At 37.2% G+C, this 72,089-nt stretch overlaps 3 protein-coding genes and 1 pseudogene across 11 annotated transcripts; 3 read left to right on the top strand and 1 right to left on the bottom strand.

Annotated features, from left to right (window-relative positions):
• Positions 1 to 25,437: 25,437 nt before the first annotated feature.
• Positions 25,438 to 26,445, bottom strand: LOC147476321 (expansin-A3 pseudogene; annotated as a pseudogene). The gene is made up of 2 exons (XR_015209760.1): positions 26,111 to 26,445; positions 25,438 to 26,005 (listed from the first exon to the last, which is right to left on the bottom strand). The product of XR_015209760.1 is annotated as an expansin-A3 pseudogene (transcript).
• A 6,889-nt stretch (positions 26,446 to 33,334) lies between these two features.
• Positions 33,335 to 45,446, top strand: LOC147476320 (putative pre-mRNA-splicing factor ATP-dependent RNA helicase DEAH5). 7 transcript variants are annotated; one of them, XR_015207942.1, is made up of 7 exons: positions 33,335 to 36,941; positions 37,750 to 38,160; positions 39,027 to 39,089; positions 40,895 to 41,025; positions 44,447 to 44,936; positions 45,015 to 45,170; positions 45,277 to 45,446. XR_015207942.1 is itself a non-coding variant. In XM_086583027.1 (2 exons), the coding sequence occupies exons 1-2, from the start codon at positions 33,739 to 33,741 to the stop codon at positions 38,141 to 38,143; spliced, it is 3,597 nt and encodes a 1,198-aa protein (XP_086439153.1). In that variant the 5' UTR covers positions 33,335 to 33,738; the 3' UTR covers positions 38,144 to 38,298. The 7 variants fall into 7 exon arrangements, 1 of the variants encoding a protein (XP_086439153.1); XR_015207940.1 differs by having other exon boundaries at positions 45,015 to 45,174; XR_015207939.1 differs by having other exon boundaries at positions 45,015 to 45,446.
• A 14,552-nt stretch (positions 45,447 to 59,998) lies between these two features.
• Positions 59,999 to 63,580, top strand: LOC147476319 (factor of DNA methylation 2-like). 2 transcript variants are annotated; one of them, XM_086583029.1, is made up of 4 exons: positions 59,999 to 62,294; positions 62,427 to 62,669; positions 62,775 to 62,986; positions 63,081 to 63,580. In XM_086583029.1, the coding sequence occupies exons 1-4, from the start codon at positions 62,208 to 62,210 to the stop codon at positions 63,082 to 63,084; spliced, it is 546 nt and encodes a 181-aa protein (XP_086439155.1). In that variant the 5' UTR covers positions 59,999 to 62,207; the 3' UTR covers positions 63,085 to 63,580. The 2 variants fall into 2 exon arrangements, with proteins under 2 accessions (XP_086439155.1, XP_086439154.1); XM_086583028.1 differs by having other exon boundaries at positions 60,005 to 62,294; positions 63,073 to 63,580.
• A 4,463-nt stretch (positions 63,581 to 68,043) lies between these two features.
• LOC147476318 (uncharacterized) lies at positions 68,044 to 68,469 on the top strand. The gene has a single exon (XM_086585694.1). The coding sequence runs from the start codon at positions 68,044 to 68,046 to the stop codon at positions 68,467 to 68,469; it is 426 nt and encodes a 141-aa protein (XP_086441820.1).
• The last annotated feature ends 3,620 nt before the right edge of the window (positions 68,470 to 72,089 follow it).

Here is a 72,089-nt window from a genome sequence, read left to right as displayed (position 1 = left end):
CTCACCACCAACTAGAAAAGGCTGTCCTTGTTCGTTCATTCTTTAATGGTGCAATGCGATCATCAAAAGAAACTCTTGATATAATGAGCGGAGGTTGTTCATGGACAAAGGAACTCTCTTGAAGCTTATACTTTTCTTGAAAAACAAAGCGAAAAAAGGTACCACATTTGGGGTAAACGAGCCGTCTAGATCATCAAAGGATCTTGTTACAAAAGCCACATCTATTTTTGAGGTAAAACCCGATCACGAAATAAAAATTTGATAGAATCCCTAACTAAAAAGTAGATGCCCTTGCGGTTCAAGTAAGCGATCAACTACCAAAAACCGGTCATGAGCGTTGACACCGCTCCTTGTGTCCTTTGTCTTAGTCACGATCATCGATGCATATTGCCCCTTGTTATATGCTTCCCCTACTCAACAAAGCGGAGGAGGCATGTGCATTCAACATTCAATGCACCGTGGAGACAACATCGAATTTAAGCGGCGTCAAAATAACCAACAAATGGGGGCTCCTCACGGTTTAAGCTAATCAACACTGTTCGACCTACCAATAATTTTATTCCATACCGCCAAAGGAAATAATCAACAATACCAACAAGGTCAATTTCAAAATAATTCTAATGCTAATTATCGGACCAACCATGACCTTGTTCGGCTAATCCAAATCCCAACTATAATCAACAACTTCTAAGCAATAATCGAGAACTACTACGTTGCACAACTGCGCCAACCATTACGGATAGGACAAATGAGACTTTCTTGGCTTACATGAACCAGCGGTCTCAAATTTTAGCGTCTATCCAACAATCACTTCAACAATTGGGCAAGAAAAGAGTCGAGAAGGCGTGTTTTCTGCCTAGCGGTTCAAACCCTAAACCAGCAAACCGCGACCTTTGCTGACCAATGCCCCGGTACAAGCACCCACCCAAGGTGAGGTCCATGCAATCACGACTCTACGATCTGGAAAAGCGTCGACAATCGGATCATTATGCGGATGATCAACAAAAAGAGCGGGGAGGGTTCCAAGGAATCTATTTCTAAGAATGAACCTACGGAAGATTCCCAGATTCAACGAGTCAACACCTCGAATGTAGGAAACAAGCAAGTAGACCCTTTTACCAAATTCGCCCTAAGGCACCGTTTCTTGCTGCTTGGCAGCAAAGAATAAACGATGACAATTTTCTTTGAAATTAGAGACTTTTCAAAATTTAACAATAAACTTTCCTTTTTTCGATGCCTTAAAATTATTACCAAAACATGCAAAATTTCGAAGATATGTGCACCACAAAGAAGAACTAACGTTCCTCGACAAAGCGTTCCTCATTTGAGCGGTTTCCCTCCATTAGCGAACACTGATGGTATAGTAAAATACAAGGACCACTGGTAGACCAGCGGTTCCATGCACCTTAGGTGACAAATACCGCGACTCTTGCTCTACTAGACCTAGGAGCTAGTGTGAACTTACTTCCATATTATTTATTTAAACAACTAGGTCTTCATGAACTTAAACCTACCACCATGACTCTACGGTTAGCGGATCGTTCCATAAAAGTATCCAAAAGGAATTGTGGAAAGCGTCCTTGTAAAAGTCAAGATTTCTTCTATCCCGTAGACTTTGTTATTTTGGATCTGAAGTTGCATGTGATTCCATTCCAATCATCTTAGGGCGTCCGTTCCTGCATGCTTGCTAATGCTCTTATTAAGCTGTCGAGATGGTTCCATGACCATGTCCCGAGGAAATCTTTCGGTCGAGGTGAATGTGTTCAAGTTGATGAAACAACTTCGAGCGACATTGATGGTGAGGTCAGCGGGGTTAATGACATTCAAAGAGTATTTTACAAACTCTTTTCACGAAGATGAAGTGTACCAATTTCTTTCCTTTAGCGACTCGAGTTTGAGGGCGATGATTATACACAAGAAGTAAATGAGTTATTAGAGTCGATTACCATTATTTGACCCTACAACGGTGATGTCTAGTAACTTGGATGATCATCAATCATTTTACTACATGGATGATGACCTTCCTCAAGAATCTTTAATACCAGCTCCGCCCACCCTGAATTAAAACCTCTTCGCCGAATTAAAATCGTCTGACTTGATGCCGATGGTCGTCACCGGTTATTATTTTTTCACAATTGGTGGCGATCGGGAAGCTCGTTTAATTAATGTCATTCAACAACATCGTTCGCTATTGGATGGTCCCTCGATGACATTAAAGGCATTGAACCTAATGTGTGCACCCATCGCATACACGGAAGAAAATGCTAGGGCGTCAGCGTGAACCGCGGCGTCGCTAAACCCTACCATGAAAGATGTGGTCGAGAGGAGGTGTTAAAATTACTAGATGCGGGTATTATTTACCCTATCTCGATAGTGTTTGGGTGAGAGTCTGTACTGCGTAGTTCCAAAGAAATCTGGCATTACGGTTGTGCGAAATGATAAAGATGAATGCATTTCGCTTTCGTATCGATAAAATGGCGAATATGCATTGACTATCGCCAAACTTAATGCCGTCACTCGTAAGGATCACTTTCCACTTCCATTCATCGATCGGATGCTTTCGAGCGTTTAGCGGTCATGCCTATTCTTGCTTTCTTGATGGTTATTCGGTTATTTTCGGATAGTCATAGACCTGGCGATCAAGAAAAGACAGCGTTCACTGTCCATTTGGTACATTTGCATATAGGCGAATGCCTTTTGGCGCTTTGCAATGCACACTGGTACTTTTCAATCTTTGCATGCTTCATATTTTTCGATGATATGGTTGAGCGGTTTATGGAAGTATTCATGGGCGACTTCTCAATTTATGGAGATTCTTTTCGATAATTTGTCTATCAAATCTTGAAAAGGTCTTTACGTTGTGAAGAGAAAAACCTTGTTCTTAATTGGGAAAAATGCCATTTCATGGTTATAAAAAAGGAATAGTTTTAGGACATATCGTTTCAAAGGGCGGAATCGAAGTCGACAAAGCTAAGATAGAAAAAATTGCTTCACTTCCTATACCAAAAAAACAGTTCGAGACATTGGCGCATTCTTAGGACACCTTGAGGTTTCTATAGGAGATTTATTCAAGATTTCTCAAAGGTTGCTAGACCTTTAACCAATCTCCTGCTTAAAGATGCGTTTTTATTTCAGTTCGGTTGCAAAAAGCCTTTGAGGTATTAAAAAAGCATTAACTACGCTCCCATAATTCAACCACGATTGGTCTAAACCTTTTGAATTAATGTGTGGTGGCGGACTATGCTATAGCTGTACTAGAACAGCGCCCGAGGAAGATAAGCCGGTTGTCATTTACTATGCGAGTAAAACCCTTAATGAAGCTCAGCGTAACTATACCACCAGCGAAAGAGTTTTCGCCGTTGTATATCGTTAGATAAGTTTAGATCCTTACCTAGTGGGTTCTCCAACTATTGTCTACACTGACCATGCGGCACGCCGTTATCTATTAGCGAAAAAAGATGCAAAACAAAGGTTGATCCGATGGATTCTCCTTTTGCAAGAGTTTACTCTCGAAATTAGAGATAAAAAGGTAAGCGAAAATGTGGTTGCAGACCATTTATCAAGACTTGTCGGTGATGTTGATACGACGATGAACCTATATGTGATTCCTTTCGGATGAACACTTGTACTCTATTTTTTCGTCCCCTTGAGTGCGGTGACATAGTAAATTACTTAGTTACCGAGGAAGTTCCTTTATCTTGGTCTCGTAATGACCGGAAAAGTTTTTTATCCTTTGTGAAATTCTATTTACGGGATGATCCCTACCTCTTCAAGTATTGTTCGGACCAAACTAATCCGCCGTTGCATTCCGGTGGGAACCTGGCGATGTGTTATCCTTACGCCATGAACAATCTTGTGGTGGTCATTTTAGTGGTAAGAAAGCTGCGGCCAAAGGTTCTACAATGTGGTTTTATTGACCAACAACTTGTTTAGAGATGCACATGAGCATTGCAAAGCATGCAATCGCTGCCGGTGATTAGGTCGCATTACTCAGCGTAATATGATGCCCTTAAATCCCATTCTAATTGTGGAAATCTTTGATGTATGGGGCATCGACTTCATGGGTCCATTTCAAATTCTCATGGCTTCCTATACATACTTGTAGCAGTTGACTATGTGTCAAAATGGATTGAGGCATTGGCATGTCGTGCTAACGATCATAAAGCGGTCGTTTTGTTTGTAAAAGAAAATATTTTTCTCGATTTGGTGTTCAAAAGCTATAATTAGTGGCGGGGAAAACATTTACGCAATAAATTTTTGAATCATTAGTAAAGAAATATGGAGTCCGCACAAAGTGGCAACTCCGTATCATCCTCAAACCGATTGGTCAAGTAGAAGTCTCTAATCGAGAAATAAAATCCATTTTGGAAAAAGCTGTCAATCCATCTAGAAAAAGGGTCTCTACGATTATCGATGCCTTGTGGGCATACATAGCGACTTTTAAGACACCTATAGGGATGTCTCCGTATCGCCTCGTTTTTGGAAAACCTTGTCATCTGCGGTTGAACTTGAGCACCGTGCTCATGGGCCATCAAAAGCCTCAATTATAACACTAACATGGCGGCGAAAAAAGAAAATTGCGGAGTTAAATGAGCTTGAGGAAATTGGATTGATGCCTATGATCTCGAAATCTATAAAGCCAACATGAAAAGAGTGCATGACAAGCACATATTGCGAAAAGAGTTCAAAGTCGGTCAAAAAGTTTTGATGTACAACTCAAGATTACACATTTTTCGGAAAATTAAAAGCTTCGATGGTGCGGTCCTTTCTTTGTCTCTGCTGTCACCCCTTATGGGGCTATCTGCGTGAAAAACAAAAATGATGGTAGCGAATTCCAAGTAAATGGCGGTAGCGCCTTAAACATTATCATGAGTTCGCTCTCCGGATGTCGAAGAGACTCTTCTCGATGATCGGTCTCTACGGACTAATAGATTATTTGGTGTACTTCTTTCCATGTATTTAAGCGGGGAAAAGTATGCCATTAGAATTAGCGGGGCCCTCTTCTATTTTCTTTTCTAAAATTCCTAGAGTGTGTGGTTGCAAGCGCCGGAACCTTAGTCCACGAAAACTCTACTTGAGGCGTGAGTATAAATGTCTTCGATGTCGAGCAAAGCGTGCCTCGGGGAAAACAATGGGTACCAAAATTTCAACTCCTTCTTTCTCCTCCCTTTTCTATTCTCTTCCTCGCGAACTCCAACTCATCATTTGGTCCAAATCTCACCCATCTCGAATTGGTAATGGTGGTAGTACTTTTTGCTCGAAGCGGCGAGCAAAAGGATGGGGTGGTGTATGGTATCAAACTCCTTTGTCGAGGTCTTGATCTTTTATCGAGATGAGCGGTATAAGGTATATTATTATGCGACACCAGCTCAGCGGGATAAACCGTCGTCGTCCGTTGCTCCCCAGGTTGGGATTCGTCTTGAGGATCGGCGTTAAAAGACTCACATTCGTCTTGAGGATCGGCGTTAAAAGACTCACATTTCGTCTTGAGGATCGGCGTTAAAAGACTCACTTTTCGTCTTGAGGATCGGCGTTAAAAGACTCAACATGTATATACTTTCGTTTTGTTTTATTAGCACCCGGCATGGTGCCCAAAGAGAGTCGTGATATGCACCATCGGACATTTCCTAGTTAAATGCGGGCAATGGATTCCCCAGGCCAACCCGTTCAGTTTTCTATGTATTTGTTTTGAGGCGGTTTGAGGCTATACCATATGTACTAAGGGTAATATTATTATTAGACCATTGCACATTGGTCAAGGATGGTGCGAATCCTAAACCCTAGGCCCCAAAACATAAAGGATAAGCCCGCGATCGGCTGGATTGGGTTCGCCGAGCCGACATGAAAGTTTACTGAGTTAAAGCTGTTTGTGATGTGTTGTTTTATTTGGATTTCGGTGTTGTTGACACGTTCTTCTCGACTTGTACATTTGTATATAAAGGATAAATAAATAAAAACCAAAGATTGTAAAAAAAAAAAAAAAAAAAAAAAAAAAAAAAAAAAATTGATGTTTGAATGTGATTTTTCATATTCTAGTGGATGGCATTTTTAATACTGATCGTTTTGATATCTCATCCGTTAAATTCGGGGTTGAAGCGAATCGAATTTCCCGTTTGAAATTTGAACTTTCCGGGACATAAGAGGAATTTATGTAATTCATTTGTACTTGGGCCAAAATTTTGACCCGACCCAAAAACCAAGATCCGGGTACAAAGCCCCCGTTGGCGGGGGCACCCAGCGTCCACCCCTCACTTCTTCTTCCACAAAAAGCGGATCTTGGTCCCTCACCATCCGCTCGCGCATACATACCGGAATTGAATTCGACCGGCGCCGCAGCGAACAAACTCCACCAACCTCAACCCCCTTCCTCCGGCACCACCTCCTCCACCTCCTCTTGCTATTTGCACCATCAAAATTTAAATTATACGCTATGGCAGTACGAAGACAATTACGGTCGAGAGAAATTTCATAAATCTCTATAATTAGGGATGTTTCACCCATTTTTTGATGAGGAAATTGAAAGTAGAGAGTGGGAATATCTATTGCATCAAATCCCAGCTCAATATTCGAAGAATTGGTGTTGAAATTTTATAATAATGGAGGTTTCGGGGTGGCGAATTTTGGATTCGGCGGATGGGATGGAGCGTGAACTCCGCATTTGGAGTTGATTTGAATACCGCGCGATTCGATTAACTCGATAGCCGACCTGTTATTGTCGAGTATCCGACCACGAGGGATTTGATGTTTGACACGCTTCGAGGGGAGTACAACAACTGGCTCGAGCTGCGTGTACCGGCATTCGCTCGAGGGGCGTAACCAATTAGCCGTCACTCGATGGTTGGCGCCTGGCGTCATTGGAACTTCAAAGGCGTCGGCGTGAACAAGACTTTCTTGCACCTCTTTGTGGATCCTACTGGGGAGAGGAAGCACACTTACGTATGGTCCATTTCACGGGCCATATTCTTACGACCGCGTCAAAGCGAGGTCGAGCTCTCCTCTTCTTTGTGCTTGTTACTTTCGGCTTATGCTTAACTTAGGGTTCGATCGCTACTCCATTCATTGAAACAAGGTCTTTCGAGAATTTTGGAATTTTTGAGACTTGTGTTTTAGACCATTGGGACCCGGTAGCTAGAGATGACATTGAGCATGATAGCGTACCTCCTCCTCCTTCACCACCAATTTGTTTTAATGAAGATACCATCGCGCGAATCAATACTCCTATGGATGCCTTGAGGAACATGAATTCTAGTATCGCGGGATGTTTCTTCGCCGAGGAAGAGATGATTACTTCCCGGAATGAATTCGGCAGAAATGAGAAATCGCCAAGGCCAATTCGAGAGAATGATGATGGCTAATCGGCGGCAATTCAAGATCGGTTACTTTCTGATCTATAGGCCACATTCACCTTGATCATTTCGGCTGAAGTTAAATTCGTGGCGAAGGCGTAGAAACCGGGTTCATCTTACGCTAACCGGAGGATTCGATAGATGTTTATTTTCTTTGGTTTAGAAATGACTATGTCATTTATTTCCCTAATGCATTGCATTTTTATTTTTAGTGCTAAATTATTATATATCGGTTGATTTCTCATAATTTTGTATCTCGAACGGTTTAAATGAGAAATTATTTATGTTATGCGAATATAGTACTTTCAAAAAATATGAGTTTGCTCCTTGATTCATTGGGCCTACTCTCAAAGCCCAGCGTCGAACCAATGGATTTGATCAAAGCGGTCACATGCCAACGGTGAAACCAAGTTATAAATACAACTCTCCTTTCCTCTTTCACTCATTCCCTTCTCTCAATCTTCACAAATTCTTCTTCACAAATTTTCAATTTCTTGCCAATAATGAATAAACTAGGCGATGGGAAAAGGAGCAAGCGAATGGGCTATCACATTAGTCGTGATAGCGGTGTTTATCATTATTCTCTTGTCACTCATGCATAACATGATCGAACATCTAGATCTATGTAACCGTCTCTTTTTTCTGATTTTCATTTTGTATATTAGTATGGTGTGTTAAATAATTCTCACACATTTTTGCGGGTTCACGTATTAAATGGGAAGTTCATTATTAATTAGTTATGTATATTAGTCGTCTTTTCTCTCTAATAAAAAAAAAAATAAAAAATAAAAAAAATAATAAATAAAATAATAATAAATAATAAATAATAAAAATAACAAATAATAAAAAATAAAAAGTAAAAATAATAATAATAATAATAAGTAACAAAGAAAGGCCATCCAAAACTCACGAAATAATTAATGGATACACATGGTGTTCGGAGAAAATCGCCATGCGCTGCAAGGTACACATAACACTTGTCACACATGCATTTCGATTATTCTATCCATATTCTATTCTTGAGTTATGATCATCATTTCTGAAATTGCGTGTAAGTTTAACTACCCTGTGAAACTTTCCTCCGTATTTTTCTAAACATTAAACCATCTCATTAATTGTATTTGGATATCGACATGACAAAAGACTTCTTTGTGGATCCCCTATGATCTTTGTTCATAATCACATGGGTCATTAAATACACTTGGACTCAGGATTGGTATAGCCTCATAGATTGCCTATAAATCTCTTTTTTTAAGCCATTCTTATTCATACAATTTTCACTATCCTTCCTCGAGCAATGGCTCAACCAAGAAAAATAACGGCGAGAGAAAGACTACCTAAAAACTTTCGAAGAAGGCGGTTTTCTCCTTATTTTGACACTGAAATCATCGTCGAGGATGGGCGCCTCTTCTATATCATATTGACTAGTTATTTCGAGAATTGGTTTTGATGTTCTACCAATTTAGCGGTTATGAAGATGGAAAATTCTACTTCAATGCCTATGGACAACGATTGGAATTGAATAAGGAAATGATCTCCGACATACTTCAAATCCCACTAAAAACCGGGGAGTCCCTTGTTCAAGAGTCATCATTGATTCGAAAAAAACTTTTCTTGTGAGCTACCATTATCTCATGGCGGCGTCGAACATACACATCACATGGTTCTTCAACGCTCTTTGAAGCGAGAATCAGCGTGTTGTGCTCCATTTGGTTTGGGACATAATGTGGTAGGTACATCACACCAATCTGAAGTCACAAAGCCTCAACTTCACCTACTTTGGATTTTGCAAACTCAAAGAGATGACTTTTATGCGATCCAACACCTCGGGCGTAATCACCAAGAAAACAAGGCGGTCGGCAGTTCTACCCACTTTGGTTACGCAGATTATGATGCGTTGGGGTTATCAATAATATCTCGAGACACCCCTTCAAAGAGCATATATAAAGGTACTTCAAGCGGACTACTCCGTTGGTTTTGGACCCACGATGCTCGATAGATGAAGCGAGAACACCTCAAGCTCAATTGACCATTTATTTTGCGAAAATGCCATGCTAAATATTATTAATCCCATGGAAGGCATTAAACTTCTTCATCGGGGTTTGAGGGAACTACACGCGGCTTCGTCGGAATATCATCATCACAACCCTTCCCGGGATTTCCAAGATCGTCAAGCAGCGCATGATGTTGAACAGGAAGAGATCTTGGAAAATCATTCTCAATTCTTGAAAAATCATGCTCTCTAATGGAAAATCAAAGCGTACTCTCTGCCCGAAAGGGGACATTCGGATCGCATTTCGGCCAACAAATAGATGACCTAATGATGCGGTGCAAAATATGCATCTCCTAGATCAATATCGAGAATCCATGATATTACTAAGTCAATAAGTATATAATCATATATGTTATTACGTTTTCGTCCGTACTATGTATTTTATCTTATCTTTTTGTTTTATTTTGTATGAAATGCTTAGTAGGATTGTCATCATTTCCGTTGTGACTAATATAATTTTAACATGTGCTTCTGAGGAGGGTCTATTTTCTTACATACTCATTTTTCCATTCGGTTTGCCCGATATCGTTACCCATTTCTTTACTTCATCCACCATGGCATCTTCATCAAACATTGCATCTTCATCATCCATGGTACCTCCCAAACTCATTCTGAGCAATCCTTTCAATCTATGATGGATTCCAATGCCTATGGCCATCTCTTCCATGATTACATCACAAACATTGGGTGGTCTTCCTAATTCTTCAACGACCAAACTTATTCTCCTAGTTTGGCTGCATACTTTATGCTAATATGGATGACACACCGGCATTCAACCATGCGCATGGTTTCTACTTAGACGGATTCACAATCCGAGTTGGTGACACACCTCATATCTTTTCGAACAACAACTTGCTCTAACTTTGGACCTTCCATATCCGCGAACCTTCTTTGCATCTTGGCATTACATCTATCATAATTCTTACCGTTCTTTCGATTGGCAAGCATTTAGCGACTCTTATGGTGATGGTCTTGAGATCAAGCGAGAAGGAGATGGCCATGTACCATGGCGCAACATCACCATTCCATTAGCAAGCATGACCATGAACATGGGGACTGCAATGTTATTTGTACTCTCGAACATTATGGGAGATTGGCATTTCTCTCGCCAATGAGAACGCTGCGTCGTATTTGATTACTAGCTTCGGGGTCATGCTTTATTTAACATTTTAGGTTGTGTTGTCTCCGGCTGAAGCGAGCTCGCACTTTTCGGGATAAGTATATACTTTTACCGATCACGCTTGCGAATCATGAAGACACATTTCCCCGGTTTGCGGCTACTTTTCATGGCTGGGTCAAGGTGGATTCCATGTGCCCAAACAAAGCGAGAATCATTAAGCTCATTAAGGTTTCGTCAATGGGGCGTCATTTCGATACGAGGCATGTTCGATGTTACCCAAAGGGCGAAAAGATGAAGACCAATTTGAGGGAATCAGGAGACAAAGAATGGGCAGAAATTGGCGGACTATTATCTATTGGTGATGATAAGGAAATGCATTTCCTTAAAGAGGGGCCTTGACCTTCGCGTCTATTTGGATGGTAAACTTGAGTTTGCCATTGTACATATATCTAGCTAAACCTTACGTGGTGGTGTGCTATTGTTTTTCATGTTTAAGTATGCTATGGTTGGTTTATTTTCGTGTGCTATGTATCGTGTGCTATGTTTAGTGTGCTATTGAACATTTTCTTGTTCTTTTCTGAATAATATATTATGATCTCCAACCTCTGTTTCGACAATCTAGCCCTAATTTTGCTCCGCGGTTCTCGGTACTTTCTCTCTTTAATTATTGATCCTTCGAGGACTAAGCATCATTACGTTTGGGGGTGCTTTAAACCTATAGCAAAAAAAATTAGGCATCTTGTAGCCTATATATAGTTTTATTTTCATATTAATAATTGTACTTAGTGACAAAGTCTTGTTTCCTTTTCAATGATGAAAATTGTCTAGAAATCTCACATTAGTATCGAATTAGGATTTGTTTTAAGAAACTTTAGATATCGTTATGCAATAGTTTATACATCTTTTCATGAATATTCGTATATCTTGAGTATCATTGATTGTACATAGCGGTAAGTTTCGGAACCAGCGGTTAGTTACTTAAACTATAAATCTGTGAGAATCTAACCAAAAGCCTTGATATGAGTGATTTGTGTGTGATGACACGGGAGGAGTTTTTTCGATTAGAGGAAATTGCGCATCTACTTACTTGATCACCCCGAACCCTAGAGAATTTAGGCCTTCTTTGGATCGACATAGCTAAAAAATTCTTACATGTTACAAATATTACCGCTAGTCACTCCATTGAACCTTTCATCAAACCTTTCACTTTCACCACAAAAATTCCTTACCCATCTATTAAACCAAATAAAAGAACCTACCTAAGTGATGAGTATGAGAAATAGGATGAAATGTGGAAGAATAAAAGAAAGACTTGTCCTAAATATAAGTAAGTTACTTGCTTCAAGAAAGGAAAATAGAATCATGTTCTTAATATATATATATATATATATATATATATATATATATATATATATATATATATATATATATATATATATATATATATAAAAAAAAAATCCTTAGTAACCGGGAGGCTTAAGAACAAGGTTGGAAAAAACTTCGGTTAGAAGAAGGAAAGGAAACAAGGATTTCTCTAGTGTAAATATATGAAGACCCTATTCTCTCATACTCGTAAATTTTGATTATCCATTTCCATTTTCTTGTACACTATCACCTAAGCCCCTGATACCTAATAAAGACCTCTAGCTCAATTAGGAGTAGGGTGGTGTGATAATAAGTAGTAGGCGTGATTGATCGACATCGGCTCCTCATTTGTCATTGAGATGTAAGGAAAGCGTGTGCCACCACACTTACTGGAGTTAACAAAACCTGAGTGGAAATTTTTTTTGAGTGAATATGTGTTTCAACACATACTGTGAGAACCCATTTAGGTATGCTCTCAAGGATCGAAACAACCCTGCTAGTATATTTCAATGAAAAGTTCACTACATGAATAATCATATGTAGATGTTTTAATTATTGAATACATATTAACTTGAGTTTCAAAGAAATAAATCTTCGTTCCCTGCTAAGGAGATGTATGGATATCGAGATTAATTTAGGAAACAAGTTTACATCCTTTGAGTCGTTGTAGTATAAATGAAGTTTTGTGAGTATCTTTTGGAAAACTCTCACGAGACTATAACTTCGTCCACTAGGGAATTCCTAGTGGTTTAAGGCCTTGTTGCATATGGTCAATGCAATCGCGACTCTGTGAAAGCGAGAATTAGTTTAGGACTATACATTTTTGGCCACTTATCTATTTTAGTGTCTCTTTTGCTGAGGAGGACAAGCAAAGTGTTGTTGGGGGGTAGTGTGATAAGCACCAAAAAGTGTATTATGAAACCCCATTGAGACATATAAATTTGGTTCATTATGTGTTTAATAATCATGAAATAAATATGTTTTTCATACTTTTGCGGTATTTTGCGGTAAACATGGAAATATTGGTTAAACCTGCAATAAAGCCACGAGGAGCAGTATATATGAATTTTTTCCAAATCCACGTAGAAGCATCAAACTTCCAAAGCTCCTACCTCTCGAACCGGGACTCGAATCGACAAGAGAGCTGCTTTCGGACAATCGAGGCGATGATGAACTCTACGCATAGGCGGGAAGTTGTAAAATTGCCCAAAAATACGGTTCTGCTCTTGGGTGCACATGGACCCACTATCTGGGGGCCACAAGATTGGATGAGTCATCAATCATGGAGCATGTCAAGACAAAGATAACAAATTATTGGTGCAAAGTTGACACCTTGCATGTAATAAATTAGATTAGGTGTTAATAGTGAGAAAAAAAGGCAAGGTGTCACTTTGTTTTAATGTGGTAGATAAAAATGAATCAATGTGGTTTGATAATTCCGTGGGAGGAAATGAGATTTCTCTAAAATGGAGAAGAAATTAGACAAAGGGTGGGGACACTCCATTTACTCCCTTGACTTATTTTTCCTCACATGGCATTATTTTAGTTCCTTAATGAAAATGAGAAGTTAGTTTTGGTTTTATTAAAAAAGCTTGTAATAGTTTTAATGGAGGAACACTTATTCTTCTAGAAAATATAGAAGTGAGTTTGGTTGTGGATATTTCTTTTCTCTCTCTCTCTTTCTCTTTGGTCTTTTTTTTATTAGTTCATAAGTCTTTGTCCCAAGGATCATGAGCTAACTTCCCTTTGGGGAGTTGGTCTAACTTCATGTGAGGGTAAACCAATTGTTGGTTTGGTAGGTTTAGGAAGAACAACTAACTCTACATCATACCCCCAAAATGGTAGTTGGTGTAGAGTTTAGTTAGAAATCAAACAATGAGCTTAGAGATAAGTCATTGTTTGGTTTCACTTGCTAGCATGTATGAGCTCTTTAGTGAGCCATGCATGCTAGGGATCAAATCTATTTTTCCGTTAGGGACTTGTCTATGAGTCTAGGAAGAATCAAAACCTATTTCAAATCAACACTAATGATAGTTTCACATGAGGAGGATTAACTCTCCAATTTCTCTTTCAAATTTCCATTTCGGTATTAAGTGCATGTTTTCATTGTTAATGTTTTTATTAATGTTTGTATAGGAAGGAAAAATCTAACATTTATATTATATCCTTACTCCTTAATTTCTCTTTATTGTAACATCTAATTTTTAGTTGTTCTAAGCTTTAGGTTAGTTCGAATCCTTATTCAAACTCTACGAAACGAAGATCGTGAGTAAGGAATCTTGATTGCTTTTACATTAATTTAGAGAGTTCAAAACTCTAAGTAGTGTTCTCCAAGCTTATATCAGATGCGCTCCTTGCCTCCTCGCTCTCGGTGTCAAATGCTGGTAATGTTTTGTTTTAACCTATATACTTTGTTTCATCTACCAAAATGAAGACTATTTAATTGAAGAACATGAAATTTATGGAAGTCAATCATCAAAAAAGACTCAATTAGAAAATTTAGCTACATTTCACGCTATATAAAATACATGAAAGATTCACACTTTTGAAATTGATCGAGTACTTCAATTACAGAGAGTTTATGCAGTAAACATCAATAGATTGAAGAACAACTGACATGGACAAATGGAAAACTTGAATCAGGAAATTAAAGATTTAAGGGAGATTTTACAGTAAGCAACAACAAATATCAGCAGTAATACCCATACTATTATGAAAAAACCCAAGAAAATGTGTATTGCAATTTTCTTTTCTGGAAACCGATGATAGAGCGGTAAGTTTGCATAATAATGGATTGTCTATATATACTCTATAGTGATATTAGGGTGTTATTTTATAGGTACAACTCCGAACACATGAACCCTTATTGAAGGGTGCACTTGTGAGTGAACTTCTACTAAGTTTCATTTTAAGCATCTATTGAGTATTTAAGTGCTAGATTTAATTTACTTACGTGTTCAATATCCTTCGCACCGTCATCCTAGGTTTACTTTGTTAGCTTACAAAAGGAACCTTCGTTTTCTTTAGTGGTCACAAGTGCACATTGTTGGTTCCTCTTAATTAGTCTAGCATTTCAACTAAGATCGCCATCTTTTATAGCAAGGTTGTTGCAGCTTGCAGGTATTCTCTTTATTGTCCGTTTTTGTTTGATTTAATTTGTTGAATAAGTTCTTTGTTTCTATCTTAATCATTCTTACACGTTAAAGTTAAATTCATTAAAATTATGAGTTCTATATCGATCTATTAATTAAGTTTCATTGTGCATCTAATTGTATATACATTTTCTTTTTACAGAATTTGAACTTTTTTTTGAAAACATAATCAGTTTGTACATATTTTTTTAATTGAAACCTTAGCTTAACATTAGGATGGAGCAGTGCAATGCTAGACTTATCAATTGAAACCTCACCAATGCAAGGACCACCTATTAATTAGCTAAGGTAGCTTTGATTTTATATATATATATATATATATATATTTATATATATATATATATATATGAACACTTAATTCACTTTCTTAGAGTGTAATGAAATTTACAGCGTGCCCAACTAAAGCTACCCATGAGACTCCAGTACTTCACAGGTGACAACGAACATGCTTGCAAATGAAGAATCCCCCTGGCTTAGTTCCAGTTGAGTGCAAGGTCTTGACAGCACCCCGATATCGAAGCTAAATCATGATTCTGATTCTGAATTAGGTACGGCTGTTTATTTCCTATGATCACCATTTTCTAATTTACCATTCACTTTTATTATATCTTTCCAATAGTTATCCGATGTTGCCTAGCTTGTTCATCAAGTATGATAAATATACGTGGTGGATTAAGTAGGCAACCCCATCTTGCTCGACCATATACTAAATTGTTTTAAGAGCCAATTGAGATGCACAATTCACAAAATTACATTTAGTTTTATTATATTGTTTTTACTGAGGAAAAACATCTTCTTGGAACTGCTCTTGGTGGAGTGGGTAGGGATAATGGTATCTAGGGTAACCATCAGAAAGAGGTTTCAAGCGATTGCAAACTAGTTAGATATCAAATTGGACGCCCTAGCATGAGCTTATCCATGCGTTTATGCAATCTTCGAATAGGAATCCGTATTCTGATGGCTTTATCCACGTCACCAGGGGGATTACAGAAAAAACAAGAGTGAAATATGGAAGTTTACGTAGACCCAAAAATTTAACCTAAAAAACCAATTCGTGCCAACACTCAAAAATGTTATTATATCTCTTCGTAATAGAAAAACCCCCAAGTTCCCAATACTCTTCCCCCTACCAAAACCATTTCTTCCCTCTCACTCACCGAATTTAACTCCGGTAAAGAACCAAGTTAACATATGAACCCCCTCATTGAAGCGTGAATGAACCTGTGAGTGAATATCTACTGTGTTTCATTTTGAAGCATCTACTTAGTAATTTAAGTGGTAGATTTAAGTAGACACTATACATTCTGCAAGGTGTTAAGTACTAAAACCTATCTAAACACATTCTACACATCACCTCAAGTCACTTGAGTAGAAGATGCTAAGAACTCATGTGTTGTGCCTTAGTGTTCTATCAATTGTTGTGTGCAGGGTATGATATGTGAACTAATAATATAGAATGAGTTATCTAATTTCATTGTGCTCAATCTAATATAATGTTATTCCAACTTTCATGATCACTATCTCATGTTCGTTTATATTGTTTAGAATATGTGTATGGTGCCATCCAGAGTGCATGCTAAGGACTTAGTGTTATGCGTATATCTACCAATTGTTATGTCCAAGGTCTAAAGTAGTGTGTGTTACTAGCACATCCTCAAATGCTATGAACTACTATAGGTTTAAGTTATCTACGCTATTCACCTTACATTAGCAGGCTACCCAATATATGTCAATATTAAGTACAATCATATCAGGAGTCAGGACTAAATTGTTAGGTGGTGTTGCTAGAAATATGGTTCCTGACACTATTGTTTAATTATCCAATGAAATTCAGTATGGTGATATCTATAAGTTTGCATCCCTTTAGTGGTTAACTAATTAGCTAAAATATTATACGCCAATGTACATTCAACGTTCATATGGTACAATGTTAAGCTAATATATTCTCCATGAGTACGAATCTGATGTTTCCAACTCTCTTATAAGGAGTCACTTCGATTTGTAATAGATTTCTAACTTGATGTTAGTTGTTATATCTCATTTGCGTGGATTTATCGTTTATCATTTTTTTTTTGTCCGTGATTTGACAAGCACGATCACAACTCAAGCTTATGAAAAAAACTAATATGTAGAGGGGAAGATTCATGTATCACCAAGCATATCAGATTGTTTCCTTGCACTTTGAATATGAGGTTTGTATGATATGAGTTTACGTTATTAAGTTTCGTATTGAATTCATATTGTGTAATTAGTTTAAAGAAAGATATTAACATATATATATTCGTTATCCATATTTTCAAAGTAATAATGATGTGAAGTTCTAATTGTAAAGGATGTAGCAACGAGGACTTGTTTTTGTGTTATACTGTTTATTCAAACCCAACACAATTTTTAAAGAAATAATCGGTATGCATGTATATATCAACAACACATAAACCATCAAAGCGTGACAGGCATAGCACTATGAATAAAAGCTTACTATTTATGAATATTAGTCACTATTGAAACTGCTATTTTAAATTTTAGTTTAAATTTTGTCTAGCAAATGGAACTATGTCATGATCAATTAGCCGATAGTTTAATGTTTATCGATTATGCTAATTCTTTTGTTTATATATCCTCTAACATATTATTATTATCTTCAGACTACTTTGAATATGAATTAGATTGAGGTCTTGCATATAATGCAATAGCTATACACACAAGATAATATTAAATATATATATATATATATATATATATATATATATATATATATATATATATATATATATATATATATATATATATAAAGTGCCGGAGAATTAAAATCGGAGAATCCCGACAGACAGACAAACATGTCAAAATTAAATATCAATATACTTACTCGCCAAATTGAACTTCTTGATCATCCAAATAATGTCCATTTCACCATGCAGCCAAAGCAAACTTAATATAGAGCTGAGATAATGCATGATTTCTCCTAATTTTCATGTGCGTGCTCATACTAATGTTGGTTCTCATCTTCATGCTGGAAGAAAGAAAGAGATGGCAAAGATAATCAGAGATGAGACGGTAACTTATTTACACGAAATATAAATAGGGGCAGAATTCGAATTGGGTTTCAAATTCGAATTACCAATCCTTAAATAAAGCCCAAAAAAACATGGAACCATATGATATTACTGCCAAATTGGCTATAACAATTGCGATCAACTCAACACTCCACCCTCCTAACATGAATTTAAATTAGTAAAAGATTAAGTGAAGGCAAGCAAATGAAGAGTAGGGAGGAAATATCGTACCATGAGATTTGTTAGGAAGAAAGGAAGCAGCATCCCCGCCAGCTAGGCATGCAAAATGAGAGATGGGATGACAGAGAGAGTGGTACCTTTTGGCCTTGGGGAATAGAGGAACGGAGCTTTTGGATGTTGGAATTGATGGAGAGGGCTCGCTGACGGAGCGATTGTTCTTCGACTGTGGATTTGGGGATGAAACTAGAGGCTGACTCTTACAACTATTTTGCCAACTCTCCCAATCTCCTTGCTTAAGTGAAAGTCTCCGATCATTTGATTTGGGGTGTGCTCTGTAACTTAATTTGAATAGAAGTTGCGATACAAATACCCGCTTAAAATATATCTTATAAAATTTGTTGGGCCTAGGCCCAATAGTACACGTAGAAGTTTGAAAAAAAAAACTAATTTAAGATATATACAAAACTAAATTAGAATCCTACGAAAATCCAATCACGTAGTAATTGAGCCTCCTACGAAATCATGCCTTATCTCCTATATATGTATAAAAAAAAAAACAATTGTTCTACATATATCGAAAAACCAGGTAACCTACTTTCTTCCTCTTCTCCATTATTTACAATTCTTTTCTGAGTTCATTTCATATTGATTAAGTTTTTTTTTTTGTTATATTAAATAGTATTGGATAAAGAATTTAAATTTTTTATTATTTATATTGCAGATAATGGCGTATGAAAATTACAGCTTATGTAAAAAAAATTGCTAAAGGAAATTCTAGAAGCAGGACTTAACATTCAACAAGATCCAGTCTACAACACAGAATTAGAGAACGGACGATTCAAAAGCACTATAACATTAAAGGTACCAAAAAACTTATTCTTTAACAATGAAGACGTCGTAGTTAAATAAATTGATGGAATCACTACATATTCTGTTGCAAAAGCAGAGGATTCAGCAGCTTTTCACGCAATACAGTTTATAAATGATGAACGTGATATAGAAATTGAAAACTTCAATTTCAAAAAACTTATGAAGAAAAGAAAATTAAGAGGGTGAAGAGAAACAGAATCAACTCGACGTCCTCAGAAATATTATGCTAGATTGTTTGGTTGATTGTCATGCCCCGAGACCCAACACACATCCCGAGGACGCGAAGATGAATCTCGAGGCGGTCGCTATCCTGATTCTATCGAAATTTCGACAGAGCCTCCTTTGTTTAATCGACATTTCGTATACGAAAAACCTGTCATAACCTGGACATCGCATAAAAAAAATCTTCCAACAACCATTTCCATATAAAACCTACTTTCTAAACAACAGAAAGAAATATATACATATCCACAAAATGATTGAGTGTAACTATTACTCCAATACATCGTTTAGTACATCAAAATGACCTAGCTCTCTATATATACAACAAAAGAAACTAGTCTCTCTCTATACAACCAAAATCACTCGACTCTGTCCTTCGTCAAGCATAAGGGAAACCCCCCAAATCTCCATAACCATCATCCCCAGTGGTAGGAAAAGTCTCATCCGCAACGGGCTCGGCTGAAAGGTTAATGTAGGATGAGCAAAATAACTATGCCCAGTAGAAACGCACATAACCAATAAATAGACTACTTATAGTAAAACATTTAAAACATGCAGGTTTCCATAATAATATCCAAATATCATGACTATATAGTACATCACTAACTAGTAGAAATCATTTCGACATGCTTCGTTAATATTCAAAATATAGTTTTCACAAACATCATACAACTATTGTGGCCGCTATATCCTATTAGAATGGTGAGGGTACGACTGGTACTCAGCCCCAGTCACAGGCAATCTCGGTTCAGTACTTTTCAGTGTGAACCATGCACCGTTGTTTTCCTGATTTTACCGGCAGGGAGCTGAAATGCCGTTATTGTGTTCGTACACACAAAATCCCCAAAGCTTTTAGGGCTCAGGTGGGCCCTGTAACCACGACCCCCATACAGGTTGTTACCTAAGTTATGGTGGTCAACCGTTCGACGACTGCAGACTGCTCAGGATCCTGACACACATCCAGGAGTGGACTAAACTCTCACTCCTCGCGTCTAAACCTCATCGAGATAACATGTAACCTCACACAAGCTAAGCACCATACAGCGTGACACGTACAAACGTGGTTATCTAGAAAAGTAGAAAAGGAATTCCCAGACTATATCCAGTGATACATCCCTTTAAAGGTGGCCCACCACCTCGAAAGGTGTACACCACAGTTGGAATCCTAAAGCGAACTGCCGTCTCCGAAAATGCGACAACAGTTCCTTCTTTATAGGAATTCACAATTCATTTTCTAAATCCCCTCGTGATAAACATAGTAATATATATATATATATATATATATATATATATATATATATATATATATATATATATATATATATATATATATATATACTCATATTAATGGTCATTTCCAAATACTATAGATACATATTTAATTTTTCTTTTAAAACTGTTGATTCTGTATGTGTGAGTTCCTGGATTTCCAACAATCGAGTAATGCAACCTATGACTCCCAAACGGGCCAGTCATAGTAAATGACAACCGATGATTCCCAAACGGCGAATCATCGTAAATAACAACGAACCATCCGTGGAACAATCCAGAACCTCACACATAGTTATAAACAACCGAGTAATCTTTACCCGCATTAAAAAATCCATCTCTCTGTCTCCTTACTGAGACAAGAGACGATAATCCTTCCCAAAACCAATTTTGCTCTTTTAACAAAGAAAATAAATCCCCGCTACCCAAATTTCGCAAAACCATTTCACACGAAAGCTATTCATATATTTAGTTTATATCGAGGAAATCCAATGTAAAACATGAATATCACATAAACATGCATGGTTGATACGCAAACTATCTCTTATCATTTTAAACAACTCAAATCATGCATGAAAATAAGCGGAGTATATATTGGTATGTAGGTTCCTACCTTAGCAAGCTTCGTTCCCCTCAAGCCCACTTAACCGAATCAAGCCCGCTTAACTGAATCCACTATTATTTAACTCATATAACAACATATACACGTAGGTTATTAGAATTTATAACTAACAAGAAATTTTTATCAAACGCAAGCCGAGAAGAAATCTCGACGCTACGAATTTGGTTTCCGGTAATTTTCCTCTATAACTAATGTCAGCGGTAGCTTCTGAGGCCATTTCTAGCTTTGCTACTCGACAGGGGCTCGGTAGTCCATTTACAGCCACTGTAGGACCTTATGCCAACACCAATCCTATCCATTCCAAATTCTCAACTACAACAAATTCCACACCCTTCGATTCCTATTAAATTTAGCAACAATTACGGTTGTGCTCCTTCCTAATCATTCATTAATCGACCTAATCCTAAACAAGTATATAACTAATATAACTTCTCTAAATAGATTAAATATATCGAAATCCTTATCAAGTCAGTAAGAATAGCTCCTTAGCTTTCTGCTCCACCAATATCGCTCCACTCTAGCGTCTCCAAACTGCTACTGCCGAAATTTAAAACCCCCAGTCAATTATTTTCATCAATATATCCAATTCCATCGAAATTGGGTTTAAACTATCTAATTGAGAATAAAATTGACTCACCTTTCACTTTGGTACGACGAAATTCGAGGAAATTCGAATCTCGCGTTGTCGCGAGAAGAAAACCCGATAGTCACTCTGGCACATTCACAATTTCTAAACTCCACACTTGACTTTAGTGTTTACAAGAGATGGGTTGCGAAAATCTTTGGATTGAATCGATGAAAATGGATGAATGGAGTTTTCTCTCTCCTAGGTTTTCAGTAGTTGCGAAATGGAGAAGAAGGAGAAATTGGTGCGATTTTGTTTTGTTTTTTGTCTTCACATGTTTTAGTTATTAAGGCCCAAGCCCAATTGTCTAAATTAGGCCTAAAGCATAATTCACTCCTAACCACTAACTAATTTGACTTAGCGTCGAAATTATTTTTCGGCCCATCCAGCTTAATTTAATCTCCTACATTCTACCCCACCGTAGGCTATAACGATAACCCACTCATGCATGTAAGCTGTTAACTCGTGCCAGCATCTAACGTAGAAAAGCCGCTAACCGACATTTTGTCTAATTTTCGCGTATGAGTTGCTTACCTAACGTGGCTTATGAGTTTGAGTTAAGTTTCATTAAGTTACGTAAGTTTGAAATGTAAACCCGACCGACTAATTACCTAAATGTCCCTAGGTTAAATATGAAATTTACGAAAATACCCTTAACACGAATTTGAGTCTTTACATTGATGATAAACACAACAAATATAAGATATATTGTCTTGAAGAAAAAATTAAAGAAATAAAGGACAGGGAGAAAAACCAACACAAGGACAAAAGCAACAAAGATGAAAAGAACGGTTTCATAATAAAGAAAATAAAACAATGAGAATTAGTACTTTAATACCAAAATTTTATTATGTTGATCAAATAGTATTTTTTTTATTTATGTTAGAACGCTTATTTTAAACTTTATATATGCATTAATTTCAATTATTAATGTTGTTTTGAAACAAGAATGTAGTATGAACTTTTGAAAGAAGAATGTATGTTATTTCCAAATATGTAGTCAATCGTTCCAGTGATTCTATATTCTCTATAGAACTGTGTTTCTCCCGTCCTGCCGTGTTCTTAAATAAAATTAACTCTTCAACAGGATCAACATTATATGTGTTGTCATCGAGTGCAACTGATGAGGTATGCAATTGGGAATCAACAACTACTACAATTATCAGGCTGAAAACGAACCAACAATCCAACATAACTGCCAGGTGGGGCTGTGTCAACACCCAAGCTCATTACCTTACAATCAAATATGATATATTGAACTAGCTAGCTATAGCTAATGTATTTGAATATGGTAATTGCAGTGGTGGTTAATCTGGAAACATATAGACAATTCTTTGTTCAACTAACAAAAGAAAACATGCAATCCTAAAGACTTGCAACAAAAGTTTCTAAAGTGATATTATATTTTCCACACAAAAAAAAAAATGCTCCTGACATATTCCTGATTAATGCTAAAAGAGAAAAAGGACATGAACATTACATTGTGATCACCATAAGCTACAAAATAATTTAACTAACCGAAACACACAAACTTGCAAAGTATCAGGACATATTACAATTCAAAACATACAAAACTACCATCCAAAAACAAAAAAACTAACACCAACTTTCTAAAACTAACAAAACAGCAGTTGGTATTTCTTAACAATATCCACAGCTATCTCACCAGCCAACATATATGACTTTGCTATCAATTTATGTGTTTGCAACATCAACACATTTGTCTTCCAAATCTATATTCTGACGTATTACTCCTGATGCAGGTTTACTGCTAAACCTGTCAAATTAAACATAAAATATTCAATTCAGCCAAAACAGAAATTAATAGAAAGAGGAAGAAACGGCAAATAAATGAGGCCAAAACCATTTATGGACAACTCAATGTTTAGACGACTACACTATCACAAAACTCCAACAAATTAATAGACTATGGGCCAAAGTTTGGGCTTTCATAAAATACATACATATTTAGAAGACTTTGTCCTTTTGACGTTGTTAGTAAATTTTTTTGGCTGGATACACTATTCATACATACAAAATACACTCTAACGCTTTGTTCAAATAATGTCACAGCATATTCAAACAACATTATGCAAAGTTGCAGATCTATTTGTAATATTTTAACTATAAAATTTACATACGTTGATAAATAGTAGCAGATAAATAATAGTTCAGTTAATATGAATTTTATCGTTCCAATTATTTGATTCTTCTTCTATCAAAACTTAACGATTCAATAAGTGCAATGCAAGTTATACATTAACAAAAATGTCTTAATAAATAAACCAAGGACACATTTTCATTAAAACATTAAACTCAACCACAATTAAATGGGTTAATAGACTTTATTATGGGCTATGTCTAAGATGCACTATAGTCCTAAGAAGTGCACTATGGGCCTAAGCGATAAAATTGGATTGCATGCGTCAATTTAGTTCGTATTACAGATTACCAAATGGGCTTATCACGTAACTCCATATTTTTATACAACCCACATTTTAATATAGTTTAGAAATAATATTTTTTATACATAAAAATTATATAAAAACGGCCCTGTTCGTTGAACAGGTCCAAAAATCTAGTTTATATTAATAATTAAGTAAATGTTATGGACATTTCTCTACTCATAGATAACTCCACTAATACGTACGTGAAAAAGATCCCCGTTCGTTGAACGGGCTAAAAAACTAGTGATTAACAAATACATCGTCTTGATTGAGAGAAAGAGAAGATCTACTAGTTTCTTCTTGTCGAACTTCGATGGCGAGTTGGTGAGGCAGTCTTTATGGGGAATGTTTTTTATTTCAACTTCCATATAAGTACATCTGTGCGTTGATAAGGAATTGGCAGATGTGTCACGATTGGAAGTTGAGGCTATGTTTGATAAGAGTTGTGGCAAATGCAAATTTTGTCACCATTTGCCACTGGCAAATTTGTTATGTGACAATTGCAAATAACTTGTGGCGAATTTAATTTGCCACTGTTTGATGATACTGTGGTAAATATCATTTGTCCTGGTTTGCAACTATTTGCTGTTGTTTGATTGTCCAAATTTGTCGTGACAAATATTTTATTTTTTCATTTTTTGTGGTTTTAAAATATTTAAGATTTAAAAATTATAGCTACTTTTATTTGTAAATTTATTTTATTTATATATGGTTCCATTGAAAGACACAATATTAATCTCTTAGCTACTACCATCGTATATAAGACACAAGTTTACTGTGTAGATGGATTTGATAATACGTTTAAAGTTTACTGTGTAGATGGATTTGATAAAACGTTTAAAGTCAAAGTCCAAGGTGAAGCTTCCAAATCCAAAGTGATAGGTTCAATAATGGGATAATTTTAACACTTTATATACGCATAATGCATGTCTCCAACATTACAAAATTAATCGTCCCTAATTTATAGTATTTTTCTAAACCGTAATTGAAAAGTTTCCAACATTCATGTACTCATTAGTGAAAGGTTTAAAAATCGGCAAAGGTGCTCTCGAGTGTGGAGTTTGTTTAAATGAATTCGAATATTGTTTAAATGAATTCGAAGATGATGAAACGCTTAGGCCAATTAATCCTACTTATTAATAGCAACTGGTCACAATTTCACAATGCTATCAACTAATCGTCAAGAGAAAGAGCTAATTTTCTTGCACCCAAGTCCAACCACCCTTTTTTTCGACTTAGCTTAACTAATATTACATAAAAATAGCACTCTAATACACAATACGAAACCTGAGTGCAGCAATCACACTTTATGAGTTACAAGAAACAAAAGATGATTGATGTGGTCATTAGAATTGTATGTTAGCAGTATTGCAGGCTTTCTACCTGAAGTTCTTGCCTTCAAAGGTCTGACCAAACTGCCAACTAGGGGGCGCCCCAAGCGGTAGAGGTACGTTCATCACTTGCTGCGACTCTGAAGGTAACTGACTGATTAGTTAAGACGCAATCTGTTTGCCAATTTTGGCCCCAGTTACGTTTCATATGAACCCATCCTGTCTTCTTACCCGTCACTTGCACTGACTGGACATCTCCAGCTCCTCCAACATTCCATACCATGACCAAGGTGAAATAAGAATTCCCACTGATTGTGAATCTAATTCCTCCGACCTTGTTGCATGGAACCCTGCAAAAAAACAAAAAAAAAGCCCCGTTCCATTGAGTATATATATTCATTCATTTGGAAATTATAGAGGTGTTGTTGTGGCCTTGCTAAAGAAATGAGATAGACCTGCGATGTTGAACTGGAACAATTCCAGCCTTGTACTGGGCAATCTTAAGGAATGCAGGTTGAGAAAGATCAAAATGTGCACGAGGTGGGTTGCACCATCCACCATCGTCGTTTGATTGGGCGGAATTCGGTGGGCAAAGGTTTGTAGCTGTGACTGTAATAGAGGGCTGCCCTGGCGTGCACCATTCTGGACTATTAATGCATTTGATCTCAAAACATGCTCCACATGCCGCTCCTTCACTGAACAAAGTTGGGCTCACTGCTGCAGTTTCTAAGCCGTATCCTTGCTTCTGAGTATAACCACAAGCTCCTTCTACAAAAAAGAATAGTTCCATAAATGTTGTACATATAATAAACTACGTACAAACCAAGGTCAAAGCTTCCCTAGTTGCATACTACTATTATTAGTTGCCTGAACATAGCATGCACAACATAGAGTACGACCATGGTCTTCATTTATCTACTGCCTATGATCATTTTGCATATATAGTGTTGAATAACTACAATAACTACAATAAAAACAATATAATGATATGTTTCTATGACTGAATTATAAATTTTGTATTGAAGTAAACAATAAAGATTTGATAGCAGGGAGCTATTATATTTGACATGACTTATTGGAATGTTACACACCACGATTATCGTACGACCCAAAACTTATGATTTTTGGTATAAGAGGGAGCAGAAGGTAGGAGCATTCTTGTGAGACTAGTTTTGAGAGAATGGAAACTTATGAACTTAGGCAAAAAATTAAAAAATCTACATTGAAAGAAATTCACCTTTTAATGGTATTCTAAGATGCAAATTAGTATTCTATCAGAATGTTTTTTCTATGAATTTGCATGTCCCATACTCCCATGTCCTTTAATTTGAACGTATTAAAAGTTTCCTCTAAATGTACACGATGAACAATTTGAATGCATTTCAAAGGACCCGAAAAATCACTTAATCTAAATGCATAGATATTCATACCCATTGTGCCAAATTTGATACCTTGCAAACGTCATTGTGTTGGCAAAGATCTTAGCAAACGAAGAGCACGCATCCACTGTGGTCCTTGTGAGAGAACAATTCTTCGCAGAGAAGGAACAGCTCTAGCGGCAATTATGGCCGCGTGATTCTCAGCGTCCATGCTAAGGTTATGTTAGAAAAATGATTTGCTCAAATCCATTTAAATATGAATGAGTAGTTTGTCTCCCAAGTTACCCCACCTAAGATGAAATGGGGTTTTTCTTGAAACAGTACGTAATGTGAGAAAAACCTTTTCAAAATGATGCATTTGTTTGAAGCGGATTGCATTATGCCAAAAGGTCGCGACCTTCGAAATGTGCCTTTGGTTTGAAGCAATTGCATCATGCCGAAAAAAGGTGCAACCTTCGAAATAGGCACCGGTTGAAAAATTGCTATATCGAAATGGTGTGTCCTTTCGAAACATGTGACTTTTCAAAGAGTTGCTTACTTTTTCCCAAGAGTCATTTTTGTTGTTGTTTGAAAAGGCACCACTCACCTATAAATAGTGGATGAATTTGGAGAGAAAAAAAACCCGGATCACACGGAGTCTCGATCTTTTTCTCTTCTCCCTACGTTCTTAGTCAAATACTATGTTGTGTTCGCTGAGTCTATAGAATTGAAGTGCTAGCTTTCTATAGAAGGAAATCCGTTCTATCTTGGGAGATAGTTTCCCATCAACCTTCAAGCACCGTGAGGGGGAAAATCTGTCTTAAGGACATAGTGTATCTACACTAGGCTCGGATTTAATTAAGAAGTACAAGACACTTACAAGACAAAAGGTTTGTATAATTTGGTAATTGGTAAAGAGTAAGTACAATTAAGTTGTATATTCCTAACAGGTTAAACATAATGGCTAAGCCCGCTTCGACTGTTCTCTTACTACCCTCTTCAATCACCTCCACCAGTGGGAACCTAAGGTTAAACATAAAGATGCCAACCTGATAGAAAGCCTCTCAAGAGCATGAGATGCAACCAATTTAACATTTTCTTTGGTATGGTTCAGAAGGCGGACTAGTTGTTTGACAGCTCCAGCTGCCATGAATGACATCCGCATATATTCATTGATACATGCATCAGAAATAGAAAGTGAAGCTCTTGAAATGGCTGAAATATCTTCGAGTTCGAGAATCAAAACTAAGCGAGCAGCACCATCAACCCACGACAACAGAATACATTGCGACTCATTGAAGACTCAGATTGGGGTTTTCTCCCTTCTTCCATTTCTATTGCGCCAATACGTGCAAGAAAGTGCTGCTGTGTGTGTCCAACTATTGCCTTTATCTTGGCTTCCTCTAATAGATCAAATCATAAAATTCAATCAGATACTAGATCAATTGATCAAATTATGGATCAAAACAATACAAACAAGCCAAGATCTAAAACAATTAAAGTAATTAGAATTCAATAGATATATTCAATATGATCAAACAAAGAAGTATCAAAGATCCAATCCGAATCGAATAAAAAAACATACCTGAGAATATCTCTTTTGCTTTCTCTCTATTTATTTTTGGGTATGGAATTTAATCCTATGAGAAATACAATAGTTTTTTTTATTCTTGGGTTGAACACAAATAGTTTGTTCTTAACATTCTTGTCGTACACTTGATGTAAGTCACAACTAATAACTTAAGAGTTGAAAGTATTGGAGATTGCCGACATGACTCTCTCTCTCATATGTAGGATGTTTTGTATCTCTCTCTGTCACACCCCAAATTTCCAGACAATATTTAAAACAATTATATTTAATTATCTGGAAACCCGGGGTGAAACAAAACCCAAAACCCTGTTATCAAACACGATATATACAAAAACTGAAATCAAAAGAAACGAAAAGGAAAAAAATCCTTAAATTACATTATTAAACTATAAAGAAACTAACCCACTCTTCAGAAAATCTTAAACCAGAAGACTCCAAGAGCAACTCCAAATCACGTCTCCTTATCCACTGCACTCCACCATCTATGTTCCCAAGAACACACTCACGTTGCAAAACAAAGCAAACATGGGTCAGCAAATTGAATTTGCTGGTATGAGTAGACTAACAACAAAATATATAATAATCTTTTAAATGAATAAATGTAACATTTCAAACAATTTCAACTTGGAAGACAATATAGTTCCGTTTTCCAAAAACGGCGTGTAGTTTCTTCCCAAGTAAGATTTCACCCCCAACATACAAATTCCAAGAATCTCATATAACAGTACTCGTCATTCCAACTTTCCAAAATAACTCACAATACAATACCACTTACATTCCATTTATTAAATGCACATATGACAACCTAATTAAATATGTGTTTGGTATACCTTACCTTTAAGCCAACACGTCGTCTTAGGGTAGGATATTTACGTCCCTGCAGAAAAGATTAATAGATCCTACCTTTACACTTAAAACAGAAAGTTAGACATCACAATAAAATGATTTATCTCGGCCTACCAAAATTTCATTCATAACCAAACCTCATTTAAGACAATTAAGTCTAATTGATATTACTCCGGTTAGATCCCGCATATTCGGGGAATACCACTTATCATAATACCTTCATCAAGGGTAGTCATTCATATGACATCATTACGTCATAAAGTTTCTGCGTGCATAACCATAGATCTCAGACTATCACAAGTCATTAATAGTTTCGTAATAACATATCAAGTTATAGTCATTTCACAGTCACATAGAAATCACAATCATTTACTAATATTATTTACCGTTACACTTCATATCCATAACATTACACAATTCATATACTTTTACTTTAGTATCACTCGTCTACTTATGAGAACGAGGAAAAGTCACAACCAAGGAGTATATTCATCCCTTGTGAGTATCAACTCATACAAACCACGTAAGCATTTATCATAAAAAATCATATACATCATATGCAATAACTCCATCACACGTAAAATCAATATTTTACTTTGCTTATTAATTATCTCGTTGACTCATTTATTCAAAGACACAGCCCAACCTTTAGTTCCTACTCCACGATTTGCACTACACACATTTACCAAATCACACATATATCAGGTATGCCTCACTCACACCGAAGTACCACTACAAGACATATGTCCCGGCGGGATATCGCCTCCGGAAACATATTTTTATCTTGTAAACTCAGAACTTGTGAGTCACGACCATCTCTGGGCTTTCCATACACATAATCACAAAGCCTCCTTTGGGCATAACAAAATATCGGTCATTCATGGCACATTCAATGAATACCTTGGGTCATTCCGCCACATTCAAGGAATATCCATCATAACACTAATGGGCCATTCATGGCACATTCAATGAATGCCCCGAGTCATTCCCGCCACATTCAAGGAATACCCAAACCTACATTCCCGTACATTCAAGGAATACGACCAACCCATGGCGAATACCTTAGTTCCTCTAGGGCGGTCAAACTATTGGGTCATTCATGGCACATTTAATGAATACCCATCTATCACATGACATCACAAGTCATAATATCTCATTACCAAATCCTGAGGCATGGAGAGTTCTAAAGACGTGGGCGACACTTTAAAACATTATTATCACTTATAATTATACTAGCATTACTCATGTCAAAACGGACCACACATGTAGAGAGTCATTTCGCGTGTCAAGGCAAATCAAGCACTTAAGCATCATTTAATGTAAAAGCGGACTTATAATCAAACAAATACAATTTACATAACCACACTCATATATACAATATTGTAAACAAATAGTTCATTAACCCAAATTCAAGTCCACACACACTAATGTCCAAAACGGATCTACATATACTAAAGTCTATATTCATATACAACTTCTATCTCACACATATATATTTATGTAGTATCAAACAACAAGTACTTTCTAACACAATCACATAGTTATCACACAAACTAATAATATATATTATAGATATAGTGATTTGACTTTGTACATAAGGTTTTCTAATTATCCAATCTTTTAAGATTAGAATCAAGCCTTACGTAGCTCTTAACCAATTCTCCAAATATTTTAATAATCACGATAAAATAAAACATATAGATATATTTTCATTCCACACCAATATTTTCAACGATAGTAAGAATATATCGAAAGTATAATAACCACTCGACCATCTAATGCCATCATGTAACCACCCAACTATATCTATTTTAAACTTGAGCTAATTCTAACAATCTTGTTAATCCGTGCCTTGACAGACAACCCACCATTGGATCTGCCTAAAATTTGTATATGTCATTTAACTGGATATCAAGAATCTATGGATTAAATTTGAGGTCAATCCGATAATAGGTTGACCTCCATCTAAACAGAAACAAAGGACTGCACCCATCAGTTTTCTGGTGTAGTTTCTACTACGACTAGTCCCACTAATGGAAGCCTCGACAGATATCAAGCCATTGGATAAATCTAAAAATCTAATATGGAAGACTAAAATGTGTCAGGAAACTATAGATTAAATTTCATACAAATCTGAGTACGGAAAGGTCACCATCTAAGAAAAAACAAAAGACTGCACACTGCAGTTTTTCTGGTGTAGAAACACTAGGACCTGTCATGCTTATGCGCACCTCGACAGAAATCCAACCGTTGGATCTGTCTAAAATTTTAATATGTCAGACTACAATGTGTCAGGAAACTATGGATTAAATTTCATACAAATCCGAGTATGGAAACAACGCCATCTAAGCAGAAACAAAAGACTGCACACTGCAGTTTTTCTGGTGTAGAAACACTACGACGTGTCACGCTTATGCGCGCCTCGACAGAAATCCAACCGTTGGATCTGTCTAAAATTTTAATATGTCAGACTACAATGTGTCAGGAAACTATGGATTAAATTTGAGAGACATCCGTGTGCGGAAAGATCTCCATCTGAACAGAATTAAACTACTGCGCAGACAACTTTTCTAGAATGGTGTTTACTGTTAACTGTTCATCTTCTTCACAAAACTCTATACAATTTATTAATGGCTTTATCCTCCCAATATACAATCCATATGATCACACATAACAAACAACATATCCTATTTCTATGGAAACAATAAAAGAAATAAATATAACTCACCTTATTAAGTCTACAAGATGTAAACAACTATGAATATCAATAGTGCGGTGAGCCCAATACTTTGCGTCCCTTTTTTCTATTTTCTTCCTCTTTCCTTCTTTTATTGGAATTTAGGGTTTTGATTTTGAATAATCATCTTTTTTCTGAGAGAAAATTCGCAGCTCTTCTTTATTCCATGTTTTAAGTCATTTTAAGGTAACCTATGGGTCTCCAATGGGTCTAAAAACCCAAGGTCCATACCTATACGAGTGGGTACATTTTAACAATGTTTTCTGCCCCAAAATGATTATAAAATACCCACATAAGTTCTAACAAACAATTCAAGTAAAAACATTAACTTTTTTTTTTTTTTTGAAAATCAACAATAGCTAAACAAATTCTAGAATAAGCTAGACTTCATAATATAATAGTTATTTTTAATCAAATAATTTAATTTATGTTGTTTAAAAATTGGGGTTGTTATACTCTCTCTATAATTTGATAAGATACACAACGAATGTCAAGGGAACCTACGGATAAAACATAAAAGAAAGAGGTATAGAAAACAATACAATCAAGCAAAGTCCTCATCAGATTACTCCCTCGCCTAGGATTTACTAGTAATTTGATATATATATATATATAATGAGAAAAAAGGGCACGAGATACTTCAACTCAACAGGGATGAGTAGATCTTATTAGTACAGTTCAAAATAACTAATCACTACAGTAATCTAGTTCTTCAAACAACCTCCATACAAAATACTGCTGCTTCTCTTACACTGTGATTTGAGTCATTCAGCATCTGCAAAATCTGATGATACAAAAAAAACTATATAAACATAGATACGCAAATGTAATCAGCATTTAAAATTCATTTTTGCAGACGATATGAATGAGCTTCATGCCTCTCCACATGGTATTTTACGCGACATTAATTCAAGAAGCAAAAATTACTAAGGGATCAGTTGTTGGTTGGGTCGAGACCAATTCCCTTCCAACTTGTGAATCTGGGATGATGTGTTCATTTCATATTTTCATGTATGAAAAGAAAAACACTTTATTTGCAGGGTTATTTTACTATTTTCATTCATTTGAAACAGGTTTTAACAATTTAAAACGGCCATCAGATTTAATCACCTATTTCCTCCACCGTCACAGATGATAATTTTGTTTCTGATAAGGATACAATAGTACCTATGAGAGATGAGAAGAGAAGGAGAGAGACCGTTGGAGACTCCACTGTTGTTCTTCACCAAGTGACAAACACCATTTCTTATCCCATATCTATCCAATTTAACTCTATACTTGTGATGTCAACATCTCTCAAATCAGAAATCACTAATAAACTAGTTAGTTTTGTAAAACCTGACAACATATTTTCAACGTTTGCATCGAAAAAAATAAAAAACATATTTTCAACGTGTTATAAACCATGGAAAAATATAATATATAAAGCTAGTATTACAAGACACGACTTCTGATGACATTAACCAGACCAAATCCAAAACTCAATCACACTTTCCAAAACCCTAGAATCTCAAATCCAATCAATTTCTCATCAAAAAGAGAAATTGGTCAATGCGGGCTGAAATTGAAAACGAGGGGTTGAAAAAGCTTGAGTTTTTATCCCTATTATCGAAAGTATGCACAGAATTGGAGTCACACTTGGGTGTTGAAGACAAGGTACTAGCTGAATTTGTTATAGACTTGGGTACAAGTTCAGACAATGTTAGTAATTTTGATTTACAATTAAAAGAAAATGGTGCTGAGTTTCCTGATTATTTTGTTAGTTCATTGTTAACTGTTATTCATGCTATTTATCCACCTTTTAAGTCTAGTAGTGGTAAAGAAAAGGGTAAAGGTGATGGTGAGGGTGGGGAGTTTTCGGCCTTGAATATAGCGGATGGGAAAGCTAGAGTGAGGGAATTGGAAAAGGAGATTGAGAATGATGCTAGGGAGTTACGGGAGAAGAAAGATCGAGAGAGAGATAGTAGGAGAGATGTGCATAGGGAGAGGTATAAGGACGATGGGGGCGGACGAGATAGGTGTGGGGGGAGGTATAAGGAGGAACCAGACAATGGGGGTGGAAGACAGGGAAGAGATAGAGAGGAAGATGATAGACAAGAAAGGTATAGGGAGAGAGATGAAGATGGTGGACGTGATTCGAGGAGTAAGGGGAGAAGAGATAGGGATAGACATGGTAGAGATAGGAGTGGTGAGGAGTATGGTGGAGGGGAAGAAAGAAGAGATGAGGATGAGGATGAGAAGTGGGTGAAAAGTCAGTCACGGTCAAATGCTCCAGAATTGCTTATGGTTTATGCAGGTAAGGTATCGAGGGTGATGGAGACTGGATGTTTTGTGCAATTGAATGATTTTAGAGGGAAAGAAGGTTTGGTTCATGTTTCTCAGTTGGCGAGTAGGAGAAGGAGAATACCGAATGCAAAAGATGTTGTGAAGAGAGGGCAAGATGTTTTTGTTAAGGTGATTTCGTTGATGGGTCAGAAGATGAGTTTGTCAATGAGAGATGTTGATCAGACTACGGGTAAAGATCTTATTCCGATGAAGAAGAGAACGGATGATGATGCTTCTAGGGTGAACCCTCAGAGTTCAAATCAGGGTCCTACTTCGAGGACAGGTCTTTCAGGCATTAGGATAACAGAAGATGATGGTCCATCTTCATCAAGGCGTCCGTTGAAAAGGATGAGCTCACCTGAGAAATGGGAAGCAAAACAACTGATGGCTGCTGGTGTTTTGGATATTAGGGAGCATCCGATGTGTGATGAGGATGAGGATGGGTTGCTGTATCAGGAAGAGGGTGCTGAAGAAGAGCTTGAGATAGAGCTGAATGAAGATGAACCAGCTTTCTTGCAAGGGCAGAGTCGATACTCTACTGATATGTCACCTGTTAAGATCTTTAAGAATCCCGAAGGATCTTTAAGTCGCGCAGCTGCACTTCAGTCTGCTCTCATAAAAGAGAGGAGAGAGGTAAGAGAGCAACAACAGAGAACCATGCTTGACTCCATTCCAAAAGATCTCAATCGTCCGTGGGAAGACCCAATGCCTGAGACAGGTGAGAGGCATCTTGCTCAGGAGCTCAGGGGGGTGGGCTTGTCGGCCTATGATATGCCAGAGTGGAAGAAAGATGCTTATGGCAAAGCACTTACATTTGGGCAGAGGACAAAGCTGTCCATCCAGGAACAAAGGCAGATTCTGCCCATATACAAACTGAAGAAAGAACTTGTTCTGGCTGTTCATGATAACCAGGTGTTGGTTGTCATTGGAGAGACTGGTTCTGGTAAGACGACACAGGTCACACAGTATCTGGCTGAAGCAGGTTACACGACCAGGGGTAAGATTGGATGTACTCAGCCTCGTAGGGTGGCTGCTAAGTCTGTGGCAAAGAGGGTTGCAGAAGAGTTTGGTTGTCATTTAGGGGAGGAAGTTGGATATGCTATTCGGTTTGAGTATTGCACAGGACCTGAAACTGTAATCAAGTACATGACTGATGGTATGCTTCTGAGCGAGATATTGATTGATGAAAACCTTTCTCAGTACTCTGTAATTATGTTGGACGAAGCTCATGAGAGGACAATTCACACTGATGTGCTTTTTGGATTGCTGAAACAACTTGTGCAAAGGAGACCTGAACTCCGTTTAATTGTCACTTCTGCTACACTTGATGCGGAAAAATTTTCTGGGTATTTCTTCAACTGTAATATCTTTACAATTCCAGGAAGAACTTTTCCTGTCGAGATCCTCTACACAAAGCAGCCAGAAAGTGATTATCTGGATGCAGCACTGATCACTGTCTTGCAGATTCACTTGACAGAACCTGAAGGCGACATTCTTCTCTTCTTAACTGGTCAAGAGGAAATTGATCATGCCTGTCAGTCACTTTACGAAAGAATGAAAGGGCTTGGGAAGAGTGTGCCTGAGTTGATTATACTGCCTGTCTATAGTGCTCTTCCTAGTGAAATGCAGTCACGCATATTTGACCCTGCACCTCCTGGGAAGAGAAAGGTGGTTGTGGCAACGAATATTGCAGAGGCTTCCTTGACTATTGATGGCGTTTTCTATGTCATTGACCCTGGTTTTGCAAAGCAGAATGTGTATAACCCAAAGCAAGGGTTGGATTCACTGGTCATCACTCCTATTTCACAAGCATCAGCCAAACAGAGAGCTGGGCGGGCTGGTCGTACAGGACCTGGAAAGTGCTACCGCCTGTATACAGAGAGTGCTTATCGCAACGAGATGTCACCAACCTCTGTCCCAGAAATCCAGAGGATAAATCTTGGAGCCACAACCCTTCAGATGAAGGCAATGGGGATAAATGATCTTCTTTCTTTTGACTTTATGGATCCCCCTTCTCCTCAAGCTCTCATCACTGCAATGGAGCAGCTATATAGTTTAGGAGCTCTGGATGACGAAGGGCTTCTGACTGAATTGGGTCGTAAAATGGCTGAATTTCCGTTGGATCCCCCGTTATCAAAGATGCTTCTGGCCAGCGTGGACCTTGGATGCAGTGATGAAATTTTGACCATCATTGCAATGATTCAAACTGGAAACATATTCTATAGGCCCAGAGAGAAACAAGCAATGGCAGATCAAAAGAGAGCCAAGTTTTTTCAGCCTGAGGGGGACCATCTCACTTTACTTGCTGTTTATGAGGCCTGGAAGGCAAAAAACTTTTCCGGTCCATGGTGCTTTGAGAACTTTGTCCAATCTCGATCCTTGAGGAGGGCGCAGGATGTCAGGAAACAACTTCTTACCATCATGGACAGGTATGTTTTCTTTAATGCTGTTTATACTTTTGGGTTTGATTTAGTTTCTTTAAGCAACTTGTGCTTAGATCATCCCTACTTTGTTTATAAAAATCTGTAATTTAAAAATCATAACGGTATATCTGGTTGGATATTGTTTCTTCTATAGATCCTGTCTTTTCAGTCAACATATGTACTTAGGTCGTCAAAATTATCATTATATACTTGTGCACAAGTACTTGCTAGCATGTTTCTGTGAGTTTTTATTTTTTGCCATTGTCATATTTCTCGGAGTCGTGGTTACTGTTCCACATAATATTCGTCCAAGGTTTTATAAGATATTTGTGAATTTGTTCAGGTTTTGAGTCCTATCATACTTATATAGTTATATCATGACGCTTAAAAAGTAAAAAGCTAAATTTGGAAATTAGAAGTACAAACTTCCCGTATCATGAAGGCATTGACGCTAAAAAGCTAATTGTGGAAACTAGAAGCACACATTGCCCGGATAAATATGCCCTTTTAGTGTAGTAAGTATTGTGTCCTGGTAAGGGGGAAGAAGTCCCTTTTTAAGTTTGTTGGAACCATTCATCACCTATCCCTATTTTTGCCCGGAAAAATTTGGGTTAGCATGGACCGCAGGATTCTTTTCAATTGGATGATACAATGAGTCGTTTTTTTTAGTTTCTTGCCTTTCGTTGAAAGTTAAATTCAACCTCTGTAACTTGTGATTAATCTGTGTATGTGACCACTAAGATAATCCTTTTTCTTGATTTTAGCACCTTCAACGTTGGTGTTCTAAATTTGTGGTTGTTGTTACCTTTTTCAGATATAAGTTGGACGTCTTGACTGCTGGAAAAAACTTTACCAAAATTAGGCAGGCAATTGCGGCAGGATTCTTCTTTCATGCGGCTAGAAAGGATCCACAGGAGGGTTATAAAACATTAGTTGAAAACCAACCAGTTTATATTCACCCCAGCAGTGCACTTTTCCAAAGACAGTCTGACTGGGTTCTTTACCATGAATTGGTGATGACAACGAAAGAGTATATGCGGGAGGTAACAGCTATTGATCCAAAATGGCTTGTTGAACTGGCACCGAGATTCTTCAAGGTAGCAGATCCTACAAAAATGAGTAAAAGAAAGCGTCAAGAGAGAGTCGAGCCTCTATATGACCGTTATCACGAGCCAAATTCATGGAGACTGAGCAAGCGTCGTGCTTAATTATGTATGATGATATTGTATGTTCTCTGTACCAGTTCCAATTTTTGTTATCTGTATATGTATATACATGATCTTGTACTTTCTTTGACTGTTTTAGAATTTTTTGAAGGGCATGCAGCACACCAATACGGTTGATATTCAATTTGCTTGGAGACTATGATATTGTTGATGTTTGGACAAACGGAACTGGCTCCAGGATCTTAATGCACCACACACGGGGCACAAAGACCTAACTAGGTTGATTAGATAATGAGGTTTTGGGACCAAAATTCTGGTCTCTGTACTGTTTACTTTTTCAAAAGTTCTTTTAAATTTAGGAACATGGAACTATGGAAGAACAAAAAGTCTTCCAAAAAGTCGGTTTTAGCATCTGCTACTTCAGAATTGGCTCGGGGCTTTGTCTCCATAGCTCACTTAGGGCCCCCAAATGGCTTGAGCCCTGTGCAGTTAAATTGCTACTCGGTCGCTACTTGCTTGAACGAGTAGGTGTAATCGGTCGGGGATTAATCGGGATTAATTGGACGATTTTTCATAACACTATATTTCTTTACAAATAATTATTAAATATATTTAACTTTGAAATACCAACATAATGAAGCCAATTAAGAACCCAATCAATCAATAAACAATTTAAACACTCAATCAACTAAAATAAATATGATTTAAGTGTAGAATTTTACAGAATCGAGGGTTGGTCGAATCGGCGAAATGTCGAGTTCAATGTTTAACATTCAAATAGTTGAAATAGTCCCTGTCCACTTGTTATTGATTTCCTTGTCTTGTATATCGTAAATAGTTTATAGTGCTTATTGCTGTCTTTGTTTGAATACCAAGTTACTTAAGTCTCTCATCTTCATCATTATTTTCTTTGCTGGGTATACAGGTCAGCTTGACGTTGAATGTATCAGCAGACTTGCAGTCAATGTTCACATGGAACACAAAACAGGTAATCTGTGGTCTATTATTTATGACTGTTTTTATTTATTTATTATTGTTATTTTTATTACTATTACTATTACTATTTCATTGATAAAAACAAATACTAACTTTCTCATTTAGAGCTGTTGGACCATTAGTGGATAATGTTAGTACAGTACAAGTAGGACAGAATTTGCACCCGCACCCTTGGAGTATAGGAAATTTATAAGATTTAAAGTTTAGAGCACAAAATGTTAAAATAGTGTTTGCATGAATCTCTAAGACCAAATCCTGACATCAGTGCAAAAGGGATTAGATAACAATGCCTGTTTTAGCTTGAAAGATGTGTGAAGTGCAGTAATCAGGAAAGAGAAGGGTATAATGGTGCTGTAGAGTACACTGTTCTCAACCTGACAATAATATATTCAGACTAAGACAATAATAGTATTATCGGAAAAAAAAATGGGCCAAGACAATAATATATCTACCAAGTATAACTATGCAAGTATAACCAAGTATATACACAGCTATGCAAGTATATACCAAGTGTATACACCAAGTATATCTACCAAGTATATACACAGCTATGCAAGTATATCTACCAAGTATATACACAGCTATGCAAGTATAACTTGGTTTGCTGGAAGACTGGTTATACTCTGTATGCTTTGTAGGATTCCTTCAAGAACCGGTCCAGAAAACCATGGGTCCATCTCCCACTTCATTCCCATTCTTGCTCTCAGCCCACTCTTGCTCCAATAACCATTTTTGAACATTAGGAGTGTCTCAACTTGGTCACAAACATTTATGTCAGTGCCCATCTTATAATTGAACTTCTGGACACCACATGCAAGAGATGGAAAACTTTATTTGTTCTGCATGTATGACTTATATGCTGTCACATTAACACGGGTACGCGTGTCGGTGTGCGACATGGATACAGAGTGTCCGACCTATATGAAGTAGGACATGAGGACACAGCTAAGTGAAAAAGAAAACTAATACTATCCTTGAGTTACACAACTATATCTTGTGTCAAGACATTACGAAGGGCCTCCTTAGAGATAATTTACTATGCCATTGGCATATCATGGAATTGTGACTTTGTGTAATTGATTATGATCTTAGTCTTTTAGGGTTTCAAAGTATTCCTAGTTTGAAATTGTCTGCAATAGTGTACGATTGGTGTTAGACACCCATTTTTTTTGAGAATATAAAGTGTCCATGTTACATATTGTCATTATTGTGTATATTCCTGAAATGGATATGTTGCGTGGAAAGTTACAGTTTACTGAAAAACAGTTTGCTGAAGTGTTTTATAGCTTAGAGCCTAAGATAGGATAGATGTTTATCCATTTTTTATTTTTTGGTATACCAATTCATTCTTGGTTTCTCGTGCCAGTTATTTTTAAGGTGAAACCACTGATTTTGGCATTCCAGTTAAAGCTTTGAACTATGACAAGTTTAAAACATTTAAATCAAATTTGATTCTTTTTTGTGGTTGTTGGTTCACTATGTATAAGCTGACAAATTGACTGATGCCATCATAAGGTAATCCCCTCTACTTGTAAGCCTGAACACACAGATAATCATAGTAAACTAGCTAACTAGAGTAGTGGAGTTCAACTCACATGAAGTGAAATAGTTTTTTTTTCCAAGTACTCAATTATCACCTGAGCTCAAAAGCATTTTGCTTATGCCACTTGGAATGTGGTCCATTTAAAGTTTGAATAAATTTCAACTGGTTAGAGTAAATCAATAGCACTGCAAAATTGTTGCTTGGAATACCCATGTAGGAAGTATTAAAGTTGTTTCTCTTTTGTGCTCTCACAGATTTAGGCATAGCGAGTAAATCAGAATCCAAATCTCCTTGTAGAATCCATGCCTCCTATATGGGATAGCAGCAGGCATGACTCAGAGCTAGAAGATTAGCAAGAACTTCAAGTACCTAGGGTTCCTGGGAGGTATGCCTGAGGTTGTGAAATCGTTGTCTTCTTTATCTTATATGTGTAGTACTTTGCTTTTCCTCACTTGTATTCTTGTGCATAAAACAAATGCAATGTGTAAGAGATCTTTTCCAATAGTAGACATTTCCCAAGGGGGTCTAAAAGAATGCTAAAAAACACGTTTTTTCAGTATTCTGCCGCAAATTTTGTCGAGGATCTAATTGCCGAAAAAGCTAAAACCATTCTTTTGAGTTTAAACTGTCTAGTTAATTAAGCATGATATGGATCTTTTGTATATTCTTTGAAGGTTGTGGTAAATGTAACTATGTAAAAATTCCCAGATTTACAAGTATCAGAGCAGTATTTGTATGAGCACCCAGATTTACAAGTATCAGAGCAGTATTTGTATGAGCAGTATCAGGGCAATTAGAATTGAAATGCATGTTAGAAAAACAATACGTACTTTATTGAAAGCTTGTTTCTCTCATCTATATATGCTTCTGGAAAGAGCTGAAGAGTCAGAATTCTGTGATTATAGGCTGAGAAGATCTTGTTGGGAAAAAGCTGAATACAGTTAGTTAATATTGGATATCTTGGTCACTTTTCAAGCTGGACTTTGTAGAAGCCGAAGCAACATGGTAGAAACAGAATTGCAGTAGAAGATAGAAGAACATATAAAAGCATATTGAACCAGATAAAATGGTTATTCCTCTAGAATATTGCAAACAAGACGTTGTCCCTTTATGGTGGAAGATCTCTACTTCTCTCCTACAAGACATTGAAGAATACCTGTAGAGGATGGGATCAGATCCTAATGAGGCTTGAGGGTTTCAAATAGAAGTTTTCAATTCCGACCTTTTAGATCCCTTAGACTCTGATATCGGGGAACTCTAGATCCTACATGAAAACATTAGAGCCTCACGTAATGTTACCTTTCTCCGTCTTCTTCTTTTATCTGCAACCCAATATGAAAGTTTATTGTCATCTTGTGTACTAATTTTTTTCTGCGCCTCTCAATGTTCTCTCAGCTCTTCTCTTAGAACTGTGTATTTTCTGAAAATCGGTACTTGAAAAGGGATATTATGATGTTTATGCTCAGAAGTCAGAAGTATCTTTGTGTTTAGCTAGGGACTGTCTGAGTTGGTTGATTTAGCAGTCTGGCAATGATATGTTTGTGAAATTTCATTGAAAGATAAATAAGTCTCAGTAGCTAGGTGTAGTTGGGGTTTAATTATCAGTATATGTTTTAAAAGTGTTTGGTTGTAAGTATGAGAAGAAACAAGATGTCAGAACATTCGTTTTTTTGTCTTAGAAGCTATTGCTTTCTTTCTTGTGTGGGATACTTATCCTGGGTAGGTTTGGAGAAGTCTACTAGTCTCATGTGATCCCTTAAAGAAAGTGTAGATTGTACTAAAGCGAAAGGAGTGTTTGGTTGTAAGTATGAGAAGAAACAAGATGTCAGAACATTCGTTTTTTTGTCTTAGAAGCTATTGCTTTCTTTCTTGTGTGGGATACTTATCCTGGGTAGGTTTGGAGAAGTCTACTAGTCTCATGTGATCCCTTAAAGAAAGTGTAGATTGTACTAAAGCGAAAGGAGCACGGACAAGTGCTTTTGACTGGGTTTGTTGGACTGAAGTTGGTATAGACACCGTTGGCTGTACAACAGGACAAGATGTTGTTTGCTTGAGAAAATGGGTAAGCAAACTAGAGTTGGCCGTTAAATAGGGTGCAAGTTGTACAAAAGCGAAAGGATAGGGACCATGCTTTTGGCTCGCAATATCGGTTTGACTACCAGATTGTGTCTTCTGGGTTTTTCTTGGACTGAAGTTGGAATGGGCACTGTTGCATGTATAATGGGACAAGGTGGTGCTAGCCTGAGAGAATGATCAGATCGACCAGAGCTAGCCGTCAATAACTTGGAATGCTTAGACATATTTTGACAGATTGGGGAGATGGTTGGCTTGTGTATTTGAAGTTAGGCTAGCTCTGATAGTCTCCTACTCTACTTCTTATTCAAGTCAGGCTCTGATAGTCTGATTCATATGAGAATGGGACTAACAGCCAAGTTGTGATACTCATTCTCATTGGATTTAGTAAGCCTTGCATAAATAAAATAGAATGGACAGGGAAGAGTCACCGGTGAAGATATATCCTGCAGATGCTTCATAGAGGGTGTCTGATACCACTTTTCACGTTCTTCCAAACGGGAGTCATCGGTAGAAGTGATTGAAGAAAGAAAAATAATCGATAAAAGCAATGCTATAGACAGTTTGGTAGACTAGTCCTGAGAGGTAGGCGGAGCTCCAAATTCCTTTTCTTCAGATGTGTATCTACTAGATATTCGAAAAGGTAATCAAATGTTGCATCTCTAGCACACTAAGATAGGAGTGAACTTCTTGAGCTGTGGTTGTTGCTATTGGTATTGTCTCTTTTTTCAATGTTCATAAAAACGCTAGGTGGTAGTCAGTTGGCGAGAGAACACCTAGCGCCCAGACTTTTTAGGCGGCGCCTAAACTGGTTTGGCGCTAGCCTGTTTTTTCCCCCTAATATATACATTATGTACTAATCAAACTTTACATATTTACACTCAGTCAAACACTATACTTGTACAATAGTTCACATATTATACACAAATTAGAGTATTTATAGGTATATAAGGCGTTAGTATAATAGTACATGATCTATTTTGAGAGGGATGAAGTAAAACATCCTCACTTTTGATCTTTTAACAACTTATAAATGACTTATTTCTTTCAAGTTTGATTGGGCTTTAGTCCTTTAAACCCATATTCAAATTTTAAGGCCTTTCTTAGAGGTCACCTAGCTCGACTAATCGGTCCATCTAGACCTGCCTAATAGGCCCACCGTTTTGCGAACCGATTTCAAGCCTAGGCGGGCACCACCTAGACTGCTAGAACACTCTCTCTCTCTCTCTCTCTCGATTTTTCAATATTTTTCCACAATCGTTTTGCACATTTAGTTAAAGGAAGTGAAGCTCAAAACTATGTCCAGTTTGTGGCATTTTCTTTTGCGAGTGGTTGCTAAGAGCCTAAGACCAAAAATGTGATTGTTATGTTATACCAGATACTTGACTTGTTTAGCTACACTTTGATACTTGTTTCGTGATTTCCGTTTATAAATTTTGTTCAATTTTTCTACACCCTGTAGTTGTATAAGATATTTGACAGTCTTATCAGTATGCTAAAGGAATAGCCAGGGTTTAGGTAGTTTATGGTAGTTAACTTCTCATCAAACAAAAAAATTTAGATGAAATAGTAGGAGAGAAATTGATTCAATGTCGTGGCATTCCGAGATGAACCCCAAGTATCTCAATTTACCTCTGCAGTTATACATATTTGGACATCTTCTCCTTATTTGTGGTTTTGGATATTAAAACCAATTGTTTGATTCCTTATAATTTTGGCATGGTATATTGCAGCGAGGTGCTACGAAATTGAATTCTTGAACTGACCAAGTGGCGTTTGAAGAGCCGAGAGCGTGAAGCTGAAAGAAGGATAAGAGGAGATGTAGAGGAGATGGACTTGCTACTTGAATTGATTTTGCTGATGCATCAAAGTAAACACTAATTCACTTGAAAGTTGCTGCAAATTTTGTTTCTTTGAACGTTGAATACGTTATAAAGAAGCTTTCTATTATCAAGGAAAAGAGAGGTTCCTTTTCGGAATTAATTGAAGTTGAACATTCAGCTTTGGAAAGGAAGGGTATCCATGAACACCGTTGAATCCAGAAAACACTGCAGGCAAGGAATTCTGGTTGGTCGTAGTAAGATATATAATGATCAATAAGCTGAGATATGGAGATGTCCACTTAGAACTCGAACAACAGTAATTACATTGAAATTTAGCACTGTATTGTGGACAGACATCAAATGCCATATTGCTTAAAGCGACTATGAAGGTTCTGTGTAGGTAGGACACTCTTGTACTTTGTTCCATCTTTTACTTTCAAGGTTTTGAGAAGTAATTTAGTTGTTCATACTTGTTCAGGTGTTCTGCTGTTACTAAAGGTCACCTATATAGGGAGATGAGGTGTCTGGTCTCTGGTCAATGGACTTTTCATTGGCGTATTAGAAAAAGTTTACTACCGGAAGTTATGATGGTGCTATTAAACTTTAGAACATCAATCAGGCCGTTCATTTCAGCGTAGGTGCATTCAGCTCTGATGCTAAATGTATTGTTGTCATTTTGATATTAATACGTCATTATGTTGTTTTTAAACCCATTTTCTTGTATGGCTGGAGAAACATAGGGAGGAGCTATTGGTACTTTGTCAATTTAAAGAAAGCCAATGTCAGCTGTGGAAAGTTTCCTCTGGATTCTGCATGTTTATCTGTGATTGGTTCAGCAGATAATGGGGTATATTATCATCTACGGAGCACAATAGCACCTTCTGTCCACATTGAATGGACATGCTAAACCTGTGAGTCATGTCAGATTTCTGAATTCTAATATTTACTCTTCAGTATTTAATAAAGTTATGGATTTATTCATGTGCTTCTTCGCCCATTTGACAGTTCTCGTCAGTAAATCTGCTTAAATTTTTTTTAATCTCTATTTGAGTAACCAACCTTTTTTAATTGTGACATAATTGAAGCCTTAAAGGTATCTTCCCATATTAACATAATTAGTTTTGCTCTTTATCATCTTAGCGAACTATTTATTACAATTGCTTTTTGCTATGCAAGAGATGAAGTAAATCTAGCAGAACCATGAATCAGTACAAAATGGATGTACAGATGCAGAAAATACTAAATAAATTCTAAGTCCTGTTTGTTGACACAATTCCTATCTAGGTATGCCATTATGATCTAAAAATGCTGTGGGGTAATGTTTAAAGGTGTTTTCCTTCAGTATTTAATGTAGGCTTCATATTTATGGGTGTTGTGTAGTAAGTGTTAATATTTTTATGATAACCATGTTGTAAGTGTTAAGAATGATGTTTGAAGGTGTGTAAAGTCCCAATTGTGTTGTTAAAGGTAGTACTGCCGACCACACCTCTGCTTTCAATTGTTGATGTGTTAGTTATTTTCTCAATAGAACGACACATGTTCCTCATTTGGTGTATGTGATTCTTTTATGTAAAAATTCAAAAACATATAAACTTTATAGCAAAACAGAGTAAATGACCCATAATCATAATTCAAAATTAAGCAGCCCTATTCTTCCACTGAGGCTAGCAATGATGACAGAAGAGTGATAGAAATCATGTATGCTGAAGCGATTTAATTTGTAACAAAGCCATGAAAAGGCTAACTTGAGACCAACTCTTTGTTATTCAAAACCACAATTGAAAAAAGGAGGCACTACTGTCCTTAAATAAATAAGTTTCTTAATCTCCAAGCAAAAGAAAACCCTAATAAACCTTCCAAATAAATCGAAATCAAAACAAAAATAGAAAGTAAAGATATGACGCCATAATTAATGGACGCCTAGGCTGGACCAATCAGGCCGCACAAATCACATCATTCACCCCGTGTAAGAAAAATCTCTTCCTTGAGCTAAACAGGTACCAAGCCAGTAGCAGCATCAGTCAAACAAATTTCCACAATTTGATTTGATTCATTTGTTGTATCTCTAGGCCTTTCACCTCCTTCAGTAGTTTGCACAGTGGTATTCTTTTTTTTCTTAGGATAATCTGAATCCCGGTGGCCAATCACACCACATTTGTAACATTTAATTCCTTGATTAAATGGTGAAGGAGTAGATGCTGGGATCGGAGTAAACGTTGTTGAGTAAGTGAAAGAGTGCTTCTTTTCAGCTTTCGAAGCTAGTTTATAAGCGGAATAAAGGTATGCCAGAACATAAAGAGTAAGCGTGTCCCAAACATACTTCTTTCTTTAATCTAATAAGATAGCAGCCAATAAGCTGATTATTAGTCTCTTGAACTTCAGCCCAAGAGCTTAAAAGATGAAATTGTTCAGTATACTCTTAAACGGTGCTCATCTTCTGTTTTAATTCCTGCAACTTCATAAAAACATCTGTTTGATAATCTTCTGGAACAAAATGAGACAACATCTCACGATTCATGGTTGCAAAGTGCACACTCTGTGATAACCACGAGATTCACAACAAATATTCAGTTCGTCCCACCATAGTAAGCCATAACCAGTCAATTTGATTGTGTTGCTAATTGTAGCTTCTTTCAATCATCCAAATTCTTATAGGCAAAACATTTTTCAATTGCGTACTCCAGTCAACAAAAACATCAACATCCATATTACCAGAAAAACAAGAAAAACCAAGTTTAATATCACAGGTTTGACTATGCTCTAAGATACGTAAAAATCAGGCAATATGATAAATGGTTCTTGATTACGTTGATTTCTACCTTGCCATAGTGGAGATTGATCAAACACATCATGTGCATTAAAATCGTCATACCTGGGTCTTTGGATGGATCCCTAGGGTATTAGGGAACCGGTGGTGGATAAGTTGGAATCGTAAAAGGACCAAAGTTGCGCCATGGGGAAGGCGGTAATGAAGGAGTAGAGAGAGGTCCCTGGTCTACACGACCTAGGTGATTTTTCTTTTGCATGTACCATTTTGGTTTTCAGAATGTTCCTTTTTTTGTCATTGCGGATACGGATAAACTGGGAGGGGTCATGGATATCAAATTCCAATTCTACTTCATAAAATGACCAATTCAAACACATTAAGCAAAGCACCGCAAGCAAACAACAAAAAGTTCCATGTCCTAACATTTTCTACATTTAATCTTAATTCATTTTTCATCTTTATTCTTGCATCTCTTCTTATCTTGGATTTTATCAAACTTTTTTTTTTTTTTTTGTGTTCCAAAAAAACTAGTTGAGGAGAAACATCACGATCGAAAATAAAAAAATTAATTAAAAATGTCAAAAGCCTGTTATGAGGAGGAAGAGTTTTATGTAGGCCAGGGAGATGGGCAACTATGAGGGGTGCTGGTAAGCTTTGTTATGAGGAGGAAGAGTTTTATGTAGGCCAGGGAGATGGGCAACTATGTGGGGTGCTGGCCACGCCTTGGTTGATTTCGGGCTAGTAGATCTTGACAATTAGCGCTTAAGTCAGCCAAAACCTAGCTGTCAGAATCATCGCGTTCAACAAGCGCCTTACTATCTTCATCAGCATCAGATTCGTCAGCCATTAAATCATCACTTTTGTCGATAACTTGATGGTACTTACTAGTGCCCGAGAAAGGGTTAACCATGGAATCAATATAACTGTTCACGGTATCGTTGACCTCCAAAGAAGAAGGGAGTTCACTTGCAGGCATCTTGCAAGTATCAGTTTGTAAATCGCCGACACCATCATCTCCAAAGCATTGATTTTATCAGCTTTAGTGTCCGCATTGGGAAGATTGTTTCTCACATCAACCATCTTCTCAGAGATGTCGTGAACATTGTCTTTAAGCCTCCCAACTCTTGTTTCATCAAATGGGGTCGTCCTCTCTGTTTCTTTCTGCTAGCCATTGAAGAGAATGAGAAAAATGGGATGGGATCTTGAAGAGGAAAAATCAAATCTTTTGTAGAGATTGATGAAGGAATTTGCCAGCTTTGATTACCTAATGATATAAATCATACATGCGGAAGCAATTTTATTTGTAACAAAGCCATAAAAAGGCTAACTAGAGAACAACTCTTTATTATCAAAACAACAACTGAAAAAAGGAGAGGTTCTAGTGTGCCTTAAATACATAAGTTTCTTAATCTCCAAGCAAAAGGAAACCATAATAAACCTTCCAAATAAACTAAAATCCAGAAAGTAAAGATACGACGCCATAATTAATGCACGCCTAGGTTGGACCCATCTTGTCGCACAAATCACATCATTGAGTCTCTAGCTCTCTGCTTACCATTTGGTGAAGTTACGTTTTGAAAAGTGAGACTAATCCTTCCTTTCTGGTAAAGCTACCATTATAACCTTATAATTTGCATCCACATATGAACAAACAACCACATTCTACTTCTTTTTATCAAAAGATTAAGCTATGTGATAGCTCAGTGGCCATCAGTCTCCTCCCAGAGTTGCATCTCTGATCTGACTTTATAATCAGGAATTAGATAGACAAGGAGAATGGGTGGACTCCCCGGCTTTGCTAGATTTGCATTACTGCATACTAGCACAAATGTACACAGCCTGGAGAAAAAAAATAAGGCCGAGTCCAATGGCTCCATATCCCCATAATAGTGGAGTCAAAACTGGCAGTTTCTACTCCATATCCGTAGTTTACTCTTTCTATATATACAAGGTAATTCTGAGAAATACAGAGTACATTGTACGCTAGTTGAGTTAGTGTATGCAATTTGTAAAAAAACCAAATTACGCCACCGTAGAAAAAAAAAAAAAACTAACTATCAATTTAGTGATCCAACTTGTCAACTTTTTTCGATTTGGTGAGTGGACTTTTTTTTTCATTCAATTTGACCTCTTCTTTCAATTTGGTGATAATTTAAAAATCAAGTTGACAGACGTTAATTTTTTCATACTTGGCAATGGTTATTCATTTTTTTTTCACACGTGGCATGCAATGACCTGGAAAATATGAAAATACTGCTGGGATGCGTTAGATTGCTGCAGTCTACCACACGTCTATGCTTCGAGATATTAAACAAAAAATTGATGAGAGAAGATTGTAACCCGTGGCACTGTTCAGAAATCAGTACCACTAACTTGACTGGAAGTGTTTTGAGCGAAAAAGTGATTGAACTTGCCATGATTTAAATAAAAAATGATTGAACCCTAAGTTTTTAAAAACTTAACGTCGAAGAAGGAGAACGAAGCCATTGACTAAAGGAGGACGAAGTCATTGGATTAGATCAACGAGCGAACGGAACTGCACGAAGAAGGAAGAACTAAGGGAGGTGGTGCAAGCATTGTCACCACCAAGAACAAAAAGAAGGAGATCAAAGAAGTGAGTCAACTAGTTGTTCTAGTTTGAAGTCCACTTCCTCTGTTCGTGTCCATGTTCTTCTTTGAGTGTCTATGTTCTTGTTTAAGTATGTGTGTTGAGTCTGTTTTTGTTTCGAGTCCATGTTGTTGTTCTATCTGTGTTGAATGAATGAATGCCTCACAAACCAATGTCTAAAGCTAGTGAAGGTTCTAAAAGTTCTAAAACAGAGCAAGTTTCATTACATTCCAAAACAATATGAGAATGTTTAAATCCGACTGAACCAACTAAAAATCAATAAAATTACAAGGATTATAATGAGTTTCTTCATTAAAAAAAAAAGAGTTTTTGGGAACTCACTAAATTTTAAGGAAGAAATGAGTTGGGGAAGAAGTGTATTTATTATTTAAGCAGATGAAGTATGACCATTGGATTGGTAATTTCAAACCAAAGTCGAGATGGGAGCGAGCCCACGTGGAATGTAGTGTTAACGTCTGTCAACTTGATTTTCACATAATCACCAAATCGGAAAAAATTGAAAGTAGAGGTGAAATTGAATGAAAAAAAAGTTCACTCACCAAATCGAAAAGAGCCGACAAGTTGGATCACCAACTTGATAGTTAGTTAAACATAAAGGTTTTTCATTTGGCGTTAGTTGAGGTGGCGTAGAATGGTATGTGTCCCCACCAAATCACATGCCAATTATTCATTAACGAACTACTACACTACCCCCACTATTTCTATTTTATTACCAATATATCATTTTACTTGATTAATTCAATTTTGCAGAATTAATATACTTTTGCATAAGTAAAACTAAGTTTTTCCAAATTAATTGACAATCATAAAAATTGTTTTTCTACATGAATTTTCCAATCACTTCTTGGCATTCAACTTTGAGTAACTAACTAATTATCTTGACAAACTTAAAATATTTAAATAAAAAATTTATTCATAAAATAATACAAGATACATAACACCCCACACAAATTAAAATTGCATAAAATAAACAACACAAGGGCGATACAATTTCAATCAGAATCTTCGTCTTCGCATTGGGTGAATGTTCTTTGATACACTAGATATACGTGCTTGTATGTCTATCACAATTTGACGTTTTGCTAACTTATACCACATTTTCCCCTTTGATGTCTTACCTGAAGTACTTGTAGTAATGATTTTTTTCTCCCACTCCAGTCTCTCGAGGGTTAGCTATTCTCTTTTTCTTTACCACATGAAGAATTTTTTTCACTAGATTTGTAAACTTTATAGACTTTTTTGCTGCGGTTATGTGAATTTTCAATAGCCTCCCTTGCTTGTTGAGAATATTTTTTTAATATTCTTTAGATTGGATACATTCTATGATTTAGCTCTTTTGACTTGTTTTGGTCTGTCTCGCCCACATACCCTTAGTGACGGGCACCTCAGAATCAGGTGTTGCCCCAATCTCAACACCTATGTTGACCGACGCGGGTGATGTACTGATGTGAAATTCATGTTAATTAAGATATCAGGTATCTGTAGCATTGTCACCAAATTCGGTCGGCTTTTTTTTGAAAAAAACGAGTTTAAAACCCGAGATATTGGCAAGGCGTCTGGTTCCAGTTTAAAATCCGGGTTTTAAAAAAAAACCCGTTTTAAACTTAAAAAACATTTAAAACCCGAGATTTTGAAAATCTCCTGTTTTAAATTTTTTTTTTTTTTTTTTTTTTAAGAAAGCACGAGAAGGAAAAAGGGTTTTAGAGTTTACCTTTTTGAATAGTGGGCGTTAGATTGACTTATTGAGACAGTTCTATTTTGCTTTGGACTATTAATAATTAATTGGAAAATTTAAAGTTATTAACTTATTTGTAGAACTTGATTATGCCATTATGGTTGGTAATTAGTATTATCTTATTTAGAGTCGTGTTTTGGTACTGAAGGTAGTAATTATAATTTGATACTTTCATGTATTTGAATTTTCTTTCATTTGTATTATTTTTATTTTTATTTTATGTGTCTATTTTTTTTTCACTCTTATAAAAAATCAAACTCCTTATCTATTATATTTTTAATCATCGATTTTTACCGTTTCTTTTACGTATTATACGTTTTAAACCCGTTTTTTATGTCCTACGTTTTTTCCGTTTTTTTCCCGAGACGTTTCGTTTAAAACACGAATTAAGTTTTTTTTCAAATACACCATTTTAAACCCGTACCGTACTTGGTGACAATGATCTATAGGATATCATGTGGACCCCATTTCTGGTTATTTTTCAAAAGTTCTCATGCGTGATCCTTGGTGAAATTCTTGTGACCAGCTAACTTTTCGAAATACATCTGTTTTGTTTGCACCATATATTAAATAAAAATTATACAAACTGTAAACAAAATGAAATATTAATTTGAATTATGAATACTAGTAAATTTCAATCAGTACTTACAATATGTGATTCGCTTGCTCTAGAAATATTAAAAGATTTGGCTTGATGGACAACTTTTCAAGCTTTTCTTTGTTCGATCATTATAATTGTACTTCAATCTCTCTGTCTCGTAATGATTCACAATATTATCTCAGAACATATTGTAGGTCTGGTTAATCGGGGATTGGTTCTTCAATCAAAATTGTGTCTTCCATTAGATTAAACGAGGATTTCTTTGCTAGAAAACAAAATTATAGGAAATGAGGGAAAAACGGAGAGAATGAGAAATTTTTGTTTGTTTGCTCAAAGAGAATGAGAAACTTGGTGTGAATTGTATTCATGAAGACATACGTAAATAACTGAAAAATGATAAATTATTAGATTTGTAATCTTTAAAAAAATCTCCAATCTCCAATAAATAAGCGGCGATAGGGTGTATGTGTCATTCTTTGATGTTTATTTGAATTGATTTCACTTTTTTGGTTAAGTTGGAAAATAAATGGGGTACATGCTCCAATATCCAATCTCCAATCTACAATCAATTTAGATAAGCGTAGATTGGATTGGATTGAATTAGATTAGATATTGGAGATTGGAGATTGGAGCATGTACCCCATTTATTTCCTGACTTTACAGACAAAAAAGTGAAATCAATTCAGATAAGCATTAAAAAATGTCAGATACACTCTGTCGCCGCTTATTTATGGGATATTGAATATTGGAGACTTTTTGAAGATAACAAAATTAGTAATTTATCATTTTTCAGTTATACATATAAATACATATATCTTCATGAATACAATTTATACCAAGTTTCTCATTCTCATTCTCTTTGAGAAAACAAATAAAAGTTTATCATTCTCTCTGTTTTTTCCTCATTTCCTCCAAGTTTGTTTTATAGCAATGAATCATCGTTTAACCTAATGGAGTATACAATTTTGATTGAAGCATGATTATAATTTTCAATTTATCCAATCACCAGGATCAACCAGTCCTACAATATATTTTGGAACAATATTATGAATCATTATGAGACAGAGATTGAAATACAGTTATATTGATCGAACCAAGAAAAACTTGGAAAGTCGTTGGGGCATGATCAACAAAGCTATAACTTTGTTTCGTGGTTGTCTATCAAGCTGAATCTTTTAGCATTTTTGGAGCAAATGAAGCATATATTGTAAACATTGATTGTAAATTTATAAGTATTCTTAATTTAATTTGTATTTCATTTTGTTTACAGTTTGTATATATATTTTTTTAATTAATGGCACAAGCAAAACAGATGTATTTCGAAAGGTCAGCCGGTCACAAAAATTTCACCATGGATCAGACATGGGAACTTTTGAAAGAACCAGAAATGGGCCCTACATGAAGTCCCACTGACACCTGGCTTCTCAATTAACAACATGAATTTTGCCTCACCCTTATTACAAGGTGCCAAGAAATCATTCGTCGATAAGGGTACGTGGGAGAGACAAAAGAGCTTAGTCACAAAATGCATCCACTATGAAGAATATTCTTGACGAACGATGGAGGCTAATGAAAACTCACGCACCTGCGGCAAAAAAGCCTATGAAGTTTACGAATTTAGTAAAAAAAAATTATTCACGTGGTAAAGGAAAAGAGAAGGAGCCAACCCTCGAGAGATTGGAGTGGGAGACAAAAAGCATGCGTACAAGTACTTCAGGTATGACACCAAAGGAGAAAATGTGGTATAAGTTAGCAAAACGTCAAATTGTAGAGGACATACAAACACGTATGTCCGGTGTATCAAGAAACCTAGACTACACCCAATGCGACAACGACGATTTCGATTGAAATTGTACCTCCTTGTGTTGTGCTTATTTCTTACCATTTTAATTTGTGTTGTGTTCCAAAACCTTTTTTTTTATAATGTAATTTATATTATTTTATGAATAAATTTTTTATTTAAATATCTTAAGTTTGCCAAGATAATTAGTTAATTACGCAAAGTTGAATGCCAAGTGATTGGAAAATTCATGTAGAAATACAATTTATATGGTTGTAAATTAATTTGGAAAAACTTTGTTTTAATTATGCAAAAATATGTTGATTCTGCAAAAATGACTTAATCAAGTGAGCGGAGCGCGAACGTTCTGAGCAGGGGGTATCTGGCCCAAAATGTTGTTTGGCTGGTTTCTGTCTGTCTGTCCTCAATCTCTCTTAATTTCTTCTTCGCCGAACACTCTTTCTCTCCAGTATCTCTCTCCCTCTCTGCCTGGAACCCATTTCTCTCTCCTTCTCCTTCACCCAACCAAAGCCCTAGTCGAGTGAGCGGGAGCGAATTGGGACGACTTTTTTCGAGTGGCCCAAAATGTCATTTGGCGTGGTTTTCATCAGTCTATCCTCAAAACTCATCTCTCTCTCTATCTCAACTCCTAACTATGATAACTTGTTTAGTTTAGATTTCTTCTTTCAATTGCTGCCGATGACTCCTCTCTCTCTTAACTCCTCTCTCTCATTCTCATCAATAACTCATCTCTCACTCTCGTCTCTCTAACCCACTCCAAATTCATCAACACAAAGCTAGAGAATCCAGAGAAGAAGAAGGAAGATTTTGTGTAAGTTTATTCCTCTTACAAACTCTTCAATTCAGTGTATTGACTAATGAGTTAATTTAATAAGTTGGGGTTCTTTGAATTGAAGTATCAAGTGATGGGGTTTTATTATTTTAGTGATACTTGATGTTTTTTTTTTATAGTTTTAAAACTTTGGGTGTTTGATATTTTTTCGTTTTCATGATTTGGGTGCTTTGAATTTTGTGTTTTCATGATTTGGGTTTGTTTTGTTTTCATGATTTGTAGCTTAGACGTATTTTTTATTCTTTTGATTTGTTTTTAGATAATAGATTGATAGTAAAGTACGGTATGGTATATGATTTGTAAGAGAATAAATCTAAGAGAAATTAATGAATGAATTTATTCTTCTCCGTGAGGTATATATATAATACTTACATAAGTTGACATGTGCGACTATACTAACACAAATACCATATAAATGAATATATTAAAGGGATGCTTTTACACTCCCCCGCAAACTTGGCGGTCTCTGCTGAACAAGTTTGGAGTGTAGAAGCTGAAAGCGGTGCTTGTGCAACCCTTTAGTAAGGATGTCTGCAGTTTTATCAACAGAGGGAACAAAGCGAACAAGGTGAGTGCTAGAAACAACACGCTCCCTAACAAAATGGTAGTCCAGTTCAATGTGCTTTGTGCAAGCATGAAAGACTGGATTAGAAGCCATGTAGGTGGTGCTGAGATTATCACAATAGAGTGTGATCGGTCTAGAGAAAAGAAGTTGAAGATCAGATAGAAGACAACCAATCCACACTGTCTCAGCACAAACATGAGCAAGTGCACGATATTCTGATTCAGCACTAGAGCGTGAGACGGTGTGCTGCTTCTTTGCAGTCCAAGAGATGAGATTTGGACCCAAGAACACACAATAACCAGTAGTGGAGCGACGAGTATCCGGACAACCAGCCTAGTCTGCATCAGAATAGGCATGGATGGAAAGAGTACCATTAGATGGCCGAAAAACCAAGCCAAATTCCAAGGTACCCTTAAGGTACCTCAATATCCTCTTGACCGCAAGAAGATGATCTATATGGGGAGAACTAACAAATTGAGCAACGTGATGGACAACAAATGCGATGTCGGGCCGTGTAAGAGTGAGATACTGGAGGCAACCAACTAGATGTCAGAACTCAGATGCATCTGGTAAGAGAGTACCATTAGTAGCTGAAAGTTGAGTCTTGGCACTTAGAGGAGTCCCACAAGGTTTACAATCAAGCATGTTACTTCACTGAAGGATCTCCATAGTGTACTTAGTCTGTGATAAGTGCAAGCCAAGTTTCATAGGTAGGACCTCAATACCCAGAAAGTAGTGGAGAGCACCAAGGTCCTTGATCTCGAACTCGCGCCCAAGGGTGGAGATAAAGGAAGAGATTAAAGCGGGTGTGTTTCCAGTGAGAACAATGTCATCCACGTAAAGAAGGAGAATCATAAGTTGAGTGCCTACTCGATATACAAACATGCTGTCATCTGCTCGGTTCTGTGTAAACCCAAATTGGAGTAAGAAAGTGCTGAACCTTTGAAACCATGCCCGAGGGGCATGCTTGAGCCCATAGATGGCCTTATGTAGGCGGCACACATGATGAGGATACCGAGGGTCGACAAAGCCACGTGGCTGGGTCATGTACACAGTCTTAGATAAATGGCCATGAAGAAAGGCATTTTTCACATCAAGTTGACGCAAAAACCAACCATTAGAGGTCGCTATACTCAGAATTGTACGAATCGTGACTGGTTTGACAACCGGACTGAAGGTCTCGTCATAATCAATACCCGGTTGTTGATGAAAACCTTTGGCCACTAGACGGGCTTTGGGTCGCTCTATAGAACCATCTGCCTTAAGCTTCAATCTGAACACCCGTTTACAGTCAACAGTGTTTTGAGTAGAAGAGGGTGGCACAAGGGACCATGTATGGTTCTTGAGCAACGCATTGAACTCATCAGTCATAGCAGATCTCCATGCAGGATGCTTCACAGCCTGAAAGTAACATGTTGGTTCCTTGGAGGCAGTAGTAAGCTTGGCAGCAAGTGCTTTGGGGAGTGGGTATCTGACTGTGCCATCTGTCCATTGTACCTGTCATAAGGTGCCATCATGTAACCTTGTAGCATATGGAGGTGGATGGTTCGACTCAGAAGGAGTTGTAGTGAGAGGAGGAGCAGAGGGTGGCTCCACCGTTGTAGGAGAGTCAACCATAACCATAGAGTCAGAATTAGAGTGTGACTACACATATGTAGATGAAGAATCAGCCTCAGGTGAGGGAGACACTGCTTGTGTGGAAGGAACATTACGCCTCTGATAGGTAAACAAAGGGGCCGCATGGAGCGGAGGTTGATCTGGCAGTACACTTGGCGTGGAAGCAACTGGAGACACAAAAGGTTGCACTGTAGGTGTAACAATGGGAGTAAGATCTAATTCCACATACTCAGTACTAGAAGCCGAGGATTTGTACGAAGAACTCTGTGCAAATGGGAAGGAGGTCTCTTCAAACTTGACATGCCGAGAGATGTAGAGACGGTTGGTCGCCAAGTCAAGACACCTGTACCCCTTATGTTGAGCACCGTAACCTAAAAAGACACTCAACAGCTCGTGGTGAGATCTTATTAGCATTATAATCACTGATATGCGGATAACAAGCACAACCAAGGTGCGGAGATCCGAGTAAGAGGGTGAGTGGCCAAAAAGCCGAGCGTAGGGGTTGGTCCACTGAAGGAGAGGGGATGGAAGCCGATTAATGAGAAAAACAGCAGTGGAAACGGCCTCTACCCAAAGGTTGAGAGGGACATGAGCAGTGGCAAGAAGAGTGTGGGCCATGTCAGCAATGTGACGATGCTTACGTTCGGCTAAACCATTCTGTTCTGATGTGTGAGGACAAGAAAGTCTATGATGAATACCCATTTGTCGGCAATAGGTGCCAAATGGATTATTAACATACTCGCCACCACCATCACTTTGAAAGTATTTGACTGTAGTGTTAAGATATTTTGAACACAATTATGGAAGGTTTGAAAGTGAGTGAGTACTTCATGCTTGTGTTTCATAGGAAATATCCAAGTATAACGAGTGTAGTCATCAATGAATAAAACATAATAACGGAAGCCAGAAACAGAAACTACTGGAGACATCCATACATCACTGTGAACAAGTGAGAAGGGAAAGGTGGCACTTATTTCATTACTATTCTTAAAAGGAAGGTGTGGATTTACCCAAAGCACAGCCTTTACAAAAATAGTGTTTAAGCTGAAAATCAGAACTTTAACAATTTGTTACTACCTAAGAAAGAAAGCACTTTGGTATTGGGATGACCAAGGCGATTGTGCCAAGTTGTAGATGAAAGAGCAGCTAAAGCAGTGGAATTTGATGGTGCAAGAGGAAGTGGGTATAAAACATCTTTACATGGGCCCTGAAATAGAGGAACACTAGAAGATAAATCAGTAATGTAATAGCCATGTGGAGTGAAGTGAAAGCTGACATTGTTGTCGTGAGTAAATTTAGTAACAGAAAGCAAGTTTTTGGTCATGGCAGGAAAATGGTAGACATTGTGAAGGCTAACCTTATGTGTACCTAGAGTAATAGGAATGCTACCAGTGTTTTGAATGCTAAGAGAAGATCCATTACCGAGAATGACATAATCATTACCACTATAAGGAGCACGATACTGCAAGAGGTCTGAGTTGCCTGTCATATGATGTGTAGCTCCAGTGTCAGGGTACCAATTAGGATCAACTTGTGGAGTCATCTGGCATGCCATGGAGGGGTACTGAGGCTGGCCGAATTAAGAGAGGAACTGTGGACCAGCAGGTATGCCAGGCTGTGGGACAGTCTGTATTCCAGCGAAGGCAGGCTGAAGAGAAATGGGAGGGGAGGAGTAACGCCTACATGCAGGTGTGGTATGACCGGGTTGGCCACAATGCTGACATATAACTGGATATGCACCTAAGATTCCAGGACCTGGAGGGCAGTACTTGGAACTCTGGTAAGACTGCTGAGAGTAGTTGTGACCTCGTTGATTCTTGTTGTTTCACTTCTTTCCCTTGTGCCAATTTTTCTGATTTTGAGGAGGATGGGGTTGAAGGGCAGCTGTAGAAGGATTGTAGGATAAAAATGCTGCCGGTGTAGAAGTAGGAGTTGAGTGGGTAATCTGAGTCTCGTAAGTGAGAAGGAGTGCCCGTAGATCCTCATACTCTGGAAGTTCCCCACCATTGAGAATAGTAGTCACAATGGTGTGAAATTCTGATCCTAATCCACGCATAATATTTGTAACCAGTTCCCTATTATGAACCGGTTGACCAATTGCTGCCAACGAGTCGCTGAGAGTCTTTGCTTCTTGCATGTATTGGGAGACAGTTTGAGTCCCGCGAGAAAGAGAATAGAGTTGGAATCGCATATTAGCTGCATTGGCTGTGGACTGTTGAGCAAAATGACGCCGAAGTGAACTCCATATTGTTGACATTGGTACGCATATTGTGCGCGCTCAAGTGGGCAACTACGTGTACAAGAAAGCACGCCCCAACCTTACATCCAATTTTTAGCCCCTACTTAGGTTACAAGCTAGAGTTTACCATGTGGCTCTTCTAAACTTGTTTGCTGATATGATACAATAAGTTCGAGCTTATGGAGAAATTGGCAATTTAACATGGTATCGAGCTTTGGTTTTCGAAGGTCTCGGGTTCAACTCTACCGGTGAAGAGGTCCTTCTAATTGTATTTCGGCGATGTCGGGAGTGTTGACATATATGAGCCTCTAATATATTAATAAATTGCCAATTTCTCCATAAGTTCGAGCTTATGGAGAAATCTGGAGAGAGGTCTCGAGGTTCAACTCCTACCGGTGAAGATGTTAAAGTTGACATATATGAGCCTCTAATATATTAATAGAATTGACCCTTCACATAAGTTCGAGCTTATGGAGAAATTGGCAATTTAACATGGTAAATTGACCCTTCACATAAGTTGGTAACAATTTAACATGGTATCAAAGCCCTTTGGTTTCGAGAGGTCTCGGGTTCAACTCCTACCGGTGAAACCAGGAAGGTGTTGACATATATGAGCCTCTAATATATTAATAGAATTGACCCTTCACATAAGTTGAACTTATGTGAAGGGGATCCTTTGTGAGGTGGTGATATCACTTAAGAGAGCCAACATACTCTGCGTCAAAGTAGAGGTAATGTAACTAATGATCAGCTGGTCTGTCTGGAACCATTGCATAAAGGCAGGATTAGCAATGGTGGTGCCCTCGGTAGAACCAGGAAGGGTACGAGGTGGTGTAGGATGAGAGCCATCCACATATTTCATGAAGTCATGGCCATACAAAAATGGCTTCATTTGGCGCAACCAAGTGATGTAGTTGTCACTGGATAACTTCAGAAAATGACCAACATTTGGTGCCGAAAGAGAGACATGCTGTCCAGCAGAGACGGAGACATTAGAGGTCCCCGAAGAAGAGCCGGAAAGGGTGGATTCCACTGATGTAGTTGAGGTTGAGGAAAGGGTGCTGTTAGAAGCCATAGAATTTGATTTCTGATTCTTTTTGAGCTTTCTTCAAACAGTTCTCTGCAGTTCAGTTTTTTTTTTTTGCAACAAACCAGAACTAACAAGAAGATTTCTGGAAAACAAGAAGAAGAAGAACAAACAGATGAATGAAAGAGGAAGCTACCACTAAAGAGAAGGACAAACTTAAGAGACAGAGGAGAAACGACGGCGGAAGCTAGGGTTTGAGAACCTAGTCTCTGGATACCATGTAAGAGAATAAATCTAAGAGAAAATAATGAATGAATTTATTCTTCTCCGTGAGGTATATATATATAATACTTGCATAAGTTGATATGTGCATGGCATGTGCCGACTATACTATATATATATATGAATGAATATACTAAAGGGATGATTTTACACGATTGAGCTTACTAAAAGGAAATGAAATTTGATTTTTTAATGGAAGACGTAGAGGAATGTACTTGATGTTTGGGGTTTGATATTTGCATTGTTAATTCAAAGTTAAACCAATAACAATGTTGTTAGTACTGTCAGAGAAAATGGTATGGGACTTTCTCATCAATTTGATGAACAATTAGTTCTAATTTGAAGGAATATACACTGATAGTCGACATTATGATCGCAGACCACCTTGTAAATAGCATAAGCAAAGATTAAAGTGACGAAAGCCATCGAAGACGTAGCCATAAGTACGCTTGATTTATTCATAATCATTATACAGGAAGGTCTAGCAAAGTCGACTATAAGCAAACTCTTAAAGAAAGATTGGTTTGATCGAAAGTGGCGCGAAGAAAAAGAGTTCTTATCAAGAAAATAGTTGATAAGAAGTTACGGTTTTTATAGATGGTGAATTTAATCAGGTTTGAACCGGCATTGTTGTCTCGTTTTGTAAATTTGAAACAATTGTCTTATCCTGCTATTATGCCAATTAGAAGGATTATCTGTTGACCAAATTATCGTATCATATTCCTAATTTTAGTTTGGTGCGCTTGACTCATTTTTACTGGTAACAAAACTCTTGCAAGTTGCAACTAATACAAACAGGTTGGATTGGTCGTTTTGTATTCCCCTTTTGATAATTTTGTGTTTTGGATAGGGTCTAATCCACATAATTCATTAATTGTTGATGTTGATGAATTTTTCTTCCTATTTTTGGACATCTTAGATTTTGTCAATATGTAGATTTCCAACGAATTATGAGTTAGTTACAGATAGGTTTGGAGCACATTGACGCCATAACCTATCAGAATCACCTATCAAAATTGAACTCCATATTTTATGAATACAAGATCTTCAACCCTGTTCATATTTAAGAACGAGCATAGCCGGCCAAGACTTCAGGCCCGCTTGTGTAGTGTTTGAAAATGACATATTTTCGTTCTGAAAAGCTCATATTAATGGTCCAGAATCAAGGAACCCCATCAAGGAGCAGATTTATGTCCAGAATATAAATCATACTGTTCAGTTTCATGCTTGGAATCGGGTTGGAACTTGGAACTGTTGATGAAAATAAATTAAATGTACTTTGCGTATGGCCAGATATCAGATATGTAATGATGATGATCCATTTTGTCACTGTCCTACAACTCTACAAGTATCTAGCTAGGCTCTGGGCTCCAGATTTCGTGCGGTGCCAAGTTCATCGATCAACCGAAAAAGTAAGCATGCAGTGCCTAGTAACTAACAATGAATCTATTGAAATCCAGAAACTTCCCCAAGGGCTATATATACACTGAGGATTCGGTTCATAATGTTCTCCACAAGATACACTACTAATTGAAAGTTGAAGTTGTTTTCATCTTATAGTTTCTAGAATTTCTCAATGGCTTCTAAGACCACAAGAGCTAAAGATAGTTATAGTCCAGAAGAATCAATTACAAAGCGATCCAAACCAAGATCGCCAAGACAGGTAGGGTTTCATATGCCGTTGCTCCACAATTAAACTCTCACTAACCACTTTTAAGAGCTCAAAATTATTTATCCCACACACTTGCGTCTAGTTATCTGTACATTGTGAAAAAAAATTGTTTTGGTAATGCAGGTTGTGGATGATGCTACAAAAAAGAGAGTAAGTGAACTAGAACGACTTCAGCAATCTTTACAGGATGAACTCATTTCCCTAAGGAGGAGTATAAGCAGGAAGACACCTAATAATGAGCTCCATAAAAAACTGGAAGAAATGACCAAGGATATGGCAGACATGGAGGCTTTGAATAAGGCTTTGATTGTGAAACAGCGCCAGGACAGTGATGAACTCAATGAAGCTCGTAAAGCAATGATAAGTGTGAGAAGTCCTTCCTCTCTCTCTGCGCTCTCCCCACTCTTTTCTCTCAACTTCCAGATAAGATTAAAGCTGTGAAATAATTTTTGTTTTGTTGTGTATATGTAGGGTTGGAAAGATTATCTAGCAATTGGAGTGAAGCATATGGGTGATCTAGACATCAAACCATTTCGAATAGCATGTTATCGAAAATATCCTTCTAATATTGCTGATGACAAAGCAGCTCAACTTTGCTCTTTATGGCAAACTCGTTTGGGAGACTCTAATTGGTATCCGTTTAAAGTTGTCCACTGCGGTACGGATGAGGAAGAGGAACATGGGTAAGTGACTATGAAACTACTTCGTTTTATGTTAGCGAATTTGATGTATGAATTTTTTTTGTGTAAGCAAATTTGATGATTTTTAGATTTGTAGTTAGTTATTGATGAAGAGGATAAGAAGCTGAATGATCTCAACGAAGATGTTGGCTCTGAGGTCTACGAAGCCGTGTGTGCTTCTCTGAAGGAGCTGAATGAATATAATCCTAGTGGCCGTTATGTGGTAGAGGAGCTATGGAACTTCAAGGAAAACCATAAAGCATCTCAGAAGGAGGCTATCACTTTGTTGCTGAAGATGTCGCCTAACTAGCTAACTTGATGGTGGAATAGAGTTCCTTTATTTCGGGTCTGTGGTTCGTTTTGGAAGTATTTTGTGTGTATGGTTGGGACTTGGGAGTTGGGACTTCGGTTGTAACCTTTTTTGGTAGATCTAGTAGTGTTAACTACTAGAAGGGTAACGAAGGGAACTTCTGTAATTAAGTAGATCTGTTGCTAGGAGTGAATTAGTTTCATTTTGGCTCTTATATGCTACTGGTGAAATTGGTTTTGCCTTTATTAAACTTTGATATATATGATGTTGGCATGCTGTTTTAAAAAGACCGAGTACATTAATCTTCCTAAAGCAAAAGAGTGGGCAACTATATATTGTGCTCAAGTAATTGCAGTTGCCGATTCTTGGGCAGAATGCAACCCCCTGAAAGAAATAACAACTAAATCTTAAATTCAAAATATGGCCACAATTATATTGTGAAATTATCTTAGCTCATGCATTCTTTCTGTAACCCAATAACAATTTTAAAAAATAAAAAATGGTGATATGTCGTCTCAACTCTCAAGGATGGCAAGCAGTATTTATAGCCGATCCTATCCGATTGCCGCATGCCCTCACCTTCGTGCGGTAAGCCTGTTAACCAGAGTTTCAATGAATTAGCCTTCGGATCTTGGTGTAAGTTGATCTTTTGAATACATAGTACTCCCTGATACAGAATTTTCTTGATAATCACTTGAAACAGTCGGAGATATCAGAATTTTCTTGATAACCAAACTCCACATTTATGAATACATGAAGTTCAACCGTTACTTCGTAATTTCGTATCGTATTTAAGAACGGGCATAGCCAGCCAGTTCAGCCCTTAATGTGTTTGGAAATGATATATTTTTGTTCTGAAAATCTCATATTTAATGGTGCAGGAATGGGGCTGGAACTGTTGTTGGAAATTAAACTGTGCAGTTAATATAAGGGGATGTTTAATGAAGTTATGAACTCCACTTTATACTGATTCCAAAGTTACTCCACTCTTAAAAGTAAACTTACAAAATGAATTGAGGACTATTTTTTTTTTAGATGTATACATCTCATGATCTCATTATGGAAAACACCCCCACCAAAAATCTACTCAATTGAATATATCTAACATTGTCTTAGTTGGATCAGCATGTGTTTCACTTCTCCTATGTTCTCTATCTTAGTTAATAGAGTACCTCAAGGTTACTTTAAGGGCAAGAGGGGACTGAGACAAAGGTAATTTCTCAATTAGACCATGATAATGTCAATTCCTTCTCAATTAGACCACGCCCACACATTTTGACTTTTCAAAGGTTTTTTTGACTGTTTTGCCTTTGGTTGTATTTTGGGACAAAACAGACGTAGAACTGCTACACTCTTTGACCTACCTGGTACACGCAATCTCTGGGTGTACTTGGTGATTGTGACTGACCTCAACGAATTAGCTGTTCGATTACCCTAGTGATACGTATCGCCGACGGATTTGGATAAAAATATAAATGAAGTAGTTGAAGCTAAGTTGGACATATTATGTAGCAATTGTTATAACTAATGTCAGCAACATTATTTATACCCATTACTTATTTTCATTTTACAAAAATGGGAATAGTACCCTAACATGAACCTCGATATTTGGTCCAACCTTCAAAAGTTTAGACAAGTATCCACTTTTGTTTAAGGTTTTCTTGGTTTTTTCTTCCTCCCTCCTATTTGAAATGGAGGAGAACATCACACATTCACATAAAAAAGGTAGGTTTTGTTTTAACTTACCCTTTAAAAACTTATCTATCTCGTTTTGGATGTTGAGCTGTAGAGTTTGGTTTGTTGGGTTTTGTTTCAATGTAGTGTTGATGTTCTATCATTATTTTCAAGTAAATATTATAGGTTTCAATGTTTCTCGGGTTTCCATGTTGATTCTTTCGTTGCTGTTAAGGTTTTTATAGAATATTATTGTCATAAAAGTGTAACAGTATTAAATGCGATAACTTTTATATTGTATTCAATGTGAGAACTCTTACAGGTGCTTCCTTCGATGTTCTTATTCATTATGATGGTGAGATGAAAGCAGACAAACATGGGGTGATGAAGTATGTTGGAGGTGAGGTGAAATTGAGAGTGTGTGATGTCGACATTTTTTATGAAAGATTCATTAGTCTTGTGGAAACTGTAAATTTGAGTAGGTGGCCGAGTTTCTCTTTGCGGTACTTGATGAACAAGTGCCCTTATCGAATCGACGAACAAACTAATTATGCCAACATGATTATGAGACAGAAGAAGAACCCGACCAAAGCTATGCGAGTTTGGGTTATCAAGGTTGCGTGTGTTGTAACACCACCTTCTCAAGGACCACGAAGAGCTACAACATCTACTCCTGGTGCACTGAGTATGAAAAAGAAAAAAGTAGCTATTCAGTTGATTAAATAACAGATCCCTACAAGTGTTTCCCAGAGAGAAGCCATGAATGAAAATATTTCATATGAATGGAAAGAGATTCCTACAGGCCCTTCTCCGCGAAAACAAACTTTTTTGAAAGAAAATATGTTAGCTTGTACAAAAACCTGTGCCAAACCATTACAACTTGTGGACGAAACAATAGGTTCATAATTCTACTTTTTTATATTGTATTTAGTGATAGTAAAGGGCATGATTGCTGATAGTTATGAACTGAATGTTCTTTTGACCATGTTATGCTCACTAGATAATCCCTTTGAGCAATAGACAAGTGGTGTTCATCAAGTGGAACATGATAAGATTCATGAAGTTGTTGAACCTCACAGCTTGTCGACATTCAAAAAGATCATGGCAGGTGAGAGTTGGACCACATGTGCTTAAAGAACATATTGCTGATAATGGTATGTGTACTTACTGAGTGTTGGTTGAAACATAGATTTTTGGCCTGAGGAAGTGTCAATTGAAGCGGGAAGTTCACCGGAAATCTTTTCAGATAGAATAGAAGCAACTATACTTCCTGATTTGTTTGAAGGTACGTGGTTTCTATGTTTCAAGTATCATATAGTCTTGTTGATGATATATTCTTCATTACTATATTGCAACAAAATCCAATGCGGACTTTGGTGAAACTGGTGTTGAAGATCTTGATAAACCTGATTATGATGACTTTGATAGCCAAAATCCGTATGGAAATGTAGTGGTCGTTCCTAACGAATATAGAATTGCCACCAATGGAACTATTGATAAGATTGTGGTTGATGGAGATGAAGTTGAAATACTACATGATGTTGAAATAGAAGAAGAAGATGTGGTAGTATTGGATGGACCTGTTAATGATGATGATGATAGTGAAGTCCAGGTATTGGATGGAGATGATGGTGATCGATGGTCTACTCCGAACCGTGGTGAAGAAATTTTTTGGGGGGGGGGGGGGGGCCTATGACAATTACTAAGAATGGCGAAGGACGACAAAGTCAATTTGATTTTGATTTGGAGGGAATGGTTGATGTTGTGGTAGTTTCACCTATTGACCTGAAATCCGAAGACTTATATTAAAGATGTCAAAATCTCGACTCTTCCCATAGTCCGAAGACCCCTGAAGGTACTGGTTTGGATGTTACTCCTGCTCATTTTCAGGTGAAGTTTATCCCTCCTAAAGTTAGACAACACTACCCTACTCGAGATGATCTCATCAAAGACATGAAGTTATATGCAATAGCAAACATGTTTGATTTGCGTCGTGCAAGTACTGCTCCTGAAAGGGTGGTGATAAAGTGTAAGGCTGTTGGATGTGCATTTCATATGTATGCAAAACCGGCCACTGGTTATGATATATGGGTTTTTATAACCTTGACAGAGGGACACACTTGTCCACAAGATGAAGCTGTTGCAACTAATCGACAAGCAAATGCTAAGTGGGTCTCAGAAGTTATTGTCAAAACTGAAGGACAACGTGGAATTGTGTCCATGACAGTTGCAGCTGGAGGTGAAGAACTCACACCATACCAAAGTATCTTATAAAGTTGCATGGAAAGCCAAAGAAATTGCAATGCAGAAGGTATCAGACTTCAAACAATCAGCAAATACTTAGTGGATATGTAGCAACAGATAACTTACATTGGTTTGCCTTGTTTTTGTGTAGATAAGGGGAAACTTCTCTCAGTCGTACCAAATGTTGCCAAATTACTGCAAAGAACTTAAAAGGGTTGATCCAGATTGTTACACCGAGCTATTGACGTCGTCATCTCTTAAGCACAGGTTTGAACGCATTTTCTTGTGTTATGGGGTAACTGTCCGTGTTTACAAAAGATATCTCCGTAAGTTGATTATAATTGATGGGACATTCATGAAAGGTAGATACAAGTCAGTTATCATCACCGCTCTAGCTGCTTATGGTGACAGCCACGTTTTCATAATTGCAGTTGCCATAGTCCCGAAAGAAAATAATGAACACTGGGATTGGTTTCTTGAGAAGTTGAGAGACCATGTCATTGGGACTGAAGAGAAATTTGTGCTTATGTTTGATAGGCAGCAAAACATTCTTCAAGCCGTGCCTAAAATCCTTCCTAATGCTACACATTGCTTTTGTGCACAACACATCTCAAACAATGTCAGTAAAGAAGACACAAAAGGGAAGGTGAAGAGGGCGGCTAAAACTAATGAGAAAGCTGATTTTGTTAGAATCCTGAGTCACATATCCTGTAGCGATTCGAAGGGGTTCGCAAAACTTGTTAAGATTCCAAGATAGTCATGGTCCTGTGCATTTGCTCTAATGAGAAGGTATGTTATTTGCTATACAAATCACATTGAGAGCTGGAACAAGATGATACTGTCAGAGCGAGCAATGCCTGTTACATCTCTTCTGAATGGAATTCGGTTGAACATAATCAAACACTTCTATGACTATAGGCTGATGGCTTCAAAGCTTAAGAGCAAACTGACCAAATATGTGGATGATGTGATTGTCAGTTCAAGATACGTTAGTCGTCCGTTCACAGCTTCGAGGGCAACTCATGAGTATGTTTACTCTATTGTAAGTATAGATCGTACTGACACTGCAGACCTATTCAACAAGACATGTACTTGTGGTTTCTTCCAACAAGTTGGTCTTCCTTGTAGCCATGCTATGAAGGCAATCGATGACAGTAAATTCTTTGTATATGACTATTGCTTGCATTGGTACACAAAAGAAACTATGATGGACACTTATCGAGAAGAGTGGAAACCAATAAGAGGTAAAGAACAATGAGTTTGGGTTTTTGATGGAATCATGGTCAAACCACCCATTGATGAGGTCATCATGCCTGGCAGGCCAATGAAGAAAAGAAAGCGATCTAAAGGAGAGGGGGTTCCAGTGCAAAAAAGGTTTTCTCGTTGTGGTGGTCTTAGACACAACATGGCAACATGCACAAGGGCCACTGATGATGCAGAATGGATTGATTTTTTAGCTGGAGTTCCACTAGATTTTGAATATGAAGAGTTTATATGATTATGGGTTGCAATAGGTAGGTAGAATGCAAGACAATGTCAGCTATTTTGGTTACTTGAAAATTACCAGGTCCAGTTACATACATCTTTTTGATGGTTCATACTGTTCTATGTACTGACATGTTATTGTAATATTAATATCAGGAACAAGTACATATATATGAACTTAATCTCTAATAGATAACTTCTTCTTAACAAGTTCGCTCACATTCTGAACATTGCCTTCGTCATTTTAACTGGACCATCATACATCTTTTTGTGGGTTCATGTTGTTCTATGTACTAACATGTTATTGTAATATTAATATCAGGAACAAGTACATATATATGAACTTAATCTCTAATATATAACTTCTTAACAAGTTCGCTCACATTTTGAACATTGCCTTCGATATTCATTTTAACTGGACCATCAATGGTGACCGTCAAGTGGTCGTCCTTAACAGGTCCTTTTCCAAGTGCACTTATAATAGGTTGTTTATCCTTGGTCTCTCTACCTGCTAGATTAATCCATCTAAAACCGTTACACCATTCACCAGTTGCCTGCATGAGAGATATCGTCTCCCCAGACTGCATTCATTTTTACTGACTACATACCACATATTTGTGGCAAAGCATCTTGGACACTTATTAATATTTTCCCATGGACAATTGATTTTCCAATGGCCAATTGATCCGCACCCAAAACAATTGTCTGTTGATCTTGCTGAATCCACAATTGCCTTATTACTGCTAGAACCTTCACCTTCTCCTTCTCCCCCACCCATTTTGTTGGACACAGAAAATAGAAATAGAAATGAAATACCCAATGAAATACAAGTCTAAGTGACTACTAATATAGCAACATGTTCCCGCCCAAAAAGTTTCCCGCCAATATGGCCATATTGTGCGTTAAATATTTGTTGCAACGGTCATACTACATTGAAGTTACCATCAGCAATTACCTACCAAGGTAGACAAAACAAAATAATATAATTGGTGACATAAGATTCCACACAAAACGTAGCCATATATGAAGAAAGATCAATATAGCAAAGTAAGATCCTACATAAAAGTTAAATTTATCCTCACAGCTAAACACATAAAATGTCAAACCATGTGACACATGAACAATCAAACTCCCATGAAGATACTATCAGCAACTTACGAGAGTTACAAAATTGAAGCAAAATAACAAACTTTGACTGTAGGAGTTTAACAAAATTTCAATATGTTGATAATTTATGGCCTGTGTCACTCTACGCCATGGTGGGTAGCTGCTTCTTTGGCATCCATCAAACACTTCTCCAATTCCTGTTGTCCGCTTTTACAAACACTGTATGGATTCAATCCACAGTTAATGATATCCATTCCAATCCTCTTCCGCATTCGATGGGTTTGCATATCAATTTTGTTAACTTGGTCAGGCACTCCCCTAAGGAGGCAATCCAGAAAAGCTAGGCAAAATAGCCCACAACTGTTCCCATCAGGTTGTTTGGTCACAGGCACAAACTCACGAGTTCAAGAGGTGTTCATATCATGATCTGAAGATGGATCAGCACACTTGATCACATAAGCAAGACATGACTCCAATACTAGTTGCTCATTACCAACACTCTTACCACCAAGAGAATCATATGTGTAGATTTTTCCCTCAAAATAATTGTATACCTCAAGAATCCCGTGACTATGTTATACTTGAAGTGGAATGATAATACCTTTGCCCTTGGTTGGATTTGCTTGATTTCTAATTCTTCATTCAAAAGTGTCTAGGTGCTCTATAACGACTTCAGAAAGACGATAAGGTAAACTTTCTAGTCTCTGATAAGGTGATGCTGCTCTAAAACTTGGCTCTTCAAGCTTCATCTACAAGGTTTCATATTCTCTCAACATGAATTTCTACATCAACAAAGTCATCACTCATGAATTAATGAACATTGTCTAGAGTACTATCATATTCTAAAAATTGTTAAACGAAACATCAAGAAATGAGAGATAACTTACAACAAAGTAGATATCCTGAACGATAGTATATGATTCTTTTTCTAGAATGTCATTATCCTTACAATGTTGGGTGTACCACCTGGACAACAGTTGCCCATATATGCTCATAACCTACAAATCACATAAACCAATTAATTAGGAAATCAAATGTACATGTGACTTGCGTACTTACCTCATAGTTAGTGTATGAAGCCATGATAGTTGTGTACTTTCTCACCATCCACCCACTGTCTTCCATGCAGTGAATGAAAACTATACACTGAGATGGACTGGTTATATCCAAACACTCTAACATCCGGAGAGCTATGTGCATCTTATTTCCTTTTATACAGCTGCCAATAATACTGGAGTATGTTCACTCACCTTTGGTTGTGGTTTTCATGATAAAGGTTGAAGACAAAGCCTCCTTGATCAACTTATCACATTCCTTTCCAATTGTTTCTTGCCATGACCAACCCTTCTTCCCTTCTCTTCGTTTCTTAGTTCTTTTGCTTGTCTCTTCAGTTCTTTTTTCCATGTGAGCCTCCATTTGAGTCTCAATCTTGACCACATCAGGAACCACCATATCATCCTCCACAACATCATCATCATCATCATCCACATCATTATCATGTTTTGACTGCTTAGCAATAGTTTCATGCTGATAGTCCACAACATCTTCATCAGTTGTTCCTCTAGTAGGTGACAAAGTTGGCGACACGGTTATGTCACCAGTGGTACAAAGCAAAACAGAGAAATGGACCTTATCCATTTCATTGTTAAGGATTGCCTCAACATTATCTGATTGAAAATCTATGGTTGTAGCCTCAGGAGTAACAACATCTGAGATAACATTGAGCATTGTTTGTTGCAAAGGAGTAACAAATATGACCAACTGTCCATAAGGCAATGGTGTAACATCCTCTACAACAGTTAGTTGATTATTCTCCTTGGAAGGAAATGGTGTCATATCATCTTGATCATTATTGAAAGCAGGCTCATTGGAAGGCTCATCATGTAGATCTTGCTGACTATCAACGTTGTGTTGATGACTATCCACATCAAAATCCCCTGAAGTCTTGGGCATCTCTTCACTAATCTCTCTCAAAACATTAGCTGCAAATCTCTCACCTGCAGTTTCTTCTGAATCATTTTCATCTTCTGAATCATCTGCACGAATAAGATTTTTTATTCTTTTTGGTTTCTTTGCTTCCTTCTTAATCTCCAATCCTTTTGTTTTCTCAGTTATTTCACATATGTTGCAAAGTGTTTGGGTTTTGGTAGCCTGTACCGCTACTTTTTTACTTGCTCTTGATGGCTGGACCGCTACTGTTTTACTTGCTCTTGATGGCTGGACTCTCACTTGCTCCCTGTTCACTGATTTCCCCCTCCTCTTTACCATTCTAAACTCTGAACGGAT

Source organism: Coptis chinensis, chromosome 9, assembly GCF_015680905.1.
Source record: "Coptis chinensis isolate HL-2020 chromosome 9, ASM1568090v1, whole genome shotgun sequence".
Taxonomy (NCBI): Eukaryota; Viridiplantae; Streptophyta; class Magnoliopsida; order Ranunculales; family Ranunculaceae; genus Coptis; species Coptis chinensis.
This window is presented reverse-complemented; position numbering and strand designations above follow the sequence as displayed.

Coding starts and splice junctions, on each gene's coding strand:
- LOC147476318 (XM_086585694.1), top strand. CDS start 68,044: ATGATACTGTCAGAGCGAGCAATGCCTGTTACATCTCTTCTGAATGGA.
- LOC147476320 (XM_086583027.1), top strand. CDS start 33,739: ATGCGGGCTGAAATTGAAAACGAGGGGTTGAAAAAGCTTGAGTTTTTA. Junction 36,942..37,749: donor CTTCTTACCATCATGGACAG/GTATGTTTTCTT, acceptor TACCTTTTTCAG/ATATAAGTTGGACGTCTTGA.
- LOC147476319 (XM_086583028.1), top strand. CDS start 62,208: ATGGCTTCTAAGACCACAAGAGCTAAAGATAGTTATAGTCCAGAAGAA. Junction 62,295..62,426: donor AACCAAGATCGCCAAGACAG/GTAGGGTTTCAT, acceptor TTGGTAATGCAG/GTTGTGGATGATGCTACAAA. Junction 62,670..62,774: donor CTCGTAAAGCAATGATAAGT/GTGAGAAGTCCT, acceptor GTGTATATGTAG/GGTTGGAAAGATTATCTAGC.